This window comes from Olea europaea, chromosome 2 (genome assembly GCF_002742605.1).
Source record: "Olea europaea var. sylvestris chromosome 2, O_europaea_v1, whole genome shotgun sequence".
In the NCBI taxonomy this organism is placed as follows: domain Eukaryota; kingdom Viridiplantae; phylum Streptophyta; class Magnoliopsida; order Lamiales; family Oleaceae; genus Olea; species Olea europaea.
In genome coordinates this window covers 29,650,945-29,723,033 of record NC_036238.1, presented here as the reverse complement: position 1 = coordinate 29,723,033, position 72,089 = coordinate 29,650,945, and the positions used below count along the sequence as shown (strand labels likewise).

The following is a 72,089-nucleotide window of genomic DNA, read 5'->3' as shown; positions in this document are numbered from 1 at the left end:
TTCTCTGTTATTATTGGCCTTCCTACTTCTTGTTCCTTAACACAAAAATTAGTATTAGAAAATTCACAATTAACAGGAAATTGGCCAATAAGCTGACTTACAGAGAGCAAATTTTTTGTTAAGTCAGGAATAAGTAGAACATCACAAAGAGGTAAGGTAATATTCTTCTGTTTAATGCAAGAGTCACCAATACCAAGGATAGGTAGAGAGGATCCATCTCCGGTAAGAATCAAATCAATACCAAAATATTCACGAATGTTGGTTAACATACCTGGCTTACCTATCATGTGATTAGAAGCTCCCATGTCTGAGGTCCATTCAGTGTCTGTGATGGAGTTGTCTAGTGTGAGTGCTGCAAGTGCTTGTGGTATATCATCATGTTGAGTCGGCTTCTTGGGTATCCACCAACAAATTTTGGAGATGTGACCCATTAATCCACAGTACTGGCATTGTTCCACTTGGTATAGATCCCTTTCAGCGGGAGTCATGCAACATTGTCTAGGCGGCGGAGGACGATGTTGATGAGTTGAAGGAGTGGAGTCGTTCGAATAGCTTTGGTTATGGTCCCTGGGTTATTGTGCTTGGAAGTCTCGCCCAGTGGAAGTGAATTTCTGTGAGTTGCCACGATACCTAGAGAGAGGCTGTTGAGGCCGCTACTGCTGTCCATAGAATGCCAATTGAGGAGTAAAATGGGGACTTGGTAGATCGGCATGATTAGAAAACCAATTGCGCCTCTGATTAAGATTTTGGAGCTGTGAAATCAGCTCAGTGTATGTTGGTCTTGGTGGCTTTAGCATGGTGGTTGTGAAGGTTTCATATTGAGGCCCAAGACTGATGAAAAGGCAAAAACTTTCTCTTGGTCAGGGACGGGTTTGCCAATGGCTGCAAGATTGTCACAAAATCCTTTGAAGGTGCGAATATGATCTCCAATTGTTTTGTTTTCCTCCTTGCGAAGGTAAGTCAACTGCTGTCGTAAGGTGAACTCAAGTTCCTATGAGTCCTATGCATATGCATTTTTGAGAGCTTCCCACACTGCATGGGCTGTGTCTAAGCCAACAGCGAGTTCGAGAGTTTCTGCAGAAAGTGTTCCAAGGATCCATCCTCGAAGAAGACGAGCGGACTTTTGCCAAGCAATGAATTCTTCTATTAAACTAGGAACAAATTTTTCTGTCGCTATGGTGTTGTTTGGATTCGGTGTGGTGTATTTGGTGGGAACAGGCTCTTCATGTGTGAGATGGCCAACTAGCTCCTGACTTCTGCAAGAGCCAAAGCTTGTTCACGTCACAGGGGATAATTGGTTGTAGTGAGCTTGAGGGTAATGAAGTTGCCTACGTTTAAGGATAGAGAGGTCATGGTGTAAAACAAAAAAAAAAAAAATGTTAGGGTGTGTTAAGCCCTGTACTCACACAAGCTCTAATACCAAGCAGGAAATGTAAAGAATGTGTGAAAGAAAAAAAGGTTGTATATTTCTTGTGTATTTTTTCTCTTTTTAAAACATGAGTACAAGGCTAAAATATTTAAATACATAGACAGCCAAAAGATTTCCATAAACACAGTAGTAAAAATGGTATGTTAATATGCTTTTCAATCCTTGATTTATTTTGTGTCTAAAGCAGGTTGAGTGATTTTTGGGGTTGAATGATATGTGAGATCTTGAGTGATAATCTTGGATTCCTGCAGTGCATGGCTGGAGTTTCCATCTCTAATAGGCCAGAGTTAAGTATGTCCTCTAGACATAATTGTTAATGCACTAATAAGGAATATATGGATTTTCAAGTGGAGATGAGCATGGTGATCCGCTTCGAACCATTTGAGATCCATGAATGAGTCGAAAGTTAAGTTTAGCTTGAAAATAATTTATTTCCACTCTGATTCAGTTGTAGCTAAAATAGATGAAGCTATATGATGTACACTAGTAGCCCACTTCATGAAGTTGCCAGAGTTTCATTTGGCTCCCTTTTTCGACTTCCATGAAGTTTAATTTTTTTTTTCTAAACACGCCTACCACCTACCTCATGAATATCCTATATCGTGTGGAATTATAATATAAAATAATATTTATTATTCGTTTGAGAATGAAAAAAAATTCTAACCTTTACTCCTCGAAGGAATTATTGTTGCAAGATTTACTTTTCATAAATGGATTGAGACTAACCGTTGGAGGCATTCTACTTTTTGTCTGCCATTAAAGACTTCATATGATTAAAATGGTATTAAAGAGAGAGCATACTAATTATAAATCTTGACTACAATTTTTAAAATTAAATAACGTATATTTTTAAAAATTATTTTGGGCCATGCTTCACGTACAGGACCCTGACCCTGTACCAGGGGCCTTTTCCAATTATTTTTAGACGGAAATGTTAGTTGCACTTGGGTCCTTTAAATCAAAATAAAAAGAAAAAATTGCATTTCAGTAACAGTGGATTTGGATCAGTATTTAACGCTAAATAATTTATATTTAAAAAAAGTGTCAACTCTTGAAAATAAGGGGTTTGTAATAACGAATCATGTAATAACTAACATCAGAAGAGAGAGAAACATAATGGATATTTTATTTATATATTACATATTACAGATAGAGCAAGGATATAATAATCCTTGACGTGACAATCTCCCTTATTATCTTCAAATGAATAAGGAACTAATTATTTAATTTTTTTGTAACTTATACGAACACGATGTCAATGATTCCACTATGCATGATGCTGTCTAGATTTTATGTGCATGATGTATGCTTTTAGATTACCATTGTCCATGTTCCTACGATATCAATATCCTATATAGAAAGATTTAATTCATTTCGAATTGAAGATTCAAAATGTGAATGTATCTGAGGACAAACTGGTGAAACGATTCCCAGATTATACAAATATTCAATATTATTGCATGTAGCCTTGAGCGATCCACCTCCTTCACGTACCAAATCAACATTCTGAAAAACAATCCCTTGACATGGATAGCTCTTACTGCAGTCCAAATATATAGCTACATTTGAAGCACTTGTTCCCTTTATATTCTGATATACTACATTTTTTACTTGTACCGCCGAACTCTGAAATAAACAAAGACTCGATTATTTCTCATACAGAATAAAGTTGATCTGTGTCATAATTTTTTCTTTATAAACTATCTAATTGGTGGGAGATATGGGTGTACTTTTAGTAGTTTAAAAACGTAACAATGCAATATAGATTTAGGAAGAGGGTGTAAAACCTGTGTAAGCATAAATAGGGGACTGAAATTGAGCTATTGAAGATGGTTTCATTTTTTTTACCTGTTCTTTACATGATTTAGCTTGATCACAATAGTTTTGGTCTATGATTATGGGATTCTTCACATTTTGCATCTCCACATTCTGAAATTTGATGTTGCTTGCACTTCCAGATCCACCCTGCACATATTACTCATAAATTATGTTAATTAATTAAAAATTCTTCAAAAGATTGATTTCGTGTTCATGCACAAGTGCCTACATGCACATACTATTAATACATCTTATACACACAAATTCTTACCGGCCATGTCTTGATCCGGACACCATTTTTCGTTCCTGAAAGCTTAGCTCCATTCACGACTATATCTGAGACGTAAGCTTCTGAATTGCGATATCCCAAGCTTCCAATACTAATTAAGCAGAAAAATTGAAAAAACAAGATAGTAAAGCAGTTAAAGAAATTTTACTTTTCAATAATATAAACGTTTTTATAAGATCAACTTTGGTGTCTTGAATGTCAAAACCTGATGCCATGACCCGGTCCACAAGTGATATCTGTCACCTGGACATTCTGCGATCCATTGACGATTGAAATGCAGTCGTCACCTTAACATAACAATGAGCATTAAACGAATAAAGAAATATTTTTTAATTGATCAATATTACACTGAGTTGAGATGACTATTATATATATACCTGTCCCTATTGTACAACTCGAAATTTCAATGTTTTGGGTTTTTGTGACATGAATGCCATCGGTGTTGGGGCTTCCCTCGGGAGCAGATATCGTGAGATTTGAAGCTTGAACATTTTTGCACTTATGGAAGGACACATGAATTTGTTGTGCATTTTGAATCTTTAGGTCCTTCACTACCAAGTTTTTGCACTTATACAATGTTAAGGCCTGTAATAATGTCAAGGATTTACATCGATACAAAAAATAATTTCCAGTTGACAAATAATTTTGCAGTCATTTTGTACTGCTATGAACAAAAAAAAAAAATTAATGTGGCAAACTAAAAACGATATAATCCAACTATTATGAAAGTATTTACAGAAAATTAAGGAAAATATAAAATCAATATCTTAAATTGATGGCAAATAATTGCACAAATTAATTGAAAAAGGTGTACGTACCGTGGGTGCATCCTTGCATTCCTGGAAAAAAAAAAGAAGAAGAAAAAAAAGAAATTATCAATATTTCGAAAAAAATAAAAAAAAGTTACAAGTATAATTTAACAAATTCATAAATAAACAAATAAAAGACAAAATAATTTATAAATTACAATATATAATTTCTGATTTAATTATTTCTTATGGTCCATTTGATTGCAATGATGGAATTTGGGTGAAAAGAAAACGAATTCCGGAAAATTAAATTACATAGAACTTGTTTTCCTGTGAGTTGTCAATTTAATGCGTTTGATTGGTATAATTTTTCACTAAAAAATATTGAAATATTCTATCTTTTGATTTTCATTTGGCTTTATTTTTCATGAAAATCGTCAATTAAATGGACAAAATTTGTTACAATTAGGAATAGAATTCGTTCCAATTACCAAAAAAAAAATTAAAAATAAAAAAGGGCTGGAAAACAAGAATTGGTTTTCCACAAAATCATGGAATTGGCAAGTGTGTGACGGAAAGATGAAAATCAATTTGCATGGAAATATATTGCTATCAAACACTACCAAAAGGTCCATTTTCCATGGAAAAAATGCCCAATCAAACAGGCCCTTACTTTAGATTCATCTATTTTGCAGGAATTTTTCCACCATACACTTCCATTGCCATGAATAATTCCACCACCTTCAAGCATTAAATCTTTGACACTGTCAAAAACAAGCCAGTGCCTTCCATCTTTACTGTAGTCAGAAGGATTATTAGATGCCACTAGGGTTCCTACAATCTGCATAATTATTTTCTGTAAAATAAATTTCTTGATGGCATGTTTGGCTAAGCTTAAAAGTACTTAAAATTAACTTTTGGTAACTTTTTCTTTCAAAAATAAGTTGGTCATACCTGAACTGTTATGTCAGATCTACAAGGGCCTGAGAATCTAATAGGTTTCAGAAGATAGTTATTTCCCTGAGGTATTATTAAAGTAACAGCCGCTGTGGACGAACAGGCTTCATTCCATGCATCCTGAAATGCCTGGAAAAACATGCTCAGTCTTCAGAGCAAATAAGAAAGGATTAATTTGGTTGCACAGGGATCCTATACAAACAGATTTACAGGTGTATGGCTGTTTTTTTTTTTTTTTTTTTTAAATTATTATTTTGCCCGACTCCCAATCAAATATTGCCAATTGGAACACTGTAATCAATCTGGCAAAATGCTCTATACACATAGCACATTCATATTTGAATAAGAAAAATGTTTAAATACTCCAATGTAAATGTTTAATTTGATAGACGGGATGCTTCATACATTCTCTCATATAATATTCATATCCATTTTTCATGAACGAAATGACATGTTTGCTTATTTTATGAATATGCGACTGCGACACTTGAATTCAAGACCTCTATATCATATTAAATCACCTTGTTAAAAATTTAAGATTTTAAAGAGAATATAAATTTATTTATTTATTTATTTTAATTTAATCTCCAACACAATCTATTCTACTAAGATCCCATCCCTCTTTTGAACTGAAAAATTGTTAAGGACTATACAAGGCATGCCACGACCACGCAAGTCCTTCAACTTCAAGGTCAATGGATGACACATCATATATATTAACATCTCTATTTCCGCTATAAAAGAATTTCATGCATGAATATCTAGATAACCAATCCTCTTATTATATTATATTTTGGCTTCGAGCTTATAATAAGGACTTACCTTAGTATCATCAGTACTTCCATCGCCTTTAGCTCTGAAGTTTGCTACATCCATCATCTTAACAGAAGCTGCACGTCGTCGAATCTTAGTCGAATAATCAGAAAATTTGGTCTTGATCTTGGTTGTGTTTCTGAAATTGAGGCCTTCAATGGTGCTAATATATGAAGGATAAGCTTCAAATTCATAATCTGATTCTTCTTGAAAATAATTATTATTAGATAAATTATCTTCATGAAGGCTGCAATTGTAACATGAACAGGAAAACAGAAAACATGTAATGATGAATGGGAAGATATTCCTTTGATGAGACATTATATGTTTCTACAACTTTTATTGCAAATGAATTATTGGATTATCTATGTAGGACTGAAAATTTTATATTAATACGAGGTATGCGTGTGAATTGTAATGACAAAGTTATGTCTAGCTTAGTATATATATAGAGGTGGTGATGGGATGGAGGTGGGCGTGGGAGTGGTGGGTTCTATACGGCTCTTTTGGTATGGAATATTGGGATCGAAAGATTTATACGGACGGGTCTGTGCCGACCTCTTTTGCTCCATTTTTTGCATAAAATATATACAAATTAACATTACATAAATGTGTGTGTGAATATTAGAATTTTCTTGATGATGCATGCTGCAATGGATACTTAGTTGCTATGTGTGTGTCTTTGAATTGTTTTGCATTTTTGGATGATAAAAGAATTGTCATGACGTAAATCTACCATACTTGCGTGTGTTTTAAAAATATGTCTAAATGAATATTGCCCATAAGGGTTACCAATTATGAAGACGTCCTAAAAGATTACACGTGTCACATGTTGATTTGCTGGCATTCTTGTCTCGAGGAATGTGGGATTGGGAGAAAGGGGTGTGATTTGTGTTCTTTTTTAGGGTTAGTCTTGTGTTTCATAATGAATGCCAAGACTTACTCATTTGTATAATTCCTCTCTCCCTCACATGCGTGCACGCTAATAATTTCACCTTCGACTACGTGATCTTAAAAATATTAAGCAGGTTGAATATTATCGAAATTGGATGGTAAAAATTATTTCTGGACGGAGTTAGTCGCGCGGCATTCACCTACTCTAGGTTAACCACCAAAGCCAACTATTTTTAATTAATTTTTTGGGAAAAATAAATATCAGAGTTCATGTCAAGTTAAGTTTGTGAAGGAATGAATTCCATATTAATGACAAATAAATGAAATAATCAACGTATAAGGAGACTTAACCGATCAATATGAACCAAACTACTAGATCGTCGACCCATCAAGTCTGGTTGGTCCTATGCAATTTTACTTCTACTTCACCTACCAATGAAGTGCTCAATATGTATTATGATTAAGGATAAGAATTCTTGATTGATGATTGTTGGTGATCACGTTTGTCTTAGATTACTTGGAGGCTTCTCCTTGGAGGCATTATTTGCAAACTTTGTGACATTTGGAATTGTAGACTTCTAGTTTTAATATTTATGTCAATCGATAATTACTTCATTAATTTTCAGCAAGTCTCATTATTGTATAGAGACATACTTTCGAAAACAATGATTTTTAAGTTATATTGTAAACACAATCAAACATGATTTAAGTTAATACTATCACACAAATAAGGGGTGATGGAGAGAGTTATCACATTTAAACTTTGAGATGTGAATTTATAAATTTATTTTGATCATAGTAAATTATTGAAGTGCTAAATGAGAACGTAGTCTTGATGAGCCTTTATAAATCTTTCGTTTTGTGTGTGTATTTTCTTTGTGCAATCATATTGATCTTGATTATATAGGTGCTTGTTTGGTAAGAATTTTAATAATTGATTTTTTGATCATTAAAGATAAAGTAAGTCCTACCTATGAGAAAATAATTCAAAAATGACGACTAGAATAGTGAAATAACGATAAAATTTTTAATTTTAATTGATTTAAAAGCTGCATAATATATTGTTGACTTCAAAATTGGTAAGGCTAATCTTAAGCCAAATTTAAGAAACAGGGGGATTTATTGTTGAAAAATACCACAAAATATGTTGAGAAAGTGTAATTGTGCTTTGAGTTGTTATATGAATTCACTTGCCTTTTACAAGAATCATATTCAACTATTTATACATAGTTTCAGCCGAAATTACATCAAATCAATCAAATCAGCTACAGTACCAAGCTCGGAACTCGGGTCGTCGAATTCTCCTGTGATTGGTTGACGAGGCTAGTGGCCATGTGTTAATGTTTTTCCCAGGTAATGATGACTTACAAGGAGTTTCAGATTTAGGACTTAGGATTGGCGGTTTTAGGCGGTGATGATGTCACCTGTGGCAAGTGTATGCAATTGATAGAATGATGTGACAGGGGGTAATTATGATGTTTTTCTGAGATAACGGCGGGACTGTCCAACCTGGGAGCATGGACCGAACTCACATTTGCCTGAGGTGATGTCAGCGAACTGTTTTAACTTAGATTAGAGTTCAGTTGTCAACAGTTAACCCCCCCGGTCAGTTCTACTGTAGGGGGAGCTGACTTCATTGATGCTTTCTCCAAGAAGTGCATTTATTGTCGTGCCAAGTGTCACCATTTTGACGGGGATGAGCTGCAAGGCATTGTAAATGGCTTCTTCAGCAAGCTTGATTGTGAAACTACGTCGTTTTGGTCTTTTAAGCTTCTGAGCCATTGATTTTTCCCTCTATTTCTGGATAGACCGTCCTTTAAATTCCTTTTCTCTCTTTATTTCACTGTTTTACTTTGCGCAGCGAGTTTTTCTCCAAAAATCTTTTGGCAATTTCTTGGGTTCATTTCCTATTTCTCGAGCGAGGTCGTCAATCTTCAGTTCTCAACTATTCCTATACTTTTTCTTTGCACGTTTCTATTTGCCATTATTCATTTTCTTCTGCATGAGCTCGGACGATTCTAGAGTGCATTCCTGGGGGAATAATCAAGAAGAATCTGTCCCGTCCACTCCTAATAGTTGCCAGGAAATCTTAACAACCAACCCTATCTTAGTAGTTAATCCGATAGACCTAGGACATCCCATGATTATAGAGTCAGGAGGTGAGGATTTGAGGAGAGAGAAAGTTGGGTTTTGTGAGGGGAATGACTCAGGTGAATGGGGGGGCCAGTTCTTACAAGTCTGTGGTTTCGGGTGATATGCTGGCAAGTTAAATACGCTATTTCTAGCTTGATTATTATGATTATACCTGAACCGTCTGACCGAGCTGATGCTCCTTTGGAGGGATGTGTCGCTCTGAACTCATCCATTCTTCAGGCCGGGCATAGGCTTCCATTTCCTAAAATAATTCGTAAATTCCTTTCATTCTGGGGAATAGCTCCCATTTAGTTATGTCCAAACGGGTGGCGAACATTAATTGCCACCCTCATTCTTTGGGACAGGTTAGGGAACCCCAAGCTAACTGTTAAGCAATTTAACTCCCCTTTCACCTTTAAAGAAGATAGGAAGAACTCCGGCTGGTGGTACACCAATGTTAGGTCGAGAACTAGACGCTCACTAGTCTTAGATACTCCGTCCTCAATCAAAAAATGGAAATAAGAGTTCTTTTACGTGTCTAGGGAATGACAGTTTCATCATTCCGAGGTGAACAGAGAGGATGTGGTCCCTAGACTCTACCATTCGTTGTGTAAGTAATTTATAATTTATTCTTTGATGAGGTATGCACTGATGTGATATTGACTTTTGTCATGTTTGGTAGATTATAAAAAGGAGACCTTGACTAAGGACATACAACAGCGAGCCTAAGTGATAAGAGTGTTGCCAAAGAGGCAGAGGTCCTGTAAGTTCGTAATATCAGATTCGAACTTATTTCAGGCAGGTCTAGTTTCAGTGCGGACATCGAGCCCGGTTGACGTTAGGGCGGCTGCTTCTACTTCGTTTGACCCAGGTAACAATTTATTTATTATTATTGTTATTATTATTTTTTTTTACTAGGCATTGATTACATGTATCCATTGTTATCAGCTCATCAAGCAGAAATGTTGGGGTATGAGGCTGCGAAGGCCGCCAAGAGGAAGGCAAGGGATGTCCTTCCAATGATTGACATGGCTTCGAAGGAGAATGAAGAGGATATCCCTCTCCTTAAGAGAAACTAATCTGGGACACCGGTAGCTTCAGTATCACGAGAGGCCATGTCTCCCACAACAACTCCGCCGACTTCTTCTCCGATGGGCGCGACCCCGAGCTCACCTCCAATTTTACCCCAAATTTCTGTGACTGTGCAGGTCCCTCCTGCTTCTCAGTCTGTGCCTACTACACCATCCAGCTCAGCTCGCCTACAAGACAAGTGACCTGATCTTCAAAGTCCAAGTTTGGATGGCCTTATGGGTCTTGCTGGACTATCTTCGGGCTCCTTCCCCATTGAGGGAGTCCATGACTTCTCTCCCTCCTCCACTAAGGGAATCAGCCAACCTTCTTACGAGAAGTTGGGTTGATCGAGAGCAGAACTATCTTGTAGAGATGCCTGTTGCAGAAGCGATAGTTACTGCTCAACTCCATTCTCTTCGCTCTGTGTTATATATGATGGCAGTGGCGGATAAGGTAGTTTTTTTTACTTTTTCTATGCTTAGAAAGTGTCTTTATCTTTTACCAGCCTTAACTCACCTCTTCCTCTGCTGTTAGGTTAAGGCCGAATTGGACAAACTTTTGGAGACCAAGAATTAAGCCCTGAATCTTTATAACAGCATGGAGGCGGAGTGAGCTCGATTCGTAGCAAAGGAGAGGAAATATGAAGACAAGCTTAACAAGATGGGCGACGAGCTGAACGCGAGGCTGACCTCAGAACAAAAGCTTGAGGAGGAGGTTGAGGCTTTGAAGATCTGGGGAGATAGAGCCAACCAGAGGGCTGAGGCGGAAAAGAAAAAAGCTGAAGAGGAGAGAGCTCTGGCGGAAGAGCTGAGGGCAGAAGTGGCCAAGGAGCGTTCTCATACTGTGAAGGCCATTAAAAAGGTGGAGGAGGCCAATGCAAGGGCACAAGAGGTAATAAAGAGGGCAAAGGAGGCTAAGGCCAAGGCCACCAGGGCTCTGGAGATTTGGAGGGAATCTCTAGAGTTCGATGCTTTGGCCCAGGATGCCTATATAGTGGCCTTAGAGGAATTGATAAGACACATCCGAAGGGATAGGCCAGAATTTGATGCTACCTTTCTGGACAAAGTACTAAACGAGTAGAGGGAGGAGCTAGGAAAATTATGTGAGGCTGTTGGAGTCCGGATATCACCTGCGGACCAAGACGTCGAGGTTAGCATCCCAGTCCCCCAAGACCCTTAGGAGGTTTTTGTTTTGGAAACATTTTTGGTATTTTTTGATGTGATTTGACTATCCATAGTACATTGTGAAATTTATTTTAATGTTTCATGATGTTTTGTTTGGAATGGATGATCGTTTATGCTTAGCATGATTTCTTTATCTGCGATCTTGTTTATATGCCACAATATCTTACAAACTTAGCTAAATTTGTTTAAGTGTCATAGTAGCATGTGGAATTGATTCGGATGAATTTCACCTAGGTGTTGCAGCACTTGCCTTCCTAACGAGACCTATGCATGGGACATTTTCACTAAGTGTTGTAACACATACAACCTTAGCTTGGCCTGCACATGGGGCAGGGCTTTTGAGAATTCCTAGGGAGGAATTTTCATTAAGTGTTTTAGCATGTACGATCTTAGCTCGACCTGCGTATAGAGCAGAGCTTTGTAGAATTCCTTAGGAGGAATTTTACTAAGTGTCGTAGCATGTACGACCTTAGCTCGGCTTACGTATGAAGCATGACTTTGTAAGATTCATCAGGAGGAATTTCCACTAAGTGTCGTAACATGTACAACTTTAGATCGGCTTGCGTAAGGAGCAGGGCTTTATAAGATTCCTTAGGAAGAACTTTCACTAAGTGTCGCAGCACATATGACATTTGATCGGCTTGCATAAGGAGTAGGGCTTTGTAAGATTCCTTAGGAGGAATTTCCACTAAGTGTCGCAGCACATACGACCTTAGATCGGCCTGCATAAAGAGCAGGGCTTTGTAAAATTTTGACAGAATGCTGAATAAAATGTTCAAAAATAGGAAGTCTTTTTTTATTGATGTGATTGACATTAAAAGCGGGCTTTATATGTCATAGACTTTTCCTGTTCATTGATAGTACTACTTAAGGTGTTCAACATTCCAAGGATGAGGTAAGGATCTACCCCCCAAGTCTTTCAGTTCATATGTCCTTTTTAACAAGACCTTTGTTATCAGATAGGGACATTCCCAGTTCGGACCCAGGCACCCACTACCGACCTCTCTTGTGGGGAGGAATACCTTCCGTAAGACGAGGAATCCTACCTCAAATTCTCTTTTTCGCACTTTTTGATTGTAGTACTTGGCGTTTCATTGTTTGTAAACAGAATTTTTTAGTTCGGCATTGTTCATTTTCTCCTCGGCTAGGTCGAGTTTCATATGAAGAGCTATGTGGTTCCTTTTTTCTTCATAATCAATTATGCACAGCGAGGGAATGCTAACTTCTAGTGGGATCACAGCCTCTATACCAAAAGCCAGTGAGAACGGTGTTTCTCCCATGCTGGTCCTTACAGTGGTGCGATATGACCATAGCACACTAGGGAGTTCTTCAGCCCATCATCCTTTAAACAAGTCAAGTTTTGCTTTCAGTGTGTGCTTAATAATTTTGTTAATGGCTTCGACGTAGTCGTTTGCCTGTGGATGGTTCGGTGTTGAGAAATGTTTCTTGATGTCGAACTCTTCACACAAATCTGAAAGTTCTGCGTTGTCGAACTGTTTTCCATTGTCCGTAACAATGGAGTGAGGTATGCCGAACCTATAGATGATTGATTTTCACAAAAAGTCGGTTGTTTTTTGTTCGGTGATCTTGGAAAGTGGCCCTGCCTCGGCCCATTTAGTAAAGTAATCCACTGCAATGATGACGAATTTTACACCTCCTTTTTCAATGGGCATATGTCCAATTAGGTCAACCCCCCATTTTGCAAAGGGTCGAGGTGCTATTACCGGATTCAATTCGTGCGGTGGAGTGTTTATGATGGGGACGAGGCACTGGCACTTGTCGCATCTTTTGACAAGTTTAAGGGAATCACGTCTTATTGCAGGCCAAAAGTATCCTTATCGTATGATCTCGTGGGTTAGTGAGAGTCTATCGGAATGGTTTTCACATATTCTTTCGTGAACGTCTTGCAGGGCGTGCTGAGCTTCTTCTTCTTCGTTCAAACACCTTAACAAGGGTGTAGAATATCCCCATTTATAGAGTACATTGTTAATGAGTATGTACCTGGCTGACCTGATTCGAAGCTTTCTAGCCTCTGCAAAGTTTTCGGGACATCTCCCGATTTTTAGGTAGGCGATGATCTCATCCTGCTAAGTTGGTTTGGGGTCTATCATCATAAGGACCATTTCGGCCAGCTCGATGCACGGTAGGGATATTCTTCCTACGGGGATGCTATCGAATTCTTCGATTCCCTCACTGGTGGCTAGGCAGGCCAGTGCGTCGGCGTGACCATTCTGAGATCGGGGAATCTATTTAACTAGGGTGGTGTTGAACCTTTCAAGTTCTTTCCTTACAACCCGTAGGTAATTGTCCATTCTTTCTTCTTTCGCCAGATATACACTACTGACCTGATTCACGACTAGTTGGGAGTCGCTATGTATGATTAGGTCGGAGATCTCCAACCCTGAGGCCATCCTTATTTCGACAATGAGAGCTTCGTACTTGGCCTCATTGTTTGAAGCTTTAAAGTCAAATGGTAAGGTTTCGCAGAATATGCGTTGTTTAGGGCTGATTAATACTACGCCAGCCCCAGATTGTTCTCCGGTGGATGAACCATCGACATAAAGTTTCCATGGGGTTTCTTTCGGTAGTTCCTCGATTGGAACGTTTTAGAACTCAGAGACAAAGTCGACGAACGCTTGGCCCTTGATGAAGGAACGAGGCGTGTATTTGATGTCGAATTGTCCGAGCTCGACTGCCAATTTTACCATCCGACCTAAAGTGTTGGGTCTTTGCAGTGTTTGTCTCAATGGAGAATTGGTGAGGACCTCAATGGGTTGTTCCAAGAAATATGGCCTCAGTTTCCGCATTGTCATCAGCAGGGTGAATGCCAGCTTCTCTACAGGTGAATATCTGAGCTCGACTTCGTGAAGCGCTTTGCTTACGTAATAGACTGGGTGTTGAACGCCGTTCTCTTCTCAGGTCAGAACTGCACTAATGACATGTTCTGAAATAGAAAAATATAGTTTCAAAACCTCGCCTGCCTTAGGTTTTGAAAGCAACGGAGGCTGAGCTAGTTGTCTCTTTAACTCGTTAAAGGTGTCCTAGCATTCTTTGGTCCATTCAAACTTCTTTCCTCCTCGTAATGTGTCTAAGAAGGGTTTGCATCAGTCCGTAGACTTAGAGATGAACTGACTGAGAGCGGCAATCCTTCTGGTTAAACTTTGTACCTCTCTGGGTCTAGTTGGAGGCTTCATTTGGATAACAGCTTGTATTTTTTCAGGATTTGCCTTGATTCCTCGATTGTTTACAATGTAACCTAGGAACCTTCCAGAGCTGACTACAAAAGCACATTTCCTTGGGTTCAACTTCATTCCATACTTTCTCAGAATATCAAACATCTCAGCCAGGTACATACAGTGGTCCTTGGCCTTAATGCTTTTGACTAGCATATCATCAACATACACTTCCATTATTTTTTCGATCTGTTGGGAAAACATGAAATTCAAAAGTCGTTAGTAGGTGGCACCAGCATTTTTGAGACCAAATGACATTACTCTATAATAATAAAGACCTCAATCAGTTACAAACGAGGTATGTTCTTAATCTGGACCATACATCGGTATCTGATTATATCTAGAGTACGCATCCATGAAGCTGAGTAGTTCATGTCCGGTAGTGGCATCCACCATTTGATCTATTCTTGGCAACTGAAAACTATCTTTGGGGTACGCTTTGTTGAGATCGGTGAAGTCTATACATACCCTCCAATCTCCATTGTGTTTTCGGATTTGTGACTCACTTCGGATATTTTGCCTCGCGGAGAAAATCATTGTGCAACAGTTTTTGCACCTCTTTGTTGAGTGCTTCATATCTTTCAGGATTCAGAGGTCATCATTTTTGCTGCTTCGCCCGAACTAAGGGATCCACCCGTAATTTGTGTCAGGCGATATTGGGATATATTTCTCTCATGTCCCCATGATTCCAGGTGAAGACATCAAGGTTTTGTCTAAGGAAGGCCACAATTTCGCTTCGGGTAGAGGGCTGCAGCTCACGCCCGACTTTGAGCTCTTTTGATGGTCGTCGGTACAATCTTGAACTCCTTCTCCTTCTTCGATGGGCTTTCTCTACCTTCTATCTTGTTCCGCGAGTCTAGTGGAATGAGCTCGGATTCCAATATATTTGCCATATGTGTTCCCAGGAGGGTGCGTTGATGGCTGGTGCAAGGTTTCCATTGACATCTTTCGACGAGCTCTCTGTTTCCTTTGACTTCACCCACGCCATGGGGTGTAGGGAATTTGATTGAATAGTGATACAGGGACACTGCTGCTCTCAGGCTAAATAGTAGGGGTTGCCCCATTACAGCATCATAAGTCGATGGAGTGTCGAATACTACGAACTAGGAGCTCATCTTCACCTGCTGGGGTATATCCTGACTTGACTTTGAGTTTGATCGATCCTTTGGCAGAAGTTAGGGCTCCACTTAATCCTAGGACCATATTTGGGTATGGTTGAAGGAAGTTACCAAGGATACCCATCCACTTAAGGATGTTACTGAATATGATGTTTGGAGCGCTCCATGTATCCACCAAGACTTTGGGGATGGTTACCCCAGCTACAGGCAACGAGATTACCAGAATTCTGGGGTAAGGATGTGGGTCCGCCTCCTTTTTGTCAAAGGACAGTTGCTCATCTGTGGCTTTTTTGATGTGCTTTTTAGTTATGTCGATCTCCGAGAGATCCGCAACAATTGGTCTCTTCAATCTGGCTTCCCTGGCTTGCATGTTCGCCTTGTCCCTTAGCATGTTGACTTGTAGGTTTGGCAAGTTGACATTGCAGGCCCTTGCTCTAACTTGATCTCTTCGAATAATTACTGTCCCGTAAGGAGTGGAAAATTTCATGCAATAATGATAAATTGATGTGGCAGCTTTTAGCTCGTGCAAAATGGGTTGTCCCAATATTGCGTTATAATTGGATGGCAAATTTACCACCACGAAATTTTCTAGGATCCTTCTTTGGCGAGGAGCTTCGCCCAGCTCTACAATAAGGACGATCTAATCTCGGGCTTCAATAGGATCCTCAGAGAATCTCTGTGGTTTCCTTGAGTACAGCTGGAGGTAGAGTTTTGATATTTCTACCTGTCTCAAAGTTCGTAAGTATAGTATGTTGAATAAACTTTCGTTGTCTACCAAAGTTCGGTAAACTTTTACTCCGAAAACTGGCATTGTGACCACTAGGGCGTCACTCTGGTCTTGGAAGATTCCTTTAGAATCTTCTTCCGTGAACCAGAACCATTTAGGGTCTATACCGATCTGCGGGGTTTGATTCCAGTAGTTTAGCATAGTTCTTGCACTTCAGGCTTGTCTTCGTCTCGCCCTTTTGGATCCCTCAGTATACTAATTTTCTCCCACCATCATTTTAATTTCGGCACGTGGGGGTGGATTACGGTTAGAGACTGCCTGCTGAGCTCGTGTGGGAGGTCCCTGCAGCAGCGGCTGCTGCGTCGTAGATCGATCTACTTTTTTTGGCTTGGCAACGAACTCCTGTAATCGACCTCTTTGAATTAAGGACTCAACTTCCTCTTTTAATTTTCGACAGTTATCAATGTCATGGCCCACCATCCTGTGATATCGGCAGTATCGTCCCTGATGGTGTCCTGCATGTCTGTCATTCAGGATCATAGGTCTGCGAAATATCTCTTTTTCATTGGCTTACGTGAATACTTCTTCCAGGGAGGCTTTGAGTGAGTGGTACTCCCGAAATATGTATGGCTGAGCCTCAGGACGTTCTCTTTCTCTCCTGTCCTTCTTTCTTTCGAGCTGAGGACTGCAACTTGATTTTTTCTCCTTCACCGTATTGTTGAGGTCGGGTTTGCATCTGGCTTCCTCTTGGTCAGAGGTCGCTTCTTCAACACTTATGTATTTCTCCGCTCGGTTCAGGAACTCGTGATAAGTTCTTGGGCCGTCCTCGTGCACTGACCACCCGAATCTTGTTCTGGGCCTTAGTCCTGCTAATACGGCCATGAGTGCCACATCGTTAGATATTTTTTCCACTTCCATAGATTACTTGTTGAATCTGTTTAGATAACTTTTGAGGGATTCACTTCTTCCCTGTTTGATGCTTACTAGTCGTTCTTTAGGCATGGTTCTGGCCTTAGAACCCATGAACTGGGCCAAGAATGTCGTGGCCAGATCATTCCAATTTTTTACCGACCTCTGGTGCAGTCTCCTAAACCATCTCTGGGCTTTGTCTCCCAGAGTCAGGGGGAATGCTCAGCACCTAATTGTGTTGCTTGCCCTCTGTAGTTCTATCCACGAGGTGTATTTGTCAAGGTGGTTGAGGGGATCACCATCCCCTTCGTATGCGACCATCTGAGGGATTTTCAATTTTTCAGGTAATGGTTTCATAAGGACATTCTCAGTGAAGGGGAAATGTCGTTTGCTCAGATAATCTTTAGTGCCACCTTTGTTTTTAGCCTCCAGATCAGCAATGCATCTTTTCAGCACCTCAGCTTGGGTTATGTTTGTTCCAAGGGACGTTTGAGGTCGGTTTGTCCTCGCGTAGGGGTTAGCGAGTGCTGGGTCCCCAATCTGTCGAACACACTGCTAGTCCTCCTCGCCCCTGGTTCCTTACTGCTGACCTCGTCAGTTCGGCTTCTTGAGGATTCTCCTTTTGAAAAGTGGAGAGTCCTCCTGGTGTGAGGACGCCTTGCCTTTATCGTTACAGGGGATTCCACCTCGGTATTTGATGGGGACAAGTGGGCTTGACTTCGTTCCAATCGTTCCACTGCAATTGTCAATTTTTCCAGGGCTTTCCTCATGGCGGTCATTTGAGGGTCTCGTCGTTGTGGAGAACTTGGTGGAGTATTCGTTTCATGAGGATGGGTATGAGATGGGTTTCTCGAACTTGAGCTATGACTCATGGCTCTTGGATTTTGGGGAGAGAATGAGACTATTTTTCACAATTGGGGCCCTCTTTCTAGCGCCAAACTGTTGACGTCAAAATTAGCAGGGTTAATCTTAAGCTAACTTTAAGAAAAATGAGGATTTATTGTTGAAAAAGACCACAAAATATGTTGAGAAAGTGTAATTGTGTTATGAGTTGTTATATGAATTCACTTGCCTTTTACAAGAGTTCTATTCAACTATTTATACATAGTTTCAGTCGAAATTACATCAAATCAATCAAATCAACTACAGTTTCGAGCTTGAAACTCGGGTCGCCGAATTCTCCTGTGATTGGTTGACAAGGCTGGTGGCCATGTGTAAATGTTTTCCCCAAGTAATGATGACCTGCAAGGAGTTTCAGATTTAGGACTTAGAATTGACGATTTTGGGTGGTGATGATGTCACCTGTGGCAAGTGTATGCAATTGATAGGGCAATGTGACAAGTGATAATCATGATGTTTTTCTGAGATAACAGCGGGACTGTCCGACTTGGGAGCATGGACCAAACTCACATTTGCCTGAGGTGGAGTTAGCGAACTATTTTAACTTAGATCAAAGTTCGGTTGTCAACACACACACACACACACACACACTCCAACAAATATACATTAGAATTTGAGTATGACCCGAATTCATGTTGAGTATTTGATTGTAAATACTGTTGGAGTAGTATTGGGAGTTTGTAGTAGACTTGAAGAAGTGTTGAAGGAGTTCAAGAAAAATAAAGATAATGATTCCTCTTTTGACAGTGCTGTTGTACACATATTGGAATTGACATTGTTCAATTAGTTATCAATCTAAAGAGATTCTTTGTAATTTCTTACTATTGATAATAGTGAATTCTACGCCTTGGTTTTCTCGAATTTAGGTTTTCACGTAAATCTTGTTTTCTTTGTGATCCATTATTTTCATATTATCCATATTTTTTTGTTCTTTAATTATTTGGCCCGATTGTAACAATATATAAAAACGATTTAGGTATTACATATTCTTTTATTAAATGGCATATCCAATATTTGCAATATATTACATGTTACGTTTTGTGAAGCTTTTGTCGACTAAAGTCACATAGCCAATACTTTAACGATGTTGTGAAATTAGAATATTTGCGGATTTCAATTTAAAACTGTTCATTATAATAATAATTGCTGTTATAATCAAATTCAATAAACGTAGTGTTCAAAGACCCAACATCTACGTACCGTAATGAGTTACATTAATTCCAATCATACCAGTTTCCCCGGCAAACTACAATTTTTTGGGCTTTTTTAATTATAATCAGGTTGTATTGAATTATAATTAATTTTTGATCGAGTATAATTGATTGTGCATCTTTTAACTTCTATAAATACCAATGTTTTCTTGGATTATCATAAAATAAAATGGCATCATCAATTAAGATGATTAAATTCAGCATTGTTCTCATAGTGATGATCTTAGGGTTGTGGGCTACTCAAACCACAGCTCGCACTATATCTGAGTCGTCCATGTCAGAGAAACACGAGCAGTGGATGGTGCGCTTTGGACGTGTTTACAAAGATAATGTCGAGAAAGAAAAGCGTTTCAAGATATTCAAAGACAATGTAGGGTTCATTGAAGCTTTTAATAAAGCCGAAAATCGGCCTTATAAGCTCGGGATTAATGCATTTGCTGATCAAACAAATGACGAATTTAGGGCAGCTCGGAATGGATTAAGGATGCCCTCAAGGAAGAAATCATCCGAAATTACATCATTTAAGTATGAAAATGTGACTGCAGTGCCTTCTAGCATGGATTGGAGGAAGAAAGGGGCTGTCACCCCAGTAAAGGATCAAGGACAGTGTGGTAATTGACCTAATTCAGCGTTATCTAAAAGCTTAAGTTGTATATCGTCACTACTTCCCTCACGTGCATAAGACTCATTTTTTGACCGAAAACCTGAAATGTAGGAAGTTTCCAGCATTTTCAACACGCCCCTTCATAATGAAATATTTATATATTTTATCTTCAACACATCTTTTAACAGGCACACTATATTAATTTTTTTATCAAGAACTTCGACATATACGGAATTCCGTTTAATTTTCAACACGCCCTTCACAACCAATATTAATTTATATTTCATCTTCAACAGGAAGTTGCTGGGCATTTTCAGCAATTGGAGCCACAGAAGGTATAAATCAAATAACAACAAAGAAATTAACCTCACTGTCAGAACAAGAAATAGTAGACTGTGACAAAACAAGTGAAGATCAAGGGTGTGAAGGTGGATACATGGAGGATGCTTTTGAATTTATTGTAAAAAACAAAGGAATTGCCACTGAATCTACATACCCTTATGAGGCTACAGATGGGACTTGCAACAAAAAGAAGGAATTATCCCATGCAGCCAAGATTCTAGGGTATGAAAAAGTGCCTACTAACAGTGAAAAGGCATTGCTCAAGGCTGTGGCTAATCAACCCATATCGGTTTCCATCGACGCCAGTGGAATGGACTTTCAGTTTTATTCTAGTGGAGTTTTCACCGGCAAGTGTGGGACCGAACTCGACCATGGTGTGACGGCCGTTGGGTACGGGACGACTAGTGATGGTACAAAGTATTGGTTGGTTAAGAACTCTTGGGGAAGCAGCTGGGGAGAGGAGGGGTATATAATGATGCAAAGAGATATTGGTGCTAAAGAAGGGATTTGTGGTATTGCAATGGATTCTTCATATCCAACTGCTTAGAATTGTGTGCACCGTGTGTAAATTTCTTGCACGAATCTTGTAAAATATGTTGTGATTCAAAGTAAAGCTGCAGTTTCTTCTGTACAAAACTTCATTAATGGAACTGTCAATGCCTTGTTTATACTAAAAATATGTTTTCGTGTTGATTAATCGATGATATATTTTCTCATATAATTAGCATCGGAATCTTACAAATAAGGTCAGTTCTTTTATGAATTTAGAGACAAAATCACTTGTAGATTTAATAAATTATCTCGAGTTTTCATATTAGTAGACAACAAAAGGACGACTAAACATAAAAAATCTTTTTGTAATTCAGACTAAGCATTTGTTTGTCACAGTTCCTTTCTTGAAAATCATTTTTTCCTCGAACACATTTTCAACCTAACATTCTCCAAGTAAAATAATTTTCCACACTTTTTACCTACACATTCTTGTACAAAAATTACTTTTCACTTCTAATAATCTCCCAAACATACACTAAAAAAGACCTAAAAGCACTGGACACAAGGCATAAGGGTTACCGGTGGAGGTTCTCGTAGGGCCCGTAGATGGACATCGACTGTAAATCTGTGACTGTATCGACAGAAGAGTATTATCCAATTTATCTTATTAAATATGACAAAAATTAAATTTGCTGAGCAAATCAGAGACCGATGACAAAAAATTGGGTACGGTATTTGAATCGGATATAGTGGTGCGGTAGCATGACAAGACAAAGGTGTTGATGAAATTCCTGAATCAATGTGGTCGAATGGAGCGCATTGATTGGTAGGTACTCGACTGATGGGAAAGGTAATGAGGCTTTGGAGTTGTTAGGAGATGCGAAGGGCCGGGAAGGTGACGGATGAGACGATGATGACATCTAGTACCAATGAAACGTCATGTCTTTCAAGAATAAATTGCCTCATTCATGCCTTATCATTGCATTGAACCATTAGATGTTTCTTTCAGCTATGATCTATATTTGGGGATTAACTTATAGTGTTACGCTCTCAATTCAGTTTGAGCCTAACCATGTGGAATTAATCGTGTGCTATTGGTGTGCGCTTCAGGAGGGCTAGTTTCTAAGGGAGACTTTATTGATCATGCATAAATCTAGGATTGAACTATCTATGGAACATTATGGCTGCGGAGAATTAAATTATACTAATGAGTTTGCATGCATCAATATCAGATTGGGAGGAAATGAGCCGTGATTGGAAACAGATGGAAAGATAGAAGCTCCAATGAAATTAGTCGGTTTTGTGAAGTTTGTAACAGGTCTCTAGTTCCGAGGAAATGGTGGCTAATGGCTGTCCCATCCACCCACTTTTCCACAATGGCCTTTGACCAAAGTTTTCATAATAAAAAAAAAAAAAAGAATTGTAAACAAAATTGATAAGGCCGAAAATACCCCCCTCATTTGCAAACCTTGACAAGAGAAATAGAGAGAAAAAAGAGGAGAGAAAAAAAAAGTAAAAAAGGAGTCCGGATCCGTCGCCTACCGACGACCCGGACCTGTCCCACTTCGACCTCTTTGGACACACCACGATCAGCCGGAGAAACGCCATTTTTTAGAAGGTTAGACATGTTCTTTATAAATAATTTTTATGAAAATGTGTAAGTTTGAATGTCTAGGATTTGAATGATTTAAATTCAATTTTTTATGGTTAAAATGGAAGAAAAGATCAAATTTGAGGTTGAGATGTTGGAAAAACTGGAAAAAAAGAGACGGAGCTTGTCGAAAATGGAGTTTTCCGGCGAGCAGCAGGCATTTTGGTCCGTAACGGACCATCCAGTCCGGGTCCGGACCATTTGGCCGGTCCGGACCCGACCATTCATTTTTTTTCATTAATTTATTTTAATTTTTATGTTAAAAAATGTAATTAAATATGAAATAAATAATATGTTAAGAAGTAGAACGAAAATATTTAAAAATAGATTAAATAGAATTTTAATTTTTTGTTTTGACTTAAATATATGTTTAGTAATTAAATATACGAAATAAATAATAAATATATGTTTAGTAATTAAATATATGAAACAAATAAGATACATTTTAAGAAAATTAAAATAATTAATTATGGAAACAATTAATATAATTAATTAAAAAAATACTTAAATGAAAATATTAATATATTTTAATTCAAATAAATAATCGAAATAGAGTAATTAAACATGAAATCAATAATATATATAATTAACGAAATATTTAAAGAATAAATGAAATTGAATAATAATTTTCTTACTTATCGAATTAAGATAATTAATTAAAGAAATAGTGAAATGAAAAATTGAATTAAATATTATTATTTTTATTCAAATAAATAATCGAAATAGAATAATTAAATATGAAATGAATAATATACGTAATGGACGAAATATTTAAAGAATAAATTAAATTGAATTTCATTTATTATTACTCTATTCTTTAAATATTTCGTTAATTATGTATATTATTGATTTCATGTTTAATTACTCTATTTTGATTATTTATTTGAATTAAAATATATTAATATTTTCATTTAAGTATTTCTTTAATTAATTATATTAATTGTTTCCATAATTAATTCATTAAACATATATTTATTATTAAACATATATTTATTATTTATTTCGTATATTTAATTACTAAACATATTAAGTCAAAAAAAAATTCTATTTAATCTATCTCTAAATTTCGTTCATTATCTTAACATATATATTATTTATTTCATATTTAATTACATTTTTTATCATAAAAATTAAAATTGATTCAGAAAATAAAAATAAAAAATAAAAAAAGAAGAAGAAGAAGAAGAAAAATTCGGGTCCGGAACGGACCACGACCATTTTAATGGTCCGTATGGTCCGTAACGGACCATAGTTCGTTCCGACGATCGGTGCCAGCCTTCACTTCAGTTCTAATATTATTTTCTCTACCATTTAAAAAAATATACGACTTCAATAAAAATAAAATTAAATACTAGGAAAAGATACTTACCGAATTAAATTGTTGAAATTTAACGTAATATTTTTCTTGAGGTTGATAACTGATAAGTTTATGAAATTTTAAGGTTGAAGTGGATGAAAAATGAAAGAGTTTTTATCGTGTTAGATTAAACTGATGAAAAAGAATTACTTCCTTTTCAAATCTCAATTGAGAGGTGTTTGGATTTTAATTTGTAAGTTAAGTATATTTTGGCCTTTTTAACAAATTTCTATTTTTGTAATTGAATGACTCATTTAAGGGTATTTTCGTCTTTTACACAAGAATATGCTTTTGTGGTGAATGTCAAATTTTTTTGGGTAAAGTGAAAAAGTGGTTGTGTGACATGGCTAATATTAAAAGTACCCCCTCTAGGTCCACCCAAAACAAACAGATTAGGAACGTTTCCAAGAGGGTAACAGGGGCCTGAGGACGTGTCTTGGATTTCAGCATCAGCAGTGTTGCATAATGCACAAGTTGAACAACTCAATTCGATGTTCAACACAGTGACTTTGTTCAACCAGATTTCAAATTTATTCATTTCTACTTGGCCACATTAGTCTTGTTTTTTGACATCAAATGCTCAAAAAACGAAATGGAAAAATAGCTCAGAAAGAAAGAAAAGGGAACAAAGTTATGCTTGAAATGATAGTAAAAGTTTCTTTTATTACTGGGAAACAGTAGCCGTTACACATGATCGCTCATTTTTCCACCACCTCTCAATGCAATACAAAGGTTTCCTCTAAAGAAAGGACCAAATACTTGTGTCCTTGTGAATGCGTGGAGGCCCTTTTAAAATGGTGATACCCGAGGGCTAATATACTTCTTAATTTTAACCTATTTAGACTTGAATTTCAATTGGCCATTTGAACATTTCCTCATCAGGAACAGGGATCGTCAAAGTCACCAATCCAGTTGAAGCTTCATACTTAAACTTGTCTCGGTATTGGCCACAGTGCATTTCAATGGACGCTGAGAACAGTAAACCCCCGAAAGACCAGCCCCCCTAACCTTGAGAAATACAGTAGCTTGTGGCAACCTATCCGCGCTTAAAGGCTCATCAGAGGCAACCTCTTCATCAAAGTGCTCGGGTACTTTTTGAGATGTTAAGTGGACTTTACAATGCTCCACGGCACCACTAGAGTTGAACATGTTGAGCAGACCGATTGGGGCAAATGAAATGTTAGGTGTAATATCCTGTGAAAAGGCAATAGATTTGTAGGTTTATTTATCCCTTGAATAACTAGAACTATTATAACCAGTGTTATGCTGTATAGAAACTCACAATCACAAGACAGAAGTGGTAAAGTTCATACTCGAGAACTTTAAGCGTCACAAGCAGTAAGCACCTTTTGGTAAGAACTACCTCGCTTGATCTGTAGGCATACACTACTGCATCTCCATTCCACTCTGGTCTAGCAATTTGGGCTATGGTGTCTACATCAGTGGCTTTGACAGAACCAGTCAGAATACTTGGAGAGGCATCGTGAATACGTGTCTTCCTTTCGACCTTGCACCAACCAGCACCTTGGCAATTGAAGATACCAACCACTCCCGAACATTTATTCACATTCCAAATTTTAAGCAAGCTGCATTATATCAACGCATTGAAGTGTGTTTTATTATCAAATTAACAAAATAAAATGGAGGTAAATTTTATTATCTATTTAGATGCCCAAAGGATGAGATAACTGAAATTAAGTTGCAAACCTGGATCAGCAAATAGACAGTCAACTGTGGGTCGGCCAGGCAATTGTACACGAAGAATTAATCCATCGGGCAGCACCTGCTTTTTCAAAAGCTCGAAATTGTGCTTACCAGGCTTGTCACTGAATTGCATGAGATTCATCTTATTATGTTATTTTGACTATTAAGGCATTATTGTAGATAACAAAGGAGGAATATAATAATACCTAACATAAATTGAGCATCCGCCCACAGCTCTAGCAGCAGCATGATAGTCAGCAGCGGGGTGTAAGCTCTTTATATGTTGTTCACAAGTCAAGGATCTCGGGTATATACTTCATAGAATTCTGATCAATGTTCAAGAGGGCAAAAAGTCGAATACATTTGACTAATTAATGATGGAAATACTTACATGGAACATATCCCAATCAGCTTGCATGAATTCTCCTAAGAATAGTGTATTTTAAGCCACGGAAGAGATGTGGATGGTGTGAGAGGCAGGATCACGAGGCCAAAAATCATCAGAAGCTCTAACTATAGCAGTCTCTTTGCACGGTTGATCCCATCAGTATTATGACACATGCATGAAATGCATCCATTGTCTGGAAAATTCCTTGCTACAGAGGCCTCAAGTGCCTGGGGGTAGCTTCGTGTAAGAGAAACTAGAGCTCCATGGCCAGCACCCAGAGTTTGGATGATATTCTGCACATCGACTTTGACTCCATCTACCCCACATGAAGCCAGATAGGCATGAAGTTCGTGGAAATTGAAGACCTTCTTTGGATGCACCAGACACAAGCCATGAACTGCAAGACTGTCCATAACAATGTCAGGTTGGTTTCCTAGTACACCTGGAGATGACACGGGGTATGCCAAGGCAGCGTCATAATGTTCCATGCCCAGACCAACAAGATGCACTCCACCCCAATATCCTGCTAAAGCATGCCATACATAACCATTCCTGCAGCCAAAAGGAAAAACAGGAAAAGAAAATATTAGTGAATAGTATGTCAATAAAAAACAACTAGCATTTCCAATTTCGGGCCTAAATTATACATGTAAGGACTCATTGGAGAATTAAAAATGGATATGAAATATTAAGTAAAAGAATTTTGCAGAATTGAAGAATTGCTGATTAAGATACTACACAACTTACTTGACATTGTGATGTTGCTTGGCTTCTTCAACGACACGCTTCAGGCCTAATCCATGGTCGACAAATTTTCCATTCTTCTGGAACTTTTCATTCTCTTTTATTCCTGTTAGTCTGTTTGCAAACCTGCAAATTAAAAGGAAGCATATTAATAATATATCAAGAAATCCAATAGTACTGAGTTAAAGTATAGTAAATTGAGCAAGGACTAGATTTCTTACTGAGCTCCTTCTTGTACAACACAATTGGGGTCTTCCTTGACCTCACTACCAATCTATTGCCAACCATCATCTATGATCAGGAATCGTGGTGGTGTTCCTCCACCAGATAAGCTGCCATCAAAATTTAGTAAATTAATTCCCATTTACAATTACTTTCTTCTTTTCTTTATTTTTTAAAACAAGCCCACATGGAGATAACAGGATCGATAGGTTTTACCTCTTAAGACCTTCATCAACACCCTCGGTGGTCACATCGGTGTAGAAAGCATCCCATGTGTACTAGCCAAACCAGTTAAGAATAGAGGGCAACTATAAACAAGGATAAATATATATATATATATATATATATATATATTTATTTATATGTGTATATATATATATAACTTCTATTTACTGTATATACACACACACAGTAAATAGAAGTTAGAACCATTTATCTTGATAACAATCAAATCAAGCAATTCTAAATCACTTAATTGAAGAATAGAATTAACCTTTTTCTTCTCTCGGTGATGAGAAGTTTGCGTGTGTTTTTCCACAACTCTGTTCCACAGAAAAATGAAAGCCATATATAAATGAACAATGCAAGACGAGACGAGACGAGACAACATCAATATGCAAGCTAGTACTTCAACAAATGAGGTAGTTAAGCATTAGAGCTATAAAGCCTCTACTGAATAGTCGGATCTTCCCCAATACTTCTGATCGAGTAAACTTTCAATCCATGCACATTTTTCATTTACCTACTGTCTGTGTGTAAGGGGTGTGAATGTAGAGTGTGTTGGGGGAAAGGTTTAATTTCCAAGGACTTACTTAACAGCCTGATTGATGACTTCAAAAGGACTCGTCCCAGCATGCATATAAACAAGATTAAATCCTTGGTTGGTTTCAACAGCAATATCTCCTGCTTCTGCAATAAAATTAGACCACAAAGAAAACAAGCTTGTGTCGGTCTTTGGAAGTCATTTGTAATTTTCTTCCCTAAAATTCAATAAACTCCATTAATGTTCATGCATTTGATGACAGGTGAGTAATGGATTTCTTCGTATCAGTGGAGTTCACAGTATAACAAATTCACCCCACCGTACAGGACTCTTGATCTCCATTTTTATGCTGAATGGATGGACTGGCTAAACAGTGGATTTTGCCTAATGGTTGGCAAAGTAACGAAGCATGTGGCCTGCGGGGGCTATGCCACATATGTCAATGCATGCAGCATACACCATATACTTTCTGATGCCATGAGCTACACAACACTCCCAACGCAGATCTCCAGCTCATTCTTCTCATTGCCTTGAAGAACAGCATGGAACTGGCCTTCAGGGAATGGCAGGAAGACAATATAAATGGTTGGGACATTTTCACGTTCACCTCCAGTAGTATCTTTGCTCTCCACGAGCATGAATTGGGTCTCTAAAGGAATGTCCTTCCCACATGTTCCCATTCTCTAACTCATCCACCATAGCTTGAAACGAAATAAACTCAAGAAGCGAACACCCCTGTTACAGAATTGAATTAGAATATCCGTCCTATCATGTTTTAAAATATTATTTTGTGTTACTAATTTTTTTTCAGAATGTAAATGGCAGTTGATTCTGTCCTGTGACATGTTAATATGCATCAGAGTGGATAAAAATATGAGTAATGTAAAAATTCCCTTCTGTTCTTGAAAATGTGAATGCCTACACGACAAGAGCATATACTGCATAAAGCACAGGGCTCAAATATGGAACTGATATTATCTGCACTAATGACGTACTAAATTTTTTTTTTTCTCAAAGTAGTTATAAGAGATAACAATGCAAATTTTGTTTGCAGCACTTGACTATTGAAAGGAGGGAAGGGGCAATTGAAGTCAGGAAATACCCAATACCACTTTAACAGATCAAATAGAATAACAATCTGAAACCGGACTTAAACAATCAGAATGGAATACTTTCCCCACGGTCCCACCCATTGGGAAACTATTGCTCTATTTGCCACCCACAACTTACGAAAGTCGAGTTCAGAGGGATAAATTCTGTACCATGACTTTTCTCCCAAAAGAAGATGATAATGTAATATAAGGGGAGAAGATTCAAGCAAATAATCAAGTTCAGATAATAATATCCTACATCTCATGGACGGATTATATTCTTTAACTTTCTCCCCTGCTGAAGGAGTAGTATTTTCTTTACACAGTACGTTAGAGGCAGCTCTAAAAAAGATGCAAGATCAACTATAGTACATCAAGAAGGAGATTGTCGCTACCCCCTTCACCGAATGAATGAAGACTGGCTTAATTCTCCAAATAGCATCGGCTGACCTACTGATCGAATTGACTACTTGGCATTGTTTAGAGAAACTTAAGCCCCAACAGAGGAATCCAGTCTTCGAGCAAATTGTCTGTCATTAATAATGTTCTTTTATTACGATTTGCCTTACTGTATATACCTCACCCATATTTCCTGTTGCAAGTTAATGGCTCCGAAATCAGACCTCTTTAAAATGTCAATCCAATCTTGAACCGAATAATTACTTAATCCATCTTCAAATTCTAAGATTAAGGGAAGACTTCACTAAATCATGGATCGGGAATCCAAGTTATCATTAGAGGACAACAAATATTAAGAGCTTTTAACATCGTGGATTTTTAAGATTTTACTAGCAAAAAAATTATGAATTAAAAGCCAGAAATAGCTTTTAGCTTCATAAATAGTGTCGTCGGGCCATCCAAATTCCATGGCATATTCGTCTAAAATCGGCCGTCGAATTCTCACATTTTGTTACGTACTAACATTCAAGGAAGCCTTTTACGGATTCGCTTGCTACGTACTACCGTCCAAAGCAGGCAGTCGTCTTTAATAATTTTATTTTTGTTATTTTACTAAAGTAGGGACTCGTTATTTATTTCTAGAAGAAGTGAAGGACTTAGAGTGCAATTTTTTGGAATACTATTATAAATAAATAATTTATTGAATTTTATTTATATTTCTACACTACCATAAAAGAGAGAATGAGAGTTTGATGTTCATTTTTGTCACACTCGTTTTTACATTCAACTGATTTGGCAATATGAAAAATGCTATTCAAAAATACTGTAGGAATTTTTTCACACGCAATTGTCCACTGTAATATTTCTCCCTTGCTTTGAATCTAATACACCATGCTCTTTTTCTTAATTCTCACACTATTAATTATCAACCATATCTTATATATTTAAATTTTGAAAATTATATTAATAAACAAAATTATTGTAAATAAAATGTAAAAAAAACATATTCACTTTGTGTATGGAGAAAAAAATTACGTCATACCACATAATTTTTTTTGAGCAAAATGATGTATTGAGAAAATTGTTGCAAAGAAAAATTAATAGTAATAAAATAATTGATTTTTTGAAGAAAAATGATTTATACGCATTTTTTAACGCATATGTTTAATGTCCGTTTAACTATTTTCGATATTAATTTACATAATTCAATGTGTCTATAATATACTTCTCGAAATGAGTTTCAAGAGAATGTAAAATATTTATCGATTTGACTATCGTATAATGGTCGATGAATTTTTAGAGTTAGCTTGTTATCGAAAATTTTGAAATGTAGTTTGAAAATGCCTATTTTGACGTCCCGTAACATTTGCTAGGATTAGCCATTTCACACACTATTAACGAGGTGCAATACTATATCGCGAGTGCTTCAATATGATATTAAAAATGTAATATTTCGACTTTGTTTGATATCCCGTAATGAGCCTAAAAATGAACAGAAAAACATAAGTTAAAAAAAAAAGCAGAAACATGTAGTAAATCTCACCTCCGTGCACGGAGGATCCAATCCTCCGTGCACAGAGGATTAAAAGGTCCGTGCACGGAGTTTCTTTGCCTCCGTGCACGAACCAATGTTCGGACTAATGCATGTTTTTTTTTTATTTGTCATAAATTCTTTTATTAATATTTAATTTTAAACAATTAAATATCTTTAAACATTTACTTACAAATGTTAAAGTTAATATTTTTTACCTATAAATAACATTTACCATTACAATTTTATTTTTTTTACTTTTAAATAACTTTAGCTAATTTTTTTATTTATAGTGTAATCTTTTTATTAATATTTAATTTAATAAACTAAATATATCTAAATATTTATACTTAACAAATTTTAAGTTAACATCTTTTTTTTATATATATTAGTAGCTTTTGCAATTATATATAAGAGATTTAGAATCTAAAATGTAAAGAGTTACTTACTATTATAGTAGTAGGTAAAAAAAATGTAAAAGTTATTTCAGAGTATATATTTGTAAAATGTAAATAGTTACTTATGAGTAGAAAATTTGTTCCAAGTTACTTACGAGTATAAATTTTTTCGTTTTTTTTTCTAAATTGCTCGATTAAAATGATTTCAATTTTAATTATTTGTATTTATTATATTTTTTTTTTTACTTCTTTTCCGGTGGATTGGTGGAAATTGTATAGCTTCTGGTTAAAAAAAATAAAATAAACTCAGAATGATATTTTTGTCACATACATTTTCACATTGAACTAGTTTGAAATGTTTGGTTCAAATGGTTTGTCTTTTTCATTTAATATAACATAACAAATAAAAGAAGATATAAAAAATATATAAAGTAATGTACTATATATCATTTTCTCAAGTTATCCGGTCTCTTTCCTTCCTTCAATTGGATTAATTTGTCTCCGAAAAATTCAAACTTCCGTCTACGAAAGAACTTTCCATATTTAAAACTTTCGATATTCTTTTTTCTTTCTGTACGAAAAAAATTCGTATAGTCATCATCTCAATTTTGGAGAAGAAAATCATGGAATTTTTAACGTTTCTATTTGGATATGTCCTCGAAAATTTTAGTTTTTGTTTATGTTATTTATTTATTTAACATATGTTGTTTTTTATTCTGTCTACAGATGAAAATTTAGCTTCGCTCATATTTTTCTACGTAATGTGAGGTATATTATTCTTTCTGTATATACATGAAAATCTAAGTAAATTTTTCTTTATTTATTGGATATAGCTATGAAGATTTTATTTTTTTCTCTTTTTTTCCTTTCATATATATTCATTTCTTACTATTTTTTTCAAGTTTAAGTAATGTAACATAATTTTTCATGGAATTTGTAAAAATTTTGTATGGGCATGTCCTTGGAAATTTTGATTTTGATTTTTGTTTGTGTTTTTTTTTTTAGTTTTTTTATTTATTTAACATATGTTGTTTTTTATTCTGTCTACAGATGAAAATTTAGTTTCACTCATATTTTTTAACGTAATGTGAGGTACGTTATTCTTTCTGTATATACATGAAAATTTAAGTAAATTTTTCTTTATTTGTTGGATATAGCTATGAAGGTTTTATTTTTTTATTTTTTTCTTTAATATGTATTTATTTCATACTATTTTTTTCAGGTTTAAATAATGTAACATAATTTTTTTGTTCTGTGTAGACAACTTGGCTACGTCTTTCTTTCTTTACCGTTATCTACATGAGAAGTTTAAGTTTTTCGATCATTGTTGTTTATGTTTAATGAAGATTACAACAGTTTGGTACAAGAATATTTGATTGTTATTGTCCAGTTAGTACAGTTTATAGTTCTTTTTTTACGTGCATTTTCGAAGAGAATTGTTGATTTGCAGAATGTTTCCTAATATGTATCCGAATTCAGTCAATTTAGTTTATATTGTGTTTAATGTAATATTATCATTATTTGTTGGTTTTTAATTAAATTCATAATTTCTTCTATTATTGAAATCAGATGTCAGTTCATTGTTTTCATGAATTCTTTCGAAAAGTCTATGAATGAAAAGTCTGGTCGTTTTGATCTTCAAACTTTGTCCCAAAGCACAAGTCAATCCTATAATACTTTCATTCGACAACAACAAAATCGAAGGCAGGTGAATAGGAGATGTCGAAATGAAATTGTAAGTATTGATCATCGTAAAAGAATAAATAATCCTATGTTATCTACAAATAATATTTCTGAAGTTGATTATGTGCATGAATATGTAATACATTCTGAGGCATCTACTTTGAATGAAGAAATGATAAATATTTTTTATTCTGAATTACATGAAAGCTCTAATTTGTTAAGTGTACCAGCAACTACATATGTATTACCAACTCGTGTTTATTGTAAGCATTGTGGTGCACGCAAATTGTATAGAGAGACTAAAGGTTTTTGTTGTTCTGATGGAAAGGTAAAACTTTTTATGCCTAATTCATCGGATGAATTGTATACTTTATTTACGTCTAAAGAGCCTGTATCTATGGAATTTAAAAAATATGCACGTTCATATAATAACCACTTTGCGTTCACTTCAGTTGGTGTAAAGTACGATAAAGAATTGTTTAAAGCATACAAATGTATCTACACATTTAGAGTTCAAGGACAAGTATATCATTATGTAAATCAACTTATGTCGGATAATAATACGCCTTGTTATATGTAATTATATTTTTATGATACAGCTAATGAACTAGAAAATCGTATGAAAACTTCAGAACACTTGGTAAATTTTATTTTATTTCTTCTAATCGAAATCTTGAAGATAAATCCGTATAGTAAAATTTTCAGGTCTTTAAGCAATATAACTGGGCTGCATGAGCATAAAATTCAAATAAGATGCCACCCAGGACTCGATCAAAGAGCCTTTCACACTCCGTTGGCATCTCAAATAGCTGCTATATGGGTTGAGGATGATGAAAATGCAAATATTTGCGTTCGTGATATTACTATATATGGTCATTCTGGTGATTCGCATATGGTTCATTATTATTATGGTTGTTATGATCATCTACAATATCATTTGCTCTTTCCATTTGGTGAATGTGGTTGGCACGAAGACATTCTAAGATACGAACAAACATCTTCTCAAATTGCACAGTTTGTGGACTATGTTGCTGATCCTAATGTAATAAATTCTGCGGCTCAAATTATAGAAAAAGAGGCTGCAGGTTTGCTTATATACTTTCTTGTGTCTATTATAATTCTACAAATGTGATATTGAAAGTAAATATAAAATTTTATTCATTCTCGCTTATGTAGTGCTGAAGGATACGAAGAAGAAACAGTCTCAAATATCATGTTGTGAGTACTATTCGTATAAGTTACAAATTAGGTCTTCTGATAAGTCTGTGTTGTTTCACTCTGGTAGACTTTTTCAACAATATGTTGTGAATATGTATGTTAAAATAGAGACATCCAGATTGGATTATTTTCATAGTAATCAGAAACAAATTCGTGCTGAACTTTATCAAGGTATCGTAGACAGTATACATAATGGAGAAACAAGAGGGTACAAAATTGGAAAGAAATTTGTTTTACCATAATCATTTACATGTGGACCTAGAGATATGCTAAGGAGGTACTTATATGCTATGGCTCTTGTCCAACATTATGGAAAATCAGATTTATCTATAACTATAACATGTAATCCAAATTGGCCAGAAATTAAGCAAGAATTAAAACATAATGATGAGGTCCAGAATCGACCGGATCTTATTGTACGTGTATTTAGAACAAAATTAGAAGAACTTAAAAATGATTTATACAAGAGAAATATTTTTGGTCCTGTTATAGCTCATACATACGTGATTGAATTTCAAAAAAGAGGCATCCCTCATGCACATCTGTTGTTGATTTTTAACTGTGGTCATAAAAATTTTTCCACTAAAAAGTTCATAAAATAGTATCTTGTGAAATTCCTGATAAAAATATACATCATTATCTTCATTCAATTATTGTAAAGCACAATATGCATGGTCCTTGTGGAAATCTAAATACTAAAAACACATGCATGAAGAAAAATAGTTGTTGTAAAAATAAATATCCAAAGGATTATTGTAATAGTACTATGTTTGGAGATAATTCGTACCCAATATATAAGCGGCGTAATAATGGTATTTATATTAAAATGAGAGGTAAAATGTTAGACAATCAATGTGTTGTGCCATATAATCCTTATTTAAGTGCAAAATTCGACTGTCATATCAATGTTGAAGTATGTTATTCTATTAAAGCTGTTAAATATTTACATAAATATGTATACAAAGGATATGATCGTATTAATTTTTTGGTTGGCAAAAATAACATAGACAAAGACATTGATGAAATTTCTACTTACCAATCTGCTAGATAGATATCCCCACCTGAAACTATGCAGAGAATTTTTGCTTTTAATTTATCGAAAATATATCCAACTGTTTGTGCTTTACAACTTCATATCGAAGATCATTAATGTGTAACTTATAAAAATATGGACAATTTATCTTCTGTTATTGAGAATGAAAATACGAGAAAAACTATGTTAACTGAGTTTTTCCGAGTAAATAAAATAAGTGAATTTGCTTGAACGCTTTTGTATCGAGATTTTCCAACACATTTTGTTTGGAATGCATCTAACAAAACATGGATACCTAGAAAGAAGCAAATTGTTGTAGGACGAATTGTCTCGGTAACTCCATCTGAAGGAGAACGATATTTTCTTCGTCTTCTTCTTAATCATATTAGAGGTCCAACATCGTTTGATGATTTAAGGACTTCAATGGGGTAAATGTTGGTACATTTCGTGAAGCTGTGCTTCTCTATGGTTTATTAAATGGAGATACTCGTTGTGAAGAATGTTTATTTGAAACTATTATTTACGAAATGCCTTATTCTTTAAGACGACTTTTTGCTACGCTTCTTACAATATGCAATCCAAATAATCCTAAGTTACTGTTGGATAAATTTAAGCCTTGTATGACAAATGATTATGTAAATGAAAATATGCCCGCTGAAGTTGTCGAAGTACGAGCTCTAGAGGATATAAGTTCTATTTTATAATCACTTGGTAAAAATATAAAAGATTATGGAATTGTGTCATTTAACGTAAATATAGACGACGATGAAAGATTGATGAGAATGGTTGCAGAGGAAACAACCAAACTGGATATTGAAAGAAACTTTAGTTGTGCAGGGACGTTAAATAAAGAACAACAATTTGCATATAATACAATTATGGAAAAAGTACAAGATGAATCAAGTGGATTTTTTTTTTATCGATGGTCCGGGTGGGACAGAAAATACTTTTTTATATAGAGCACTCTTGGCTGGTGTCAGATGTCGACATTTCATAACTTTAGCAACTGCATCGTCCGGAGTGGCTGCATCTTTATTGCCCGGAGGTCGAATTGCTCATTCAAGATTTAAAATCCCTCTAGAAATGGTAGGTGAAGTCAACTGCTCTATTAGCAAGCAATCGGTATTAGGAACTTTATTGAAAATGTGTAGGCTAATAATTTGGGATGAGGCGCCTATGGTAAATCGTTGTGCTGTAGAATCTGTAGACAAAATACTTAGAGACATCACTGATTGTAACTTGCCTTTTGGTGGAAAAGTAATAGTTTTAGGAGGAGATTTTAGACAGATTCTACCAGTTGTACATAAGGGAAACAAAGAAGACATAATAAAGGCTAGCATGATTTACTCGTATTTGTGGCCTTCTTTTGTACATTTAGCACTGGTTGAAAATATGAGAGCGAGGTCCGATCCCATTTTTTGTGAATACTTACTTCGAATTGGAGGTGGAACAGAATAAAAACATACTTGCAACTGTATTAAGCTACAAAATAGTATAATTCTACCATTCGAAGATGAAAGTACGTCTTTAAAAAATTGATACAATGTTTGTTTCCCAATATAGACACACATGCCGATCATTTATATACGATGATCAGTCGTGTTATTCTTACACCTACAAATGAATGTGTTGACTACATTAATGGACTTTTGCTTGAACAATTTCCTAGTCAAGGTTTCACGTACTATAGTTTTGATGAAGCAATTGAGAAATTATAACAAAGCCTATAGGAAGACTTCTTGAATACTTTAACACCAAATGGTATTCCACCTTATGAGTTGAAACTGAAGATAAATTGTCATGTAATGTTATTACGAAATATCAATCCTTCCAAGGGGTTATGCAATGGAACACGCATTACCTGTCAAAAATTTGAGAGAAATGTCATTCTTGCTGAAATCACAACTGGTGAATATCATGGAAAACGAGTTTTCTTACCTAGGATCCCTTTCATACCTATTAAAACTAATCGAACTACGATTCCATTTAAAAGGACTCAATTCCCAATTAGATTATGCTTTGCAATGACAATAAATAAAGCACAAGGTCAGACACTTGATTTCGTGGGTTTGTACCTACCAGAACCAGTTTTCTGCCATAGTCAATTATATATAGCACTGTCAAGAGCAAAAATAAGCAGATCTATTAAAGTTCTACTCAAATCGTCCAACGAATATCATACGCACAACTCATGTACTAAAAATGTTGTGTACAAGGAGGTTCTTTCGTTCATACATTCATACAACTACACCTCTTTATAGGTATATGTTCGATTTATTGGAATTTCTTTCTTTGTCCTCGATTTCTCTGTCGACTATGCTAAATGAAATGCTTTTTATTTTCCAACTACAATGTAGATGCTAGATTATTTTAACTAAGTTGTATCAACTTTCGTTTTATGAGATTTCGCAGTTTAATAAGTTTCAATACAATATTATGATTGTACAATTGTTTTTTAATGACTCATAGTTTGTATATTGCAATGAGCATCAGTGAGATTTCAGGTGAGACGACATAGTATATCTTTAGTTGTGATGTGACTCAGGATGCCCTACAAACAACGGAAGCATTAATGATTGATGAAGGGAGATTGAGGTCAATTTTTTTAGCATAATTGGAGGCTAAAAAGGGCGTTAAAGCTGACCATTATTTGTTCCAATATTCATAAGGAACCGAATCCAAGAATTGAGCGAAGTGCGAGGCTTCGAAGAGTTAATAAAGCCGGCTACTTTTATGCTCCAACTAAAGAGTCCAGCATGTTAAAAATCACATTCCAAGAATCAAGTTATAGGTTAAAGAGTAGAAGGCAAAATTTGAAAGTTGATATTTGGGTTGAAGACCAATTGAGCTTATTGCAACCAACTAGGAAACAAAGGCAAATGAAGTGGAGGAACTTGGTTACAGGAAATGGAATGAAGTCAATAAATGAAAATCGAACTGAGCCAGATCAACCTAAGGCAAACTACAAAATCTGGGCAGCTTGGGACAAGTTTAAGGGCCAAGTTAGAAGTTGGAAATGGAAGCTATAGCAAGCTAGAACAATGTGGATCAACATGGAACGGAGTAAAGCACCTTGGCTTGAAAAAGATATGGGATGATTGTAGCTTACATGCATGCAACCGCAACGCATAACCACTCATGCAGTCGCACAGACGGTCACAGGGAACTCAACGACAGGAATACACACAACCATGTGACCACATTAACATGTACCATGTGATCGCAATGCATCCGGAGCAGAATTTTTTCCAAAATTTCGGCCACTCACCAAAGTGAATAGGAGTCTATTTAGCTGATAGTTTGTTGGGATCCCTTGGCATTTCTCCCTTTATTGAATTAATTTTTTTAATATTTCTTTCTATATTTCATAATAGTTTTGGACGTATTTACTAGGTTTATAGTGTTTTATGATTTTAATTCCTTTTAAATTAGCTTTTATAATTTTAATACCTTTTAAATTAGTTTCCTAATTAGTAATATAACTAGGACTCTTTTCATTATTGTAAAATTAAAAGTTATTTAAATGTTGCTAAAATATATAAGTACGTAAATAAAGTAAATCCAATAAGATTAGATATTAATAAATTAGATGGACATAAAATTTGTAGTAAAACATTATGATTGCCTACAAAAATAGCCAAAATGAAAAACAAGTTAAAATGAAAAAATCTCATAATCTTGTCAAACCTCCATCACTGTGATTTTTTTTTGTACACTAAAAATTCTGGAGATTCATTGTTCAGTAGTTCAAATATGCATGTACCATCCATTTCTAATTCCTTCATGGAGGGAAAATGTGCCCATCTTATAGTGAGACATTGTACCACACCATTTGGCCTTAAATTTGTAGTGATATCCCAATTTTGATGTGAAGAGTCGTGAATTTGAACACTACGCACGAATTTTGGCCAATGCTGGTTGGCAAATCTTCTCGGTATAAACTGCAATGTCATGAATGAATTATTAGTCTTGAGGTCCTAATTATAGACTTAGTACAACTATAGAATGAAAATATTTATTCAAAAGGAAAATTACAATTTTTCGATGGCCATATTTATGGGGTGTTAACTTCACTTTGAATGCAGGATTATCCATATTCGAATTGTTGCTTTCTTCACCTTCTTCGAAGATGTCCGACTCATATTTCACTTCTAACCCAGAATCATCCATTACGACTACATTAAATGTGGAATTTTCGGTATATTCAAACATTAGGCAATAATCATTGTATAAATTGTGATGATCGAAAAATTGCTCCCATCTATCAGTTAAATAAAATTTCCCATTAATTGTTTCTAATTTTATTGTCGCAATTATACCATCGTACGTAATTACACGTACTGTATCGCCGAATTCATGTCTCCAGTCTTTCACAAATGCTCTAGGAATCATCTATAAACAAATATATACTGACGAAAACTATAAGTAAACTATGAGAAAAATTCATTCCAGCTAAAAAATAATAATAGTGTATGACTAACCAAATTGATGCCTGATTGAGGGAATTACTGATAGTTATGTAAAAATGACGTGGAACATCCATTTTTAAGCACTGTAGTGGTACAATTTTTACAGCGATATATGTACATATTTTTTTCATATGAATGATTGAATAAGTTTTTATAACATTATAATAAAAGGAATAAGAGATTGTATGCATCTATAGATTTTGTGGTACAAATCAATCGATCTTCGAATAAGTTATAACTTAAAAATATAGAATTAAAATATAAGATGTAAAATATAAGAGGGTAAATAAATAAAGACCTGTTTTAGTGAAGCAGCAACAAGTCTGGAGTAACATATGCAAATTTGGAAGGCTAAAAAATCTTGTAAATAAATATTGAAAACACATAATTATATAGGTTAGAAAAATGTACTTTTCGTTCTTATTCATTTAGCGCCTTGTGAAAGAAAGAGGACAATTTATTTGCCACATTTTAAAAGAGGACAAGGCCCCATGTGTCATACCTGCACTCCTATTGTTACATAGAATAACCCAGTACGCTATTTTTTCACATGCATTTACATTATTCGACCTTCTTTTTTTATTTCGTGGGGTCCATTTCCTTTTTCCAAAGTCAACTTTTTGGCCGAAAAGAACAAAAAAATCTCCTGTTTTTCACTACATGTGACAAAGAAGGGGGTAAGATCATAATTCTATGCTGCATTAATGACTACACCCTCCACTGACACGGCAACAATGTCTGAATTACATGGCTCAAAGATTGTAGATCTCATTGAATTTCACGAATGTTATAATGCCAAAATATATTTTCAGAAATCAAACAAAAATGGGGCGCTTGGTCAGTAAAGAGGGTTGAAAAATGGATGAGATAATAAAATACTTTCGTGTGAGCCAAACACACGATTTGAAAAGAGGTACTAAAAATAGACAAATTCTAATTAAAACGGTTCAAGGGTTACAAAAGTAGATGAATTATATTATTGAAAATAACTATTCTCGTTGTTTAAAAAAAATACAAGAAAAAAAATTTATTGAGATTTTTTCTTTTTTTACATTATATAAGTTCTTTTTACAATTATACATTTTCGTTTTTACTTTACTTACTTCCAAATTATTTTTGACACTCTAGATATATTAATCTGTTTATTAGAATATGATTTCAATAACAATAAATATTTTAATATTTATAACAAAAGAAGTCTAGAGATAAAATTAAATAGCGAAAATTTAGGGTAATTGACACAAAACATCCTTATCGTTTGCATTCATTGTGAAATCATCCCTATCATTTTAAATTTGGCATTTACAACCCTATTTCAACCTTTTTTTTGCGAAGTTGGTCCTTTCCATCCACTTCGTTTGTTCCTTCCGTTAAATATACACGTGGATTGCATTTAAATCAAAATGAAAAGGGTATAAAAGTCAAAGCACCATTTTTTAATTTAAGGAGTGGACGTGAAGGCTGGAAGAGAGAGAGAGAGAGAGAGAGAGAATAGAAAAGAAAAAATTACCTGGATAAAGAATATATTAATTTCAAGAGACACAAAGCATAAAAATAAAAATAGAAAAAAAATTTACCTGAATTTTATTTTGTATACAAAACTGTGTTTGTGCAAAGTATGTGAAAACAAACAACAAATTCTATATTATCGAAATTTACCTGAATTTTTTTATACTTCATAAATATAAAGTTCGATTTTTTTACTTATAAGTAGTTTTTTACAAGTATAAGCCAAAAACAATTTTCGAAATTTATACTATTTTAAAAATTTCAATTCAAAAAAAGAAGAATACGTAAATATTTATATTTAATTAAAGAAATGAAATATATTCGAATATTTAACTTGTACATAGCCCTTAAAAAAAAAAAAAAAAAATCATTTTTTCTTCAAAATAACTTTATGTGAATTTTATACTTATAAGTACTTTTCACGTTTTATAAACAAATTTAATTTCGTTATTAGTATTTTTTGTTTTTCATAATTTTGTTTGAAAAACGAAATTATTTGTTTAGTTATAAAAAACTTTTTATATTTTAAAAATAAAGAATCGCTTTTCTATAAAAAAAAAAAGTTTTTTACAAAAATATTATTACTAATTTTATATAATCTAATTCAAAGTTGATAATGTGAAAAATGGAGAAAAAGTACGCGTTAAACTATTTTCGAGTTGAGCTTTCCAACAACCAATTAATCATACGTCATTTCAGTGTATTGTCATCTCCACTACCCATTACTTTGAATTCAGTGATTGTCATCTTCAACCTGCATTTTCCTTGTCCATTAGTTTGAATCTGACACACAATCTTTCTTCTCTACTTTTTCACGCTTTCAATTATCAAACATTTATTTCAGAAGAAAAATATGTATTTAAATCATTTCTCTTTTTACAAAGTAATTAATTCTCTATTTCTATATAAAATATTAAAAGTTACGTGTAACTAAAAAAATCACGACTAATAATAAGATTAATTTAATTTATAAAATGTACAAAAATAACCTATAGATCTGTTTTTTCCTTTATTTCCTTAAGATTAAAAAAATTAAAATTATCAAAGCAACATATGGGTCAAAAAATAATTTATTGTGACGTCATTTTGATTTTTATGTTATTTTAACAGTTTATTTTCATTTTCTTTCATAATTTCAACATGAATATTTTAGAGATTCTGAAAATATCCAATAGTGGCTAAAAAAATTACATAACACTTGAATAAAATACATTCTTTACAGTGATTAAATAACTACATTCAATTACTCCATTACAATCAGGCAAATTACATTACTCCATTACAATTACGAAGACAGACGTGGATGAAGGAAATATTCATTATTTAAAATATCAACGGCAAATTTTTGTCTATATATAATCATCCTATCTAGTGAAACCGATTCTATCGGAAATTCTAGAACAAAGCATTCTATTTATTTAAGCACGAAAACTCCACAGTTCGGCCTATAAGAATTTTTTTTTTGTAATTAGTACTTACGAATAAATATCTATTATATTAAACAAGAATTATTTTCGATGCTTACCCGTTGTTTGCACAGGGTAGATATGGTATAATCTTTAGCTTCATTTTTTTATTTCTATGTTTGCTTATATCCCGTCTCCCTGCAAAACATTTGTCGAACAGTAAAGAATTAATCACGTTAGCTGTCGCGTTCACATGTGTCTTTACTTGATCAGATGTATGCTCGTTGTGGCTGCAATCGTACATTTGGAATTTTCACTCCAGAATATTGACCAAAAAAAGGTACCAAGTATTTTCGGGAAATGAACATGGAATTAATAAGTACTAACACCCTACCCATGGATGACTTTCTACTGGCATTTTGCCCTTCACATATTTGTTCAAAAGAGTTCCATTTGATTCACCTTTATTATTTCCAGCCTGAAAATCCCTTTGCCAAATCATCATATTGGCACACTCATTTTCAAATTGGAAGTCCATGATTGTATATTCTTTAGACACACGGGGGCAACCATTAATAATTAATCGTCTCAACAACTTCAGCTCCAATTCAATTGCCTGGTGGAATAAATTGATAAAAATCAAATATGTTAAGTATGAAATAAAATTAATTTTTATGAATAAACAATACTGACCGCAATATTTATATCTTTTGTTCTATCCAATAAAGTTTTCCACCAATCTTTTCCATAGACGTTCCCAATGACATCTTCCAAATACGCACTGCATAGCATAATTAAAATTAGAGTTGAATAAATCAAAATAAAATTATAGTATTTAAACCAATAATAAAAAATCATCTTTCTAACCTTGATTCGTTCTCCGCTATCCAGTTTCTAAGAGTCGAGTATTTTTGCGTAGAATAGTCTTCCAAAGGACGTCTTCTAGAAAACGAAGGTTGTATTTGTTTTCCCTTCTTTTTCTTCTCTCGTTGTGATGTTTCAGAACTTTCAACTTGTTAAGACGTTGAAGCATCTTTCGGTCGGTCATCGGGAATTGGACAAGTACCAATAGGAATGTCTTCTTACGTACAACTAATAATGGCTTCCATGTCTGATTTTCATTTAGATAATTTCTACAATGTATTCTTATTTTGTTCATCGACATAATATTGCATGGAATCTAAACTGGTATCTACATAAGAGTGCATGATCTGGTAATGGTCTTCTTGCCATTTTTGTTGTTGTTGGAATAATTGTTCCTCTTTCTCCAAATGTGTGTTAAAAAAACTTGATAATGAGTTATCCATGTAGGAATGCATAGTAGATTGCATATAATCCTCTTGCCATTTTTGGTGTTGTTCGAACAACTGTCTTTGATTGTCATAGATTTTTTTGTTCTCAAGTTGCTACATATATCAAACACCTCTTTTATCATCTCTTGCTTCTGGACACCAAGTAGTTCTGTCATCCGGTCTTCAGTTACATAATTAGAGGTGCTAGATCCAAAATTAGGCCCCGCTACTGGTGAAGTTCTTGACGTACTAGGAATGGTCGTCTCTGGCACATATATATTATCCCTTTCTTTCTCAAAAGTATCATCTGGGATTTGTTGTGTCACATTGTCTAATTCTCCACCAACGATGCCATCTACTACATGATATTCATTATCAGCTGGCAATGAATGATTTATATAGCAAGATGTCTCCAATTCTTCCTCCGTAGGATGTAACCTTGAAACAACTTGAATCTGTAATTTTAATAAAATATCAAAATAATTTTTTCATTTTGTTTTTAAATAATTAAACACAAATGTAGTTATATATTCATTAAAAGAAATCGTACCTCTCGAGTAGCTAGAAAATGCTTAATCTTTTTTTTTTTCAGTCAGCAATTTATTAGGCCTCCACTTATACATTCGTGGACTCTGTGCTATTTTGTATCGGCGCCGTCCAATTTTTTTTTTCAATTTCTGGAAATGCCTCATAAATCCAATACTGTATCGCAATTACAAATTATAATTATTTTTCTTTTACAAATAAAGTAAGATACTTACAATGCATTTGTTAGTTCCGTTGCACTCTTTCTGCTCTTTGCAATTGTGATTCTTGTAGTGAATTTAACAAAAAAAAAATCATTTTCGACCCCAAGGTTATCCAAGAAATTCATCAAGATGCTCGACCATACCAAAAGTTTTGTAATCAATAATTCTTCCAATTGGTTTTATAACACATTCCACCAACATAACTAATCCCAACTTAAGTTTATCTACTAAGTCTTCACATTCATGGAAAACTTCAAATAGCATTTTCATCCTAATTCTTTGACTACCATTGAAATAATGATTTCTAAGACGATGGTTGCTATGATCAGTCTCCATAACCGGTTCATGATAAGGTAATCTAGTGATAAGACAAAATTCTTGCATACCAAATCTAGCAATACGATCATCTAATTTTACTCATACATCGTTATTTTTGCCACAGTCAACAAGCTGCATTACGAATTCATGTATTAATCTACTACTAAATAGCTCTTCCTCTTCTCTATAAATAATTCCAAAAAAAAATCCATAAAATTACTACACATTATAGAACATTGTTGATTTGCATCTATAAAATCTATAAAGTCTTTAAGATATTCCCAGCTTGGATATTGAGTAATAGTAGCAGAAAACCATTTATTTGGAGACAATATATATTCCAAAGACATCTGCATAAATAATTTGAAAACAAACTATTTGTAAACAAATTTAACAATTCTAAACAAGTAGCGAAATAATATTTATACAAATTCAAAAATACATGAACAGCTAGAAAAAAACACAAATTCAAAAACCTCCGTGCACGGATGTTTTTGAACCTCCGTCCAAGGAGGCATGAAACTTCCGTGCACGGGGCTTCCCCCCTCCTCCCCCAACTTTAAAATTTTACTTGTATAAATATGGAGGTAAAAATCTAAATACTTACCTTTTGATATGGATGGTGCTTGCTGAAATATGGTTGGCTTTGATTTTAGGTAGAGAATGAAGATTTTGGGATATAAAAGGAATGGTATAGATAAGGATAAGATATAAATGATATGTGTGGTAGTAAAAAGTCTTCTACACAAACAAAATATTCTTTTTTCACTATTTATTATACATATACATATTTCTATATTATTTAAATTAAATGAATTGATCTATAACATCATTTCTTTTTCGACAAATAAATATAAAATGTAAATATTTCTTTCAATATTATTTAAACTAAATCTTATCTTCATTCATTAAAACAATTCAAAACTATTTCTATATTATAAGTACAACTTCACTTCTTCATGCTATATATTAAACGTCTAGCGTAGTCCTCATATGTTTGCCCATTCCAAACTATCACGTTTTCAAATTTTAATAAAATAAAATAATAAGAACTAATAAAATAATTTTATATTCCATTACAGTCATATCTTTGTACTATAAATGAAATTTGAAAGTAATCTTCATATCTTATGCCAACGATTATACAGTAACGTATGGCTATTTAGATAATAAGGTATGGCTGTTGATGAGATTTTATAATGTAAATTATTTTATTTGTTTTAACCATAAAAAAAAGTTTCATATTCAGTCTTTCCTTTTTTAATTTATTTATCCCATCTATGCTTCATTTTTTACAGCTGACATATGAACACATAAATACTTTAACAATGTCCTTCCAACATCGTATACCCAACATTAAAATATTTATTAAGCCACTATGTCTCAATTTTTTTTATAAATAGGCTAACACAAAGCTTCAGCTTCACATCTGCAACTGCAAAAACACAAAAATTATCGTTACCAGTTAAAGCTTCCATACTTTAAGAAATTATATCTTCTATTCATACTATCTTCTTCTTCTTCTTCTTCTTCTTCTTACTACATATCAACAATTGCTATAACAAAATGGCTATACCTCATAAAATCATTCCACAATGTTCAACTTTAGAAATCAATTGGTCAGCAAAAGTGATCGTCGCAGGAAAACAATCCTCAAAGACTGCTCGAAATTTCAATAGCCGTTATCAAAATCTTACTCTCATGGATTTAGAGGTACAAATATAACTCTCATTTCAATAAATTTTTACCTATCATTATACCTGTATACTTTCTAAATGTTCTCATCTTTTTCTTTTTTTGAATAGGGAAACAAAATCACCGCAACAATGTATGATGCCAATATCATTGCACTAAACGATCATTCGAACTTGGAAAAATATACATTGTGTCAAATGCAATAGTTAAAGACTTCAAAAGTGAATTTCAGAGTTCTCCTGGACAAAAAATGTGGAATATAACAGGAAGAACAAATGTTGAAGAATTAAATAAAGACAATTTGAATCTCCTGCTCTCAAAATTTGAACTTACTGCGTTTGATCAACTAGAGAGGCATATGAACAAAAATACAGACATAAGTAAGATTTCCACTGCATTACATTTAAACAAATCATTTCAATAACATTTCATAATTTATTTTTTATGTACAAATTTATTGCATGCAAAATGACATATAAAATATTTCATAATTAATTTTTACGTTCAAAGTTATTGCATGCAAAATGACATATAAAACAATTTACGTAACCTTGTAGGCGTGATGGGTATCGCTATAGGTGTTCGACAGAAAAGCCTTATTCAAACTAACTTTGGTACAGAAGCTTATCTACAAGATGAAGCCGAAGAACAACTAACCAAGAGGGGGGTGAATTGGTTATTTGAAACTTTTTCGAAAATAAATGCAAATTTAAGCAAATAACTATGAATAGACAAGACAACACAAAAGTAATAAGAAGAAGGGAAAAGAAAGTGCAAATGATGTAATAAGGAGGTTCGATCCAATCACGATCTACATCCCCCGTTAACAAGCTCTCCGTCATGAGCAAGACCTTTTTCATTATCTTTGATTGACTTATGGTGCAATCCAACCCTTACAATGCTTCCGATGACTTACAACTAAGGAGCACTGATCCTTTTATACGTTGAGCTTTCCGGGACCTCAACAGGACCCACAATTTGATGAACAAGAAAATCAAAGTTACAATTGAAAAGTTTCTCGCTTAACAAATGGTATGAACACACTAAATATTAAGAGAGAATTATGCACAACATTTCAATAAATCACAAAAAATATAGCTCAAGTGTTGTGTGAAAAACTTTTATTGAGATATATGATTTTTCAAAAAGTTATTCACTCAAAATGTTTTTCAACAAATAAATATTTTGATCTCTTAAAGATTAAAAAACAATGTAGATAAGATCAATAAATAACTCTCTTTAATGTTCTAGAATTCTTGCTTTAAAAGAGGTACAAAAAGATGTATTTAAAGCCATGAATCAGGAGATCCGGACAAGTAATTCGAACGTTCGCTTGGTATCCGGACGGTTAACTAGCCGTTTGTCAAAAGTAAAAAATCCGACCGTTGAACACAACATCCGGACGTCCGGATGGGCCAATTATTTTGACCATCGAATTTTCCTTTTTCGTGAAAAATGTTCTTTAAGGTACTTGTAGGGTTTTCTAATGTATGTCGTATAAATAAGTAATTTTATAAAGATTTAATTGTGAAAAATCCAATTACTTATATTTAAAAATAATTTTTATCCAAGTAAAGTTTGTCATGATAATTCTTGTGCATAAAAATTGCTTGAGCTATAATCGATGCAAAATATTAAAGTGTTATACCTTTACATTTGAGCATAGAAATGCATTTATAGCTAATGTCTTCAATTTCTTCATCCAATGCGATTTTGTGTGTGAAGGCTCGATTTCCATTTCCTCGTTCGTAAATCTTCAATCTTGCTTATGTGTTTGTCATTTTGTGTCAATGTTGCATGATTCTCGATCTAGATTTTTCGAGTCATAAATTTGCAATAATCACTATCAATCACTTAAATTCAATTTGTTAGAATTAAACGCAATTTGTTTGTGATAATCAAAACAAGAAGTCAACCATTAGGTTAACAATTTTCCCTTTTTTGATTATGACAAACAATATGATTTTTGCAATATAAATGTTAAACAAATTGAATCAGTATCAAATAATCAAGAGCTCGATTTTTTATATAGCAAGTAATATTCCCCCTATCGACATGCATATAACATTATATACCTTTCCCCCTTGCTATGTTGTTCCTATGTTGTATAATCATCTGCTCATCTTCCCCCTTTTGGCATAAGCAAAAAAAATATAGCAGTTCAAGTAGCATGAAAAAAAAGTACCATTTAGGAAGTCAACCATTCAAAATATAAAGGAGCAATAGATAACAACTAACATGATAATAATAGTAGGCAAGAAAGTAAACTAAGGGGCCGGAGGTGGGGGCGGAGGAGGAAATCTAGCATAAAATTCGATGAAAAATGTAGTCTGCTGAGCCTGCATCTCAGCCTGTCGCTGCTGCATCTCGAGTTGTCGATCTTGGATAGATATCTGCTGAGCCTGCATCTGAAGAAGTAGGCTACCCATGCCGTCAACCGAAGAGGTAAGAAAATCAATCCGCCCATGGAGGAGAATATAGTGCTCCTCGGTAAATGTGGAACGCCCTCGAAAGTAGGAGGCACGCTCGAGCCAGGAACGTCGGATGCGGGAGCAGGAACTTCAGGTTCTTCATCTGATTCAGCTTCATCTTCAAACGGGAGAGTGGATGGACCAGAGGTAGGATCGAACCCTTTCATATGAGCCACCCATTGCCCATGTTCATTTACTATCTTCATCCGTTTTAAGGTCTAAATGTTAATAGTATCGGTAGGGCGTAATTTTATAAAATCTTCACCGTCCAATGAAACATTAAAATGCTTAAAAATTTTTGTGAGAAGCATCCCGTAAGGTAAAGCTTTGGTGTATCGTGATGCATGCACAAGCTTCATAAGGCCAAGTGCAATAGTAGGAAAATCAATTTTACGCCCGACTAGTAGAGAATCCAAAATGAAGAGATCGAAGTGATTGACTTCGTCTCGATGACCTTTGCAGGGAAAAACAACGTGAGCAATTATATTTTGCAAAACCTTGCATGGAAGTGTTAATTGATGTGCACTAATTTTTGTGATGTTCTCTAAGTCTTTCCCCGTAACTCGACGACATGCCTCAGAAGGATCGTATCCTTCTATGGTTAGTGGAGACTTATGTAAAAACACTTCTCAGTCACAAGGCTCAAGATTAAGTGGTTGACGAATTAATGCTTTTGAAATTCTAAACGGAACATTTCTAACAAAGCAAGTGATTTCGTTTGAATGTGTCGTAAAATTTATTTTTTGATAAAATTCTTTCATAAGGTGTGGATAAGCGTGTTCTTCCATTGTGGTCATGGTTATCCATGCCATGCGTTCAAAACATTCTTCAATATAAAAAGCGGGAGCTTCTATTGTAAAATCTATAAAATCAACATTCTTACCAATTAAAATAGGTGATTTTTCAAAAGGGTTTGTTGGCTCCTCCGGCTCCAAATCCATCTCCTCATCCGATGGTGAAGGGGGTCATTGCACAATTTTTCTTCCCCATTTTCCATGCCTAAAACCCAACATAGTAGATAATTTCAAGAAATGGGTGAGATTTCCAAAATTTCAAAAACAAAAAAAAAAAACCCCAATCAGATGATTTCGAGGGCACGACTCAGAAGTGGTGATTTTCTATGAAAAATTAAGCTACTGGATGAGAAGAGTAATGGTGTATGAAATGCTTGAACTATTATGAGTGATTTGCATGAAAATTTCCAAGATTGAAGAGGGATTCGAGCAGAGTTTCAAAACCGATTTTGGAAGAGAGATTTTCGATTTTTTGGTTGATAAAGGGTATTAATCTTTCGGTTTTTTTGATTAAAAGTTTAAATGAACAAGATTCAACCAAAAAAGGTGCTATTGTGTGGATTTGTAGAGAGGATTTTGCGAGGAAGATGAAGAAATGGAAGAAAAAAGGGGATGATTTCGTGTTTTATAAAAAAACTGGACCGACGACCCAGACGTCTGGATGACAGTGGTTCGGACATCGAAATGACAGTGAATTGTAGTCACATGAAATGTTTTGCCAATCCGGACGGTATAATCCAGACATCTTTTGCTTTTCCGGATAATAATTTTTTTTTAAATAAATAATAAAAAAACTTAAGTGAAAGAAACTTAAACTAAGATTACTTCATTTTCATCAATAATCCATAATCCTCTTTGAATAATTGAAAAACGTTCATATGCTAGAGGTTTAGTAAAAATATCGGCCAACTGATCATCGATTTTTATAAATTCTAATATAATATCTCCTTTTTGTACATGATCACGAAGAAAATGATGTCGAATCTCAATATGTTTCGTCCGTGAATGCAAGACGGGATTTTTAGACAAGATTATGGCACTAGTATTATCACATAAAATAGGCACATGAACGTAAGACAAATAATAATCACATAGAGTTTGTTTCATCCAAAGTGTTTGTACAAAACAACTAGCGGCCGAGATGTATTCTGCCTCGATGGTGGATAGTGCAACGAAATTTTGTTTCTTACTAGACCAATACACCAGTGGAAAGCCTAGAAAGTGACAATTTCCACTTGTGCTTTTACGATCAACATTACATCCAGCCCAATAGGCATCCGAATAATTAATTAAGTCAATATGAGTGCCTTTTGGATACCAAAGTCCTGAAGTACTCGTACCACTTAGATAACGAAAAATTCTTTTTACGCCTTTAAGTGTGGTTCCTTAGGATTAGATTGAAGCGAGCACATAGAAAACATAATATCGGATCTACTATCAGTTAAATAAAGAAGGGATTAGATCATACCTCAATATTTTGTAACGTCCACAGATGTACCTTGCTCATCCTTATCAAGCTTTAGAAATGTGTTCATTAGAGTGTTCATAGGCTTGATGTCATGCACGTCAAATTTCTTAAGCATGTCTAATATGTATTTATTTTCATTTATGAAAATTCCTTCTTTCATTTGTTTAATTTGAAGGCCAGGAAAATTTTTTAACTCGCCCATCATACTCATTTCAAATTCTTTACTCATGCATTTTGAGAATTCTTCACAAAGATGTATATTTGTAGCACCAAAAATAATATCGTCAACATAAATTTGAACAATGAGCATATCATCTTTATGAGTTTTTATAAAAAGTGTAGTATCTGCTTTTCCAATCTCAAAACCATTTGAGAGAAGAAATTTGCTCAACTGTTCATACCAACCTCTAGGAGCTTGTTTCAAACCGTAAAGAGCTTTTTGAAATTTAAATACATGATCCGGATACTTGTGATCTTTAAAATCGGGAGGTTGTTCAACAAAAACTTATTCTTGAATGAAACCATTTAAAAAAGCACTTTATCCATTTGATAAAGTGTAAAATCATTGTAACATGCAAATGCAAGAAGTATACGGATGGATTCTAATCTTGCTACGAGCGCAAATGTTTCTTCAAAATCGATACCTTCTTCTTAATTGTAACCTTGGGCCACCAATCTAGCCTTGTTACGCACAATTATTCCATTTTCATCTCTTTTATTTCTAAAAACCCATTTTGTTCCAATAACGGTTTGATTGTTTGGTCTAGCGACTAAGTCCCAAACATGGTTTCTTTCAAATTGATTTAATTCTTCTTGCATCGCTAGAATCCAAGACTCATCAAACTCGGCTTCTTTGAAATTCTTAGGTTCGATTTGAGAAATAAATGCATAACTACCAAAATAATTTTTGTTAGAGGTTCTAGTAGTGATACATTTTGATGGATCGCCAATTATTAGCTCTTTAGGATGAGATGGGTCAAACTTCCATTCTTTTGGTAATGAGGGATTACTTTGTTCTCCCGTTTGTCTTTCTTCATTTTCTTGAGCATTTGACTTTTCTATGTCTCCATTTGGTGCCTCCTTATTTTGGTCTTGAATTTTCATTTGTTCGAACGGAGCTTCCATACCTACATCGTCATCACTAGCTTTCTCTCGATCAAATGAGTTAGTTTCATCAAAAGTAACATGCATGGATTCTTCAATGACTAGAGTTCGTTTGTTAAAAACTCTATATGCTTTGCTAGTCGATGAATGTCCTAGGAAAATTTCAATATCGGATTTGGAGTCGAATTTTCCCAAATTGTCTTTTATATTTAAAATAAAACATTTACATTCAAAAACTTTGAAATAACTAATATTTGGAATCCAAAGTTCGTAAGGAGTTTTAGTTTTCCTTTTGCTTACTAATACTTTATTGATAATATAGCAAGCGGTATTTACGGCTTCGGCCCAAAAATATTTAGGCAAGTTATTGTCATTTAACATAGTTTGTGCCATTTCTTGCAATGTACTATTCTTCCTTTCTACTACACCATTTTGTTGAGGTATTCTAGGGGCCAAAAAATTATATTCATATCCATGTTCTTTACAAAAATCATCAAACCCAACATTATCAAATTCTCCACCAACCTAACATTATCAAATTCTCCACCATGGTCACTTCTAATAGTTGAAATAGAATAGCCTTTTTCATTTTCAACTTTCTTACAAAAATGTTTAAAAGTTTTCAAAACTTCTTCTTTTAAGCTTAAAAATTTAACCCAAGTAAATCTTGAAAAATCATCGACAATAACAAAAGCATAATGTTTACCTCCTAAGCTAGCCATCCGAAAAGGTCCAAAAAGATTCATGTGGAGAAGTTGTAATGGTTTTGTGGTTGAAATATAGAGTTTTGGTTTGAAAGAACTTTTTACTTGTTTTCCAGATTGACAAGCATCACAAATTTTATCTTTTTCAAATTTCAAATTCGGTAAACCTTTTACAAAACAATTTTTGAAAATTTTTGAAAGAAGATCCATATTTACATGTCCAAGTCTTCTATGCCATAACCATGATTTTTCTTTCAAGCTAAGTAAACATTTTTCATTATTTTCCAATTCAATGTTTATAATATAAACATCTTTACTTCGGCTTCCTATAAAAATCACATCTTTCGATGTAGCATCCTTAATAAGGCATTTGGAAGAATCGAATTTTATGTTATAACATTTGTCACATAATTAACTAATGTTTAGTAAATTATGTTTAAGATTATCAACGAGTAAAACATTTTCGATAGAGGGGGATGAGTGGTTACTAATGTTTCCAATGCCGATTATTTTACCTTTGGCATTATCTCCAAAGGTCACATGACCTCCATCCTTTTCTTGAAAATTTGATAATAATGATTGGTCTATGGTCATATGCTTCGAGTATCCACTATCCAAGAATCATTTACTTTTCATTTTCTTTGGTACCTACAAAGACAAATTAAGTTTTGACTTTTGGTACCCACACAAATTTGGGTCCTTGATAGTTAGTTTTCGTGGATTCTTGTATCCACTTGTATTTGTTCTCAAAAAATAATTTCTTTTTAGTTACACAATTAAAAGCAATATGTCCATTTTTATTACAAAAGCTACATGAAATATTTGAAGCCTTAACAAACATATTTTTGAGTGATTTTTTTTTAGAGAGGGTTTGTATCCAATTCATCCTTTATCAAAAACACACTTTTGACTACCGAGCATTAAATCAAAATTTTTCTTACCTTCGGTAACTTATGGATAATTTGTGTTAAATCATTAACTTTTTTCTTTTAAAGAAATGTTTTCTTTTATCAAAAGGTCGTGATCAATACTCACTTTTTGTTTTCGGAGATTTTCTTAATTTCTTCTTTCAAAATTGAGTTTTTTATTTATTTATTAAGAATAGCGTGATTTAAAGCAAGTTTTTCAAATTTTTCAAGCATTTCATCATAAGAAATTGAAAGCTCATCATAAGAACATTCCTCGTCTTCGATTGTCATGAAGCACATATTTGCCACTTCATCTTGATTATCATTCCCATTTTGTACTTCGTCCTGCTATCATCCCATGTGACTTGAAGTGCCTTTTTCTTGAAATTTTTCTTTTTCTTTGGACACTTGGTTCTCTTGTGACCGAGCTTGTCACAATCATAGCAAACAATCTTTTTGTTCCTATCTTCCATTTTTTCTTTTTTCTTTTGAAATCTTCGATTATTACGAAAACCTCCCCATTTTTTGACAAGAAGAACCAAATCGTCAAGTTCTTCATTGCTCATATTTTCATTTGATGTTCCTTTTTCAATTGTCGATTTTAATGCAATTTGTCTTTTAGGAGGCTCTTTTGATTCCCCCTTGCTTTTTCTCGTTTTTTCCTTAACCTCGTCATTGTTTAGCTCATAGGTCATTAATATGCCGTAGAGCTCTTCCAAAGGATATGTATTTACATCCTTAGTATTCTCGATGAACATCCTCAATGGACTCTATTCCTCTGATAAGGACCTAAGCATTTTACTCACAAGTTCACCATTAGTAAATTTACGATCAAAACCTTTAAGACCATTTACAATATCGGTAAAACGAGTAATCATGTCAACAATAGGCTCATTTTGTTTCATAAAGAAATTTTCAAAATCTTTAATTAGCATATTTATCTTTGTTTCCTTAACTTTACTTGTGCCAACATGAGTAACTTCAAGAGCATGCCAAATATCATATGCCGAATCATATATACTAATTTGATTAAATTCATTTCTATCAAGTGCACAATAGTTTTCTCTTATCTTCATCATCGTATTCTTCTCTAGATTTGGGGAGAGCAAGACCTTTTTCACTATCTTTGATTGACTTATAGTGCAATCCAAACCTTACAACGCGTCCGAACACTTACAACTAAGGAGCACCGATCCTTTTATACATTGAGCTTTCCAGGACCTCAACACGACCCACAATTTGATGAACAAGAAAATCAAAGTTACAATTGAAAAGCTTCTCTCTTAACAAATTGTATGAACACAACTAAATAATAAGAGAGAATTAGGCACAACACTTCAATAAATCACAAAGAATATAGCTCAAGTGTTGTGTGAAAAACTTTTATTGAGATATATGATTTTTCAAAAAGTTATTCACTCAAAACGTTTTTCAACAAATAAATTTTGATCTCTTAAAGATTTAAAAACAAGGTAGATAAGATCAATAAATAACTCTCTTTAATGTTCTAAAATTCTTGCTTTAAAAGAGGTATAAAGAGAGGTGTTTATAGCCATCAATTAGGAGATCCAGACAAGTGATTTGGACGTTCGCTTGGTATCCGGACGGTTAACTAGCCGTTTGTCAAACGGTAAAAAATTTGACCATTAAACACCCCATTCGGACGTCCGAAAGACCCCATCCGGACGTCCGAATGGGCTAATTATTTTGCCCATCAAATTTTTCTTTTTCGTGAAAAATGTTCTTTAAAGTACTTATAGGGTTTTCTAATGTACTTCATATAGATAAGTAATTTTATAAAGATTTAATTGTGAAAAATCCAATTACTTATATTTAAAAATAATTTTTATTCTTTGTAAAGTTTGTCATGATAATTTTTGTGCATAAAAATTGTTTGAGCTATAATCGATGCAAGATATTAAAGTGTTTTACCTTTACATTTAAGTATAGAAATGCATTTATAGCTAATGTCTTCGTTTTCTTCATCCAATGCGATTTTGTGCGTGAAGGCTCGATTTCCATTTCCTCGTTCGTAAATCTTCAATATTGCTTGTGTGTTGTCGTTTTGTGCCAAGGTTGCATGATTCTCGATCTAGATTTTTCGTGTCATCAATTTGCAATAATCACTATCAATCACTTAAATTCAATTTATTAGAATTAAACGCAATTTGTTTGTGATAATCAAAACAAGAAGTCAACCATTAGGTTAACGCAAGATGTAGTCTTGATAGGTAAAGAATTCAAAACTATTTTACTAACAATATGGGATACCTTTGTCGAAAGAGAATGCACTTCGATAATTGAATATCTTCCAAATAGACCCGTGATATGGGCTATAATTCTCAAAGTTTCTTCGTTCAACAGTAAATTTCTCTTACAAATACAGTTCCATCTATAATATTATTATTATTATTTTCATGTAAGATATTCCCAATTTCTTTTGTACAGGCATCACACTTTCGACCAAAGTAAATAGCAGTTTTTTCATTAATGTCCAACTACATGTTGTTGCAGAGTACAAAGAATGGTAATATAACATACCTAATATATATATTGCTTAATTACGTACCTTTAATACAAAAAAAAAAACAAAGGTTCTATTTTATAACTAAATATATCGTTATTTCTTGTAGGGTGAAAGCTAACAAGGAAGCGCTTGACAAACTGACATAAAATAAATATTTTATTGCTGTCAGCCCACACAAACTTTCTCCTCCTACTAATAATGAATTAACACCGATTGAGGATTTATTAGGGGTGTATCTAACGGTACTTCTATACTAATATAAACTTAATATAATTAATAGAAACACATTATCTTTAATTTCACAATAAATATTATAGTAACATCACGTATTTTTCTCAGTTGTATCCTTTTATCTAATTACATGAGACATCTCCTTTAACAGAAAAAATTATATTGGGTGAATGCACGCTGGAAAATAGCTTCAAAAGATTAAAAATTTTGGTATATGTCTTGTAACAACTGTAAGAAAACTTCCAACGCGAATTTTGGAGAAATTCATAAATGTCGATTCTACAAGTACGAACTCTCAAAAGATATCCCAAGATAATTTCTTCTATTAAATATAAGTTCAAAAATTTACTAATTATTACTTCAGGAACAAGGTGCATCATACATGGCTTAAAAAAACTGCATTCTTTAGGGTAAATGCTTTTGTACAACTTGAAGACAAATCTGGTTCGTTAGATGCAACCATCATAGGAGATGCAGCAAAAGTGTTACTGGAAAGTAGCGTCAATGACTTAATGAACCATCTTCAGAAGATAAAACATCATGTTCCATATCCTTTGAAAATGCTTTCTTTCTTAACAACAAACATGTCACTCTATTGAAATATATTTCGTCGACTACAGGAAGGTATTAAAGAACTCAATGACTTGTCAAATTGGAAAGTGATACAGAGCTACTCTTTTAACTCAAGGCAACAGAAAAGTGCCACGACCCACCTGAGTACCGCTTTGAAATCATATTCGTGTTCAACTCCTCCATGGCAAATCAAGTTGATTCCTTAATTGTTACAGAAGATGCAAACAAGCAAATTGAAATGAAAAAAATTCCAACATCAAAGACGTAAAAGGCAAGAATAAGGTGTTCGGACGACCCGATGACATTTCCACCGCTACTGAAGAAATCAATCCACCGCATGCAAAAAGGTCTCTCTTCCAACCATCAAATGTACCTATTGAAACAGAGTCAAAACCCAAAAAAAAGGACTCACACAGGCTCCAAAATCGATGATCGAACCATTGGGATCACCTCAAAAGATAAACATGAATAAATAACATATATGATACTTTTACGACTACTTTTGTGACAGTAGACAATAATCAATATTCTATTTTGTATTTCTAGAAAAAGTAACATGATCTGTCTATATTTTTTGTCTATGTACAAGACTTCAGATTCCACCGAATAGCAATAAATTACTATTGAAATTTAAAGTTTGTTGTACGTGTCTTACTTTCCTTTTTCTCCTTTCCAATGCAAAAACAGTGAAATATTACTATATTAAATCATTCCATTTCAAAATTAATATCATAGCGTACATCCAATGATTCTGTTTTTAACTAATGAATTCACTTTTTCTTTAAACAGTAAACTGATATCAACATTAAAAACTAAACAATTTTCAACATTAAAAATGCTAACATAATGTTCAACAGAATCCTGCTCGTGCATTGCACAAGCAATAGACTAGTATATATTATAAGGGTCAAAAATTGCAGCTATGTCCATAAATTGAAATCCTGAATCCATTAAAAAAGGTCCAAAATTGCAAATATGCACTAGATTGAAATTCAGCCCCAAAAAATTTTTTTAAAAAATATTAACCGGACTGAATCTGTTTCCATAAAAATATGGTAATTTAATTATTTTTTTTAAATGACCTCAATAATTCTTAAACTCAACAGTTTAAGAAATTTCACAAAATCCAAATATTCTACTTGAATAAATAATCTAAACACCATACGAATAGAATATGTACAAATCCTAATAATCTAGCAATGATGACTGCTCTGATAACACTTGTTAGAAATTCATATCATATCTAAATCTAGATGAAAATATCCCAGATCAAAACAACTAAAATCTTAGGATCAACATCATGCCGAAATATTAGGATTGACGAATTCGGATTATATACCAGTATCCATTATGAATGATTGCTTACTGTTACGGAATTACTGCCACAATTGACCACGTATTGATGAACACGAAAGAAAGGGGGTGGTTTGTGATCTTTCTCAACCAAATCGCCTTATTCCTCAATGGGACCGTCGTTTCTCTTCTTGATAGGGAGAAAGGAAACTATGTGTGATTTGGTATGTTGGGGACCATAACCAAAATGATATTTATATATTACTTAATTAGGGTTCCCATTATCCCCCAATTAGAGCAATATATCCCGATATCTACTCAATTATCTCATATTAATTTGAGTAATCTATGGGCATAGTTAATTAGATCACTTAATTTTAGCCCATTAAATTAAATTTAAATAGCAAATATAATTGAATCAAAATATGTTGCCAATTCTGAATTAGGAAAACCGTGGGTTTTCCCAACAATTACCTTTCCTGCAGGTTTATGTTTGTTTGAATTCAGTTGATATACTTTCTTTGTAGTATTTGTAACAACTGATAGGGATGTCAAACGGGCCGAGCGGCTCGTCAGCTCGGCCGCTTGACTCGTTAAAAATCGGCTCGTGGGCGGCTCGGGCTCGTTAAATGACAAGCCCGAGTCGAGCAAGGGGCTCGATCCCATGAGCCGAGCCTGCTCGACTCTCCCATGTCCAAAAAATTGATTTTTTTTTTGAAAAAAAGGTGCAAAAAAAATTTTTAAATTAAAAAAAAAACACGAGCTCTTGAGTGGCTCATAAGCCCAGCTCGGCCTACGAGCTCATGGATTAAAGGACCGAGCCGGGCCAACTCAGCCCATTGCCATCCCTAACAACTGAGCTACCATAGGACAAACATCAATAGGTTTAAATTCTTTGAGTAACTGGTCCCGTGTTCTAGATTCTTCGAACTGTGCAAAATAGCACCCAATGCGTAGGTATTGTCTGAACTGATATATTAATCAAGGATCCCTTGTGTTTACATAGTTAGTATAAATTCTTACATCTGATAAGTTATTATCCAAAGTCTTCAATATAACAGAAATTAAGGATTCCAGAGTCAGGTCCTTTTATTTTCGAAAGACATTTCAGAGAAGAATTATCATCTTCTTTGGATCCATACCTAATTTTTGCACTATCAGATCCCGCATCAATAGTGTTGACACACTAAAAGTGTAGCCCAAATTGAATAGCCCAAGGAATGAAGCCCAATTGAGGAATTCCCAAATCAAATAGCCCAAAGAATGAAGTCCAATTGGGCAATTCAGGATAAAGGCCCAGACAGGGTTATTAATGAATGCAGTGGAAGCCCGCGAACACAGTAACATCATCGTCCAAGCTTGTAAGACACCCAAGATCTGAGCGAATGAAGTGCCTTACAATCGCCCAGAGCGATGACCCTGTTCTCGCCCATACCTTTGAATCCCCTAGGAACTTAGCAAACATAAAACGTTATGGTTATCCAGAAATGCGGTTATTGAAGCAGTTATTGAGTAACCTTATCACATTCCACGATTCAAGAAACCCAGTTGAAGGCGGTTGAACAACAAAGAGTAGTGACAACGTTAGAGATGGCAATTCCACGACAAGTTAGTCACCATAAAGAAAATGGGTAGTTATAAAGCAATCAAGCAGTTTCCAAGTGGTTTGTCATGAAGAAATCATCAAGGGACTATAAAAGGAAGAGAAGACATAGAGAGAGAAAGGACCCCGAATCAAACACTCTCAAACAGAGAATATGTAATTTCAATTTCGTAGTTTAAACTTAAACATTTCTTTCAGTACTCGTGTGCTTGCGCCCCTTGGAGGCATTCTATTTAGTTCCAATTGTAAATCATCGCCAATAAAACACCCATTTTTGGGACTTTGTCTCAAGAGGTTTGTTCCTTACACAATCGTCTGATCCATTTTTAATTGTTAGCGACTACCTGCACGAAACAATTTAGCACGCCTAGTGGGACATTGGTAATTGGTGTTGAAGATACAAAAGGTGAAATAATATGCCTCACAAATCTGATAAGGAAGTAGTAAGTCAGGGAGGAGTCTAGTCTGTGATTGAGTGATATGAGGAGCAGCAAAGCTCTCATGAACAGAGGGACAGAGTCAGAACAGTCACAGTCGTTACGAACCAATGACAGAGTTGAGTCCTTGAACCATGCGTGCATTGCTTGGAGAACTCACACAGGATGTCGTTGAACAGGTAAATCTACGAAATATTCATAATATCGAAAGATTTACCCTGAATGGGAATGCACATTATGACAATATGGCCAAACAACTGAATACATTAAACAAAATAATAAATAAGTTAGTAGGCCAAATTTGTCAGCCAGTTGTGCCTATTGCAAATCACTTTCAAAATAGGACAATAGTGGGACATAATTTCCTAGTTCTAAGTCAAAATCAGGGGATAGAACCACCTTTTGGTCCATCTACTTCAAACCAGGGGATGGTGTAAGGCCAAATCAGAATAGTGGTAATGGTACATCTAACTTGGGGGGAAACCTAAATATAAGAGGCAATGTCCTAAATAATGGACAGAATACCCCACGTGTCAATGATGGAATAAATATTCAGGCTAATGGTAACAATGGCCCAAATTATGGCAACTTTGTTGCCAACCAAGGACCAAACATCAGGCTTCGGACAAGTCAACCGACCAACCAACCTGTAGGAATTCCATATGACCTCAACATCATGTTGAGAAATCAAATTATGGAAATCGTACAGGATCAAATAGCTTTTGGGGTACGTCCTGTCATTAGGCCGACTTACACTAAGCTATACCCTGATTGGGTAGACCAAGCATATCCATGGCCTAGAGGATATAAAGTGCCAGAATTCTCATTATTTATCAGTTTAGGAGAGGTGTCTACTCTAGAACACATAGGGCGATTCACACTACAGAGTGGTGAAGTAACCGACTACCATAAAATGAGGTTGTTCCCTAGTTCATTAATAGGAGTAGCTTTCTCTTAGTTCATCAATTTGCCAATGAACTCTGTTCAAACATGGCAACAATTGGAGCAATTGTTCCATGCTCAGTTTTATAAGACTGAGTCTGAAGTTACTTTGACCGATTTGACGAATTTACGTCAAATGCCAAATGAATGGGCAGAAGGTTTCTTTCAGAGGTTCAAGACAACAAGAACTAAATGTTTTGTATCTTTGCCTGAAAAGGAGTTTGTCAAAATTGCTCAAAGTTGTCTGAGCTTTGATTTGAAAAAGAAATTCCAAGACAGGGAATTTCCTGATCTTCTCCAATTGAGTGCAAACGTGATTAGGTATGAACGATTAATAAGAGAAGAAGAGCAAATGAAAAATTCTAGCAAGGAGACTTATTATAGAGACCCAAATCTTGATGTTCATACCATTTATGATGAGTATTACGATCAAATCGAAATGTGCTTGGCCGAATTAATCAAAGGAAATGCATATACTTGTCCTATAATGGCTAAGCCTAGATTGTCGGGCAAGGATGAGCCTATAAAAGATAAAAACAAAAAGGCTAGAACGTTCTCGTTCAATGTAACCAAAGCTGACCTTATATTTGATAAACTATATAAGGATAAGCAGATAAAGTTGAGCGATAAACATAAGTTGCCAAACCCTGAACAAATCAAGGGTAAAAAGCATTGTAAGTGGCATAATGTGTGACGCCCCGAACTTAGGCTTCGGGGGTCACGTACTAAACATAGTGACTTCTGCCCTTTTTTATCATTCAAGAAAAAGGTTTATAAAAACGTCTCTTAACATAACATGGAAGATATAATTACATAATTTACTTCCGGTACCATAGTAGATCATGTCTTTTACAAGTTTTTATACAACACCATAAGAAAAACATTTGGAGAGCAGTCGAACAAACATGCAAAAACAAAACTTCGATGCAAAATAACCTTCGTCCTTAATCCATCATCGATTATGCCGACTGACTTCCACCAACTTCACATCTATGGATCTGAAAATCTAGTATAGGATACTATGAGTATAAAGAATACTCAGTAAGATACCATGCTTGGATTTAACATGTTAATATTACACAAAAGAATGCAATCAAACACATACTTGCACATTCCGGCTTCCCGGTGCCCTTCGGACTTGTCCTAAGGCATAGATATCTAACTTTGTGGACTTGTACACACATTCATATTATGGTTTTTCATGCATAGCTTAGGCATAAACATTACGATGAAATCCTACCACTTAAGCAAAGAAAGTATCTTACAATAAAACTTGGAGAAACTTCGGTTGAAAAAATAAGAACTTGAGAGTGTAGGCTTTGTTTTCCTTTTTCTTCCTTTCCTTTCCTTTTTTTTCTTCCTTTCTTCCTGCCGATTTTCTCTCTATCTCTCCATAAAAATTCTGACTTTGCAAAGATATATAGGCTGCTCATCTCTCGGTTATACATATATAGAAGCAAAGTGAAGATAATTAACCAAAATTGGTGCCTACATCTACACGTGGTTGCATGCATGTATTTCATAAACTTAACTCAACACCTAAGGTCAGGTTGTGCCATAATTTAACACCTCCTACCTGCTTAAACCACCTCATGCATGCATGTTACTACAAAGATAGCTTGACACCTCCTACTTGTTCAACAATTAACACCCCATGCATGCATTAGTTAAATCTTACTTGAATTCTTCTCTAATCTGCCGTCCAGCTGCATTTATATGTATATTGCATATGTATGTACATAAAAAATGAGAGAAATGGTTTAATTTGTATTCCCACTTGTCCATGCATTAGTTAATTGCATTAATCCTCTACAAGGTGGCAGCAAAGTGATAGAAACAAAGGGAAAATATATTAATGTAAAAGGTATAGAATTTGACAATTATTCTAAACCCCTAATTAACTAATCTTAGTAAACTTTTAATAAATCAACCAATGCAAATTTGGCAACCATTAATAATCTTGGCCATACTAAATTTTTGAAAAGTTAAATTGCTTGCCTAAAAATTAAATGAGCAAATTAAACGTGCATAAAATTTCGGAGTATTACATAATGCATGATCGCATTTGACTAACAACTGTTTGGTTTTTCGCCATGTGTTACAGGACGCCATTGAATCACGACGAATTACGTTCGAGGATAAGAAGAATATGGCAGTGGATGAAAATTCTTTTCCACAGCCACTTGGGGTGAACATGGTGACAACTGGTTTCAAAAACAAGTTGTCAAAATTCAAGTTGGTTATAGATGACGGGGAAGAGGACCCTGGGCCACATCCCAGTTTTTTTGAACGTATCAAAGGAAATGAGCCCAAAAAGGATGAAGACGTCCTATGTGTAAGATGCAAAAGAGAAGTGAGTGCAAATACAGAGAAACCAGGGATATGGCAGCATTACCATCGCTCTAGTTTTTTTCTCAAACGCTTAGCCTAATGGCGAGGTACATCATTCTATAGGAGACCACCTTTTGAGAGGCAGTTCAGGCCAGTAAATAATGGGAGAACATTCAGGCCACAACCTCGCCAACCAAATGTATGGTATTCATTTCAGTATAATGCAGGAAGGGTGATACCCTGCAATGAGATTACTAGAGCCAACAAAGGCGTCTTCAACGGAACTATGGATGAATGATGAGGCAACAACAGGGAATGCCATGTCCTAAAGTGCCTAAACTACTCGAGGTAGCCAATCAAAATGTTCTCAAGGACAGTGAAGAGACTAGTACAGGTGAATCAATGGAAGAATTGCCAGAAACTTCTTCCGGGAGATCGAAGTTTGAGCAAGACAAAAGAGATTGAAAAGATCCAGATCAGCTCCTTACTATTCAGTTCGGTACGTTACCTCCTGTCATGGCTGATAATTATTTATTAGCCAATGAGTTTAAGAACAAAGAGAAAGAAGAAGAATAAGAAAGGGAGGATAACGAAGAAGAAGCATGTGTGCTAGAATGTGAAGAAGGTCAAACTTCTAGAGGGGCCTACGACGATGAAGGAGATGATGGTATGACGAACATTGAAGAGGAAATTGATCTGGAAGCAGAAAGAAGAAAGAGAGGGGGTATCGCACAATACTCTGTTGAAGCAACTACATTGAGAGGGGGTTCGTGAAGTGGACTTTTTGGGGGAACTGTCTGGGCGTTCTTTCGATTATTACGTGCTGTACGGGACGCCCAAAAGGAAAAAGAGAGTTTCTCGCTCTGAAAAGTATGGATCACCCCCAAGAATAATGCCTCCTCCCGCAGGTTGGGTAACCGAAGAAGAAGCATTAGAAAACAGTAAAAAGAAAATTCAGGAAACTGAAGCTCAGTGCGACATACTGTACATTGACTTATCACAAAAGGATAACTCGACAGAGGACAAACAAGAAGTGGAAATAGATGCTGCCAAAAATGTTATTTTTAAAAGACCAGCCATGAAATTAACTAAACACTTGAGGCCATTGTACGTTAAAGCTTTAGTTAACGGCATACCTGTGGAAAAAGTACTTGTTGATAATGGAGCAACTATAAACACCATTCCATCTAGGATGATGAGGAAATTTGCAAAGACAGAAAGTGATATGATTCTAACAGAAGTCATCCTTACAAGTTTCAATGGAGGAGCAACTTCAGCTGAAGGGGTTATGCCATTGGACATAACTATAGGGACAACTACTAGGACCACAGTCTTCTTTGTAATAGATGGTCCTACTAGTTACAATGTGTTATTAGGAAGAGATTGGATACACGAAAGTCGCTGTATACCCTCATCGCTCCATCAATGCTTGGTTTTTTAGAATGATAAGGGTGAAGCAGAAGTGGTGCAGGCTGATCATAGGCCTTTTGTCGCAAAAGCAAACTCAGTGGAAAGGTTCATGTACAAAGGAAATTATGGACCTGTTAAAGTAGTCCAAGATGGAGAAGAAACTCAAATTGTTGCATAGAGTGAAGAGCCATTTTCGGTAGATGCACTCACTGAAATGTTCAGTCAAATAAGGCCAAATATAGTAGCCCTAGAAGAGCCGGTAATTGGCAAAAGAGTAATCAAGGAGTTTTAAATAAGTTGTAAGCAACAAAGGTAAATGGCCGATGTTCAGGCCTTCAAAGTCAAATTAATGGCTTTCAATAAAGAATGTAAGGACAAGACGAAAGAAGAAGTAGCCTTGGAAGCATTGAGAGACAAATTGGCAGTGTTCGAGTTGGAACAAAATATTGGCCGAGAAGTCAACAAAGTGGATTGTTTAAAAGAAGAAGTGCCTATAAGGGAATTGGACGATGAAATAATGAGGATCACCAAGTCTGGATACGCTCAAGCACAGGACCCTCTGATTAAAGTAAATATTGGCAATGAAGGAGAAGATCGCCCAATATTCGTCAGCCAGATGCTCGATCAAGAGGTTAGTGATATATTAATCACTTTATTAAAGGAATATAAGGATTATTTTGCTTGGGAATATGAACATATTCCTGGTTTAGATAGAGGTTTGGTGGAACATAGATTACCAACCAAACAAATTTTAAACCTCATAAACAACCTCCTAGGCGTTTTGCTTCTAATGTACTCCCTGAGATTAAGAAAGAAATAGAGCGATTATTAAAAGCAGACTTTATTAGAACAGCCAGGTATGTCGAATGGTTGCCCAATATCATGCCAGTACTAAAAAAATGGTAAATTAAGAGTGTGCATAGACTTTCGGAATTTAGACATAGTCATACCCAAAGATGAATATCCAATGCCCACGGTAGATTCTTTAGTAGACTCGAGTGCCGGACACGTAATGTATTCCTTCATGGATGGGTATTCAAGATACAATCAAATTTATATAGCTGAGGAAGATATACACAAAACTGCCTTTAGATGCCCTGGGTCTCTAGGATGTTTTGAATGGGTAGTTATGCCTTTCGGCCTGAAAAATGTAGGAGCAACTTATCAAAGGGCGATGACTTGATTTTTAATGATATAATAGGCAAGTTTGTTGAAATGTATGTAGATGATATAGTGGTCAAATCTATTAAAGAAAAGGACCATTTTGAACAATTGAGATGTTCATTTGAGCGAATGAAGTAATATAAACTAAAATTGAATCCCTTGAAATGTGCATTTGGTGTTAATGCAAGAAACTTCCTTGGTTTCTTAGTACACAAAAGGGGGATTGAACTTGATAAAAATAAAGCGAAGGCCATTTTGAAGGCCAAATCACCTAGCAATAAAACAGAATTGCAAAGGTTTATAGGCCAAGTAAACTTTTTAAGATGCTTTATTTCTAATTGTGCAGGGCAAACTAAAGTTTTTTCGCCGCTTTTAAAGTTGAAAAATCAGGACGAATTCATCTGAAAAGAAGAGCATCAAAAGGCTTTTAAAAACCTAAAGACATATTTATCAAGTCCACCAGTATTGATGTCACCAATCCAAGGACGGCCAATGAAAGTGTATGTATCGACTGAACAAGAATCAATAGCTGGAATGGTCGCTCAAGAAGACCAATTTAGTGTAGAAAGGGCGATTTACTACTTGAGTAGATGGTTAACAAAATGTGAATGTAATTACTCTACCATTGAAAAATTATGTCTTGCATTGTATTTCATGTGTACGAAATTAAGGACTTATTTACGACCCGTAACCGTTTATTTAATTTCTAGAGTAAATTTGGTTAAGTATATGTTCTCTCGCCCAATTTTACACCAATGGTAGGCCTTTGGACGTTAACATTGTCAGAATTCGAAATACAATATATACCCCAAAAGGCAATAAAAAATCAGGCTTTGGCTAACTTTCTGGCCGATCATCCATGCCTTAACATGCCTGAAGAAATTGAATTAGAAATCAATTCATTCGAATTAAAACCTTGGGTTTTGTATTTCGATGGGTCAAAAATCTCTTAAGGTGCAGGAGTAGGAGTAGCATTGATAAATCCTTTAGGGATTTGTTACAAGTTCGCATTCACTTTGGATAGGATGTGCACCAACAATCAAGTCGAATATGAAGCCTTAATCGTGGGCCTAGAATTAATGATAGTTATGAAAGTAAAGAATGTGATCGTTAGAGGCGATTCTCAATTGGTAATTCACCAATTGATTGGTGATTTTAAGTGCCAAAGTGATTCCATTATAAGTCAATATGAAATCGCCTAAGAGTTGTTGGAAGAATTTGACCAAGTAGAGCTTCAATGTGTTAATAGGATATATAATGACTTAGCAAATGAGTTGGCCCAGATGGCCTCAGGGTATTCAAAGGTTTTAAATTGGAAATCTACTTATGAATATGGAGTAATATTGCTCGTAGTCCAAAGAAGGGCGAGAAGGATTGAAATTCATTGCACACAAGATGGAGATGCAATAGATTGGAGGGTAGAGATTAAAAGGTTCCTTAAAGAACCTAATAAAGGAGATAGTAGAAAAATGAAGATGCGATTGCTAAACTATACACTAATAGATGAAGAGTTGTTTAAGAAACGCTCTGATGGTAGATTGCTAAAATGTGTAAGTTTGCAAGAAGCCAGGACAATCATGGCTGATGTGCACGAAGGGATATGTGGAGCTCATCAAGCTGGTCAAAGGATGAGATGGTTAATTATTAGGAATGGATATTTTTGGCCCAAGATGGGAGAATCATGTGTTCAGTATGCAAAGAGTTGTCTAGCATGCCAAAAGTATGGTCCAATACAAAGGGCTTCAGCAAGAGAGATGGCACTCATTATCAAACCCTAGCCGTTAAAGGGTTGAGCCATAGACCTGATAGGGAATATTTATCCCCCATCGTCCAAGCAACATACCTTTGTTATAGTTGCAACTGATTTTTTCACTAAATGGGTAGAAGCGGTACCTTTAAAAGAAATCACCCAAAAGAGTGTCATAGAATTTATCCGTGATCATATTATTTATAGTTTGGGATTCCACAAACTTTGATGGTAGATCATGAAACTTCTTTAAATGGAGATCAAGTGAATAAATTCTTGAGCGAGTTTGGAGTTAAAGTAGTGAACTCCACACCGTATTACGCTCAATCCAACAGACAAGCAGAATCTTCTAAGAAGATTCTAAAAAATATCATAAGGAAAATGATAGATGAAAATGACAGAAATTGGCACGAATGTCTAAACAAGGCCTTATGGGCTTATAGGACATCGCCTCGGTCAAGTACCAAAATTACTCCTTTCCAACTTATGGACAGGAGGCCGTTTTGCCTATGAAAATTAACGTGCAATCGATCAGAGTGTGTTTGCAACATAAGTTAAGTGATGATGAGTATATCGAATCACTAGTTCAAAACTTATTGGAGTTGGATGAATTAAAGTTGGACGTCCTAGATAGATTGCAAGTTCAAAAATAAAGGATGGCTAAGTTCTATAATAAAAAAGTTATAGCCAAGTCATTTAGCCTGGGCGAATTGGTTTGGAAAACAATACTCCCTTTGGATAGCAAGGATCCAAAATATGGCAAGTGGTCGCCCAATTGGGAAGGGCCATATAAAGTAAATAGTGTGTTGCCTAATGGAACCTATCATTTGGAAGATTTAGATGACACCAAGCACATGAGGTTCATTAATGACAAATATTTAAAAAAATATGTTCCTTCCTTATGGGAAAGTGAACAAATAAAAGTGTAATCAAATTGCGTTGAACGATCGTATATAAAAAGGGTCAGAACGAAATACGTTCAAATAAATTCCTTTATTATCAAACATTCATTACAAATTACGAGATACAAAATACTAAATGCTCTATAAGCTACAATTGAGAACAAACTAATCTCTCGGTCGATCGCCAAGTAAGAGGGTGAACTGGCCTTGATTGACATTCTAATCGCACTGCTACAAAGGCAGACAGAGAGGCCGAGAAGCACTCTCAGCAAGCAAAAGGAAAGAAAAGCACCCTCACATCGCCTGCCTAATCGCATTGCTGCAATAACGGGCAAAGAGACTAAGAAGTACGCTCAAGAAGCAAGGTGGCTTGACAGGCATCCTAAAAAATTGCCTTCCATCATTGAACTCCTTGTAAAGAACATGGAGATGATGGGAAGAACTTCGCTGGCCAAAGAATATTTCCTATATCTCCCATACCAAAGGTGATATCAAAATAGATAGCGAAATGGGCGGATCAAATGATCCATTTCTATGGAAAACGAAAATTTTGGATCGATTGTTGAAATGCCAAACGATGGCAGCAAATTAGTTTTTGAAGAAAATAATGGAAATGAAAATGAAAAGTGCGAAATATATGTGCATTTATAAGGGCGTGAAGGTGAAGAGACAGAATATGAACGGCCACATTCGTGTCTAGTAATTGGAGTCAAGTGGCCCAAAGTCTTGGAAAAAGAGACAGAAATACCAAGAGAGAATGTACATGAATCTAAGCATAAATAAATTAAATGCGTGGGGGGTTGACGATTAAGGACAACGTCAATTGGCACGCAAGTAGTCAAAATAGTCGTTCATTAATGACAATGGCTGCTGTTATATTCAAATTTAGCAATGGCAGTTAGTACGAAGTTACAAAAGGAAAATTTAAGGCATTAGATGTCTTAATTACAATTCACCCCAGGCTGATCGAATTCTTTTCCTAAGTCTCCCCCAATCCTCGCTCTGCTGAGAAGAAGCGACATTTAATTCAGCTACAAAATCGTCATCAATCTCCAGCTTTTTGTACTACTCGACCAAAGACTTGGTTCGCTCAATTCCTTAGGAAGCATTACACTTTTTAGCAACCATTCTCGCCTTACAGCCGTCCGTCTTTGCTTGAAGATCTCTGCAGCCAAACTGGTCATCAAGGAGTCTTCAACCATAACTTCGGAAGAGATTTCTTTCAATTCGTCCTCGGCTTTGTTAATCTCTAGAAGCAAAGACTCTCTTTCAGATGCAGCATGAAGATATTGAGTACTCCTGGCCTTCAGTTCAACATTTTTAGCCAGTAAGGAGAGGATGTCAGAGTGGACAACCTTCAACGTCGCTTTAAAATTAGCAGAAATATTGAGCGACGAAAGTGTCAGTGCTTGCGCCAACTTCGCACTCAATAGCTCAAGCTTATCCTTATGTTTAGCAGCACTAGCCTGATCGATGTCCATGTCCATAAAAGCACATACTCAAATATCGACTGCTTGAGGAATTTCATATCTTTCTCTGAAGAAGCAGAAGGACGACCGGTTGAAGTAGGGCGAGACATCTTGACTTGCCCTCAAGAAGTGAACAAGTCCTGGATGAAATGCACAATGTCATCAGCACCCTGCAAAGAAAAATGCCAACATTGAGGGCTTTCACTACAATAAACGAAGCGAAAATGAAAGTGAAGCAAAATGTTACCTCATCAGCAATCTTGGAAAGTGGCATATCACTAGTTGGCTCCACCACCTGTGGAGACTTCCCCATATCTGGGCGAGAAGACTCTGCCACAACAGGTAGAACCATGGGAGCCTCTTCAGAATTCAAGAAGCAACAAATCAGAAACTAATAGCACAAGCAAAGGTAAAACATCAAAAAATGTATTACCTTCTCGTTCGATGTTTGTGGGGTCGACGGCCTGGGAAGAAGGTGGCTCTTCCATTGGTTGCGATGAAGGTTTCGGGACTGAAGGTTTCTCTTTAAGCATAGTCCCTTCATCAGCTGATCTGAACGAAGCAGCTTCAGTAGAGGATGATGGAGCAGGAGCTGCCAACACCAAAGCCTTCAAAGGAGATGCTGAACTTTTCTGAGAAATTCAAGTAAACCATTAGCATATAGAAAGGTTTCAAGTAAACCATTAGCACATAGAAAGGTATGTTTGTGAATAAACAGAATTCAATTACCTTTCTCCTAACGATGAGAGGAGCATCGTAATCATCATCATCATCATCCTCCAAAATGGGAGATGCTGAAACTGACCGTTTGCAGCTTAAGGCACTCCTAGCTGCAAAAACCTTGGCAGGTAGAGAAGTAGATGGACGAATAGATTGTTTAGCATGAGCAGGGGAGAAAGGATTCCTAATGGATACAGGGGTGACCAAAATATGAGAAGTGGAAGAAGTGTTTGGCTGATCCAGTGAATGGAAAGCATGATTGTCATCAATTGCAAACAATCTGCGCTTCACTGATGGCCAGAGTTGTTCAAAAAGGAGATGGATGGCACGACTAGAATTGAAGGGGTAATGAAAATTTACTCATCAAAAGAATGTTGCGAGCATCTATAGCTTGTGCCTCTGCTTTATTAATAGTGTGAAAGCGGCCTGTCAAATTTTTTGAATAGCAAGGAGGAACGGGCCAAGTTTGGCCAAAACCAAGTTGGCGAACAAAAAATTGGGGAGCATATAATTCAACCCCAACTTTGGCATTAGTTCCAGTTAAAATATCATGGAACAACTCCCTTCCAGTCAAAAACTAAACCCAAACGAGCAGAGTGGCGCTCATACTATCCAGGGTGGATAGAGGTTGCACATAATCTGGAGTCAAATGAGCGGGAAAAGAAAAGACGGAAGGAATTGAATTTAAGGTATAAAAAAATGTCCCTACTGAACATATTTACAAGGCTCAATGGGTTAATGGCTAACTCATAGCAGCTAGCAGAACGAAGAGAAATAGATGGAGCACCAAGTGATGGG

General features: G+C 35.2%; 3 protein-coding genes, 1 long non-coding RNA gene and 1 pseudogene across 4 annotated transcripts; 1 reads left to right on the top strand and 4 right to left on the bottom strand.

Moving 5' to 3' along the window:
* Positions 1–2,577: 2,577 nt before the first annotated feature.
* Positions 2,578–6,443, bottom strand: LOC111376471 (polygalacturonase-like). The gene is made up of 9 exons (XM_022999435.1): positions 6,065–6,443; positions 5,240–5,371; positions 4,959–5,126; positions 4,355–4,375; positions 3,914–4,121; positions 3,742–3,823; positions 3,519–3,627; positions 3,278–3,394; positions 2,578–3,055 (listed from the first exon to the last, which is right to left on the bottom strand). The coding sequence occupies exons 1-9, from the start codon at positions 6,374–6,376 to the stop codon at positions 2,780–2,782; spliced, it is 1,425 nt and encodes a 474-aa protein (XP_022855203.1). The 5' UTR covers positions 6,377–6,443; the 3' UTR covers positions 2,578–2,779.
* A 13,161-nt stretch (positions 6,444–19,604) lies between these two features.
* Positions 19,605–20,928, top strand: LOC111375266 (senescence-specific cysteine protease SAG39-like). The gene is made up of 2 exons (XM_022998068.1): positions 19,605–20,046; positions 20,336–20,928. The coding sequence occupies exons 1-2, from the start codon at positions 19,605–19,607 to the stop codon at positions 20,926–20,928; spliced, it is 1,035 nt and encodes a 344-aa protein (XP_022853836.1).
* A 3,736-nt stretch (positions 20,929–24,664) lies between these two features.
* On the bottom strand, positions 24,665–28,382 carry LOC111375258 (annotated as a pseudogene).
* A 10,365-nt stretch (positions 28,383–38,747) lies between these two features.
* Positions 38,748–39,447, bottom strand: LOC111375247 (B3 domain-containing protein Os03g0622100-like). Its single transcript, XM_022998052.1, has 2 exons — positions 39,091–39,447; positions 38,748–38,996 (listed from the first exon to the last, which is right to left on the bottom strand). Exons 1-2 carry the CDS (start codon positions 39,445–39,447, stop codon positions 38,748–38,750), a joined length of 606 nt encoding a protein of 201 aa, XP_022853820.1.
* A 3,244-nt stretch (positions 39,448–42,691) lies between these two features.
* LOC111376465 lies at positions 42,692–45,224 on the bottom strand. Its single transcript, XR_002699487.1, has 4 exons — positions 44,282–45,224; positions 43,307–44,186; positions 43,133–43,220; positions 42,692–43,055 (listed from the first exon to the last, which is right to left on the bottom strand). It is a non-coding gene; the product is annotated as an uncharacterized LOC111376465 (long non-coding RNA).
* Between the last annotated feature and the right edge of the window lie 26,865 nt (positions 45,225–72,089).

What these genes read in the sequence shown, in the direction of transcription:
- LOC111376471 (XM_022999435.1), bottom strand. Translation starts at nt 6,376, where the DNA reads ATGTCTCATCAAAGGAATATCTTCCCATTCATCATTACATGTTTTCTG. An exon ending in AATGCAAGGATGCACCCACG is followed by an intron (nt 4,122 to 4,354) that starts GTACGTACACCT and finishes ACATTATTACAG; the next exon opens with GCCTTAACATTGTATAAGTG. An exon ending in GAGTTGTACAATAGGGACAG is followed by an intron (nt 3,824 to 3,913) that starts GTATATATATAA and finishes TGTTATGTTAAG; the next exon opens with GTGACGACTGCATTTCAATC.
- LOC111375266 (XM_022998068.1), top strand. Translation starts at nt 19,605, where the DNA reads ATGGCATCATCAATTAAGATGATTAAATTCAGCATTGTTCTCATAGTG. An exon ending in AAAGGATCAAGGACAGTGTG is followed by an intron (nt 20,047 to 20,335) that starts GTAATTGACCTA and finishes CATCTTCAACAG; the next exon opens with GAAGTTGCTGGGCATTTTCA.
- LOC111375247 (XM_022998052.1), bottom strand. Translation starts at nt 39,447, where the DNA reads ATGATTCCTAGAGCATTTGTGAAAGACTGGAGACATGAATTCGGCGAT. An exon ending in AATATGGCCATCGAAAAATT is followed by an intron (nt 38,997 to 39,090) that starts GTAATTTTCCTT and finishes ATGACATTGCAG; the next exon opens with TTTATACCGAGAAGATTTGC.